General features: G+C 34.5%; 1 protein-coding gene across 6 annotated transcripts; it reads left to right on the top strand.

The window, feature by feature from the left end:
* Nucleotides 1–46,403: 46,403 nt before the first annotated feature.
* LOC131154165 (uncharacterized) lies at nt 46,404–53,037 on the top strand. 6 transcript variants are annotated; one of them, XR_009136381.1, is made up of 4 exons: nt 46,404–47,484; nt 47,810–47,887; nt 48,009–48,077; nt 50,169–50,738. XR_009136381.1 is itself a non-coding variant. In XM_058106743.1 (3 exons), exons 1-3 carry the CDS (start codon nt 46,723–46,725, stop codon nt 48,015–48,017), a joined length of 849 nt encoding a protein of 282 aa, XP_057962726.1. In that variant the 5' UTR covers nt 46,404–46,722; the 3' UTR covers nt 48,018–48,433. The 6 variants fall into 6 exon arrangements, 2 of the variants coding, with proteins under 2 accessions (XP_057962726.1, XP_057962725.1); XR_009136382.1 differs by lacking the exon at nt 50,169–50,738 and adding an exon at nt 48,427–48,613; XR_009136379.1 differs by lacking the exon at nt 50,169–50,738 and adding an exon at nt 52,420–53,037 and having other exon boundaries at nt 46,458–47,484.
* Nucleotides 53,038–72,089: the final 19,052 nt, after the last annotated feature.

The raw sequence follows: 72,089 nt of genomic DNA on the forward strand, positions 1-72,089 counted from the left end.
TCCTCCTCAGTCTTAGGAACCCTAGTTGCACCCTCAGTTTTCATAGGGACATAGTTTCCCTTAGAGACAATCCTCCACACCTTCCAATCAGTATTCTGAATATAGATGTGCATCCTTTGTTTCCAGAAGGTGTAATTAACACCACTGAAAACAGGAGGTCGTGTGAAAGATGGTCCCTCAGGGAAAGAGGTCACGGAGCTATGAGCCATATGTGATCTTTTTGCAAAATAACAACTAGCCCATGCAACGCTAGCTCTAATACTAATTTTTAGCTTTCCCGTGATCCCAAGAGGAGGAGTGAATTGGTATTTTTAAAGTTTAAGCCCTAGGTTAATCTCCTAACACCAGTATATTCACAACACTAGGGTCAATCACCTACACATTAGTAGCATGAATGTAGGGTAAGCTCAGTGATGCAAGATTTGTTCAATCAATCCTCTACATAATATAATCAATATGATGCACAATCATATTCAACACAAGCAAAGTATTGGAATGTAAACAGGATATTCCAATAGCACATCAATATTCTAAGTATACTAAGCAAATAATCAAACTAGTTCCAAAATGGTTTTCCTCAATCAAATAAGCCCGGTACTAGTTTGAAAATTTTCTTGCTTGTTTAAAAGATTCTTTGCACACCAAAACAAAGTTATTGGACACTCGCAATGGAATGCAAATATCCTAAACTTTCTTGGTTTAATCTCACACTAGATTTAAAATAAAGAAATATGTGGGACAAACGTAAGTTAAGCTCCCAAAGAAATAATCTCAAACATACACACAAATGGGATTATTAGCAAGGAACAATAATCACATAAACACAAGAGAAACTCTTACAAACTTAGATTTTATCAAGTGGATGTAAGCTTGAAAGTATTTGGGCAAAGGGTGATTTTTCAGTAGAGAGAATTTTTGGCTTAATCACTTTTTGCTAATCTTCATCTAATCATGCAAATGAAACCATATATATAGGGAGGTGAAAAATTATAACCATTTGGGACAGAATGGGTATTATTAAAAAAATCCCAAATGATTAAAATCCAATTAGCCTTATTTAACCCAGTTTTACCGCGGTTAATTTAATTTTAACCGGCTGGGGTTCAGGTGGCTGAACCTAGGTTCGGTCGCCCGACAAGACACATCCAAAAAAGTTTTTCAAATACGTTTAGTCACCCAGAGAGAGTTTCCGCAGCTCGAATCAAATTTAGTAGCCAAGCTACGTAATTTCGTGTGCCCGATCCAATATTCGGTGGCTCAAACGCATGAGTTCGGTCGCCCGGGTTGGCGAAAAGTTCCCTTTAAAGGGTTCAGGCACCCGAGGAAGGTATGCACAAAAAGGTTCAACCGCCCAAGAGCCCAAGTCAACAATTGACTTATCAACAGTTTGGACGCTTGAGGAGTTTGGAACTCTAGGGGTTAGGTCGCCCGAACTCTCTTAACTTGCTTAGTTGTGTTCAATTTTTTAGCACAATTATAACGCACTCATATATTTTATGATGTGTGTGTGAGTGTTGGAGCCTAGGGTCTTGTTATGGTCTAGTTGAGCTTACGTTATATCTTGTATGCCTGATCTGCATGTGATAAGCATACAACCACAGCCTAAGTCACTCTTACAGACCCATATAAATTATTACAAACTGATATGAATTACAATTACAAATTACAAGTCTTCGTGGTCTTCTTCTTGTTTATTGAAGTGTCCTTCCTTGGGATATTAATTTGAACCTGCACTAGCACTTGACAATCATCAAATATTAGTATTTGTCATTATCAAAATCAGGTGCGACCTATAAGGTCAACAATAAGACTTCCTAAAGACTTTTAAAAACTCTCTAATCTTGAAGTCTTCTTGTATTTCTTTGCTTTGAGTCATCTTTGCCATGAGCTTGAGTATTCTTTAAGCTTCCACTTGTTTTGAACATTTTGGTCCTCTTGAGCTTTTCTTTTGATCACCTTGTTGATGAAGTATAGCTTTACGGTACTTGTGACCTTGGACTTTCATTTCTTTGAACCTTTTGAACTTTGTCATACTAGATTTCTTGAAATATCATCACTTAAACAATAACATGTTAAATTAACCTTTATTTTTTATCATCAAAATAAGATTCGAAAGCCTTGTTAGGCCAATAATAAAAGAATTAAAAAGGAAGCGAAATAAAATAAAATAAAATAAAACGGGGGGGTGGTAGATCTTCGGGACCGAGAAAGAATAAAGGAAGAAAGGAAAGAATGGAAGGGAGAGCCACAACTGGGAGAGAGAAAGGAAGAAGAAAATAAGAGAGGGAGAGAGAAAGAGGGAAAGTCACGGCTAAGAAAGAGAGAAGAAGAAGAAGAAGAAGAAAACCAGAAGAGAGAGTGCGCGAAGAGAGAGAGAGAGAGAGAGAAGAGAAAAAGTGAATATGGAAAATGAAACGGAGAAGAAAAAAAGGATTTCTTAAATAAGGGGGGTATAATGACAACGGTCACCACCACATGGTGACACGTGGCTAAATTTGGTCTAAGTTTATTAGGGGAGACGTGGCTTCATCTGGATCGTTCGATCTATGTTTCTTTGGACAATCTAGAATCGCCATGTCATCAATCCTTATCCTTTTCCCTAGGCAAATCATAAATTGCCACATGGCAAGGGTGACATCAGTATGACATCATCTTCTGCAGTAAAAATGGAAATAAAAATAAATAAATAATATATAATAAAAAATAAAAATAAAAACACAAAAAAAATACTTTCCACATGTCACTACGCAAGATTGACACGTGGCCTCCATCACATTCAGACCATCTGAACTGGCTTATTTTATTATTTATTTATTTATTTATTAAATTTTTAAATTGAGAAAAATATTTTTAAAGTTATAAAAATTAGGGAAAAATTTAGAAAAATCAAGAAATTTTAGGGGAAAACTAGGAAAAATCTTTTAAGGATCAAAAAAATAGAAAATATATATATTTTGGGCTATTTTGAGCAAACATTAATGAGAAAAAGTGATTAAAACCTGATAAAATTTTTGAAAAATCGTAGAAAATTGCTACAAAAAAATTTGAAAAAACATGGGGATGTTTTTAAATATGTTTTGCACATAATTTGACATTTTTCCCCAAATTTTACCTGAGTGTGTCCCCATGATTTAAAAAAGGGCAATGGGGTGCTTTTAGACCTCACATGTATCAGCTCTGAGGAGGGTTTTTCTAACAAGATCTCCTCATTTGGAGGTCTTATCAGAAATTCCTAAATCACACTGAGATTGTTAATCTCCTATTAATTTCTAACATTTTTTATTTATTTATTCATTCATTTATTTATTTAGTTGTCATTTAAAAAAAAAAAAAAAGAGTTAAGTTAAGGTTATTAAATTGAATTTGGGGATAATTCTTACTTAATTCGGTACCATTTATTGAATGGGTGTGTAGAGGGGTGCAAAAACCTTCCCCTCGCATAACCGAACTCCCAATCCCAAATCTAGTATAAGCATACCAAGACTATTGATTCCTTGACCTAGGAATAGTCTAAAGACCAATCAATTAGTAAATAGGTGCTCTAACCGCACCAAAGTAAATAATAGGTTAGTGTTGACTCTATCTAAATTTTCAAAAATTATATTTTATCACCTCGCAATCCCAAGGATCCCATCTCCGAGACTTTGCAACAAAACAAACTTAGCAAACTTAGTAAATTTTAAGCATTCAGGTTTCCAATTTGGGCATATGAGGTCCAAAACAAGTGGGGTCAATCCCTACAACTTTGTGACATTGAGTTGAATGTACAGAAACTAACAGTACCCAAAAACTATTCCCTTAATGAAAATTATGCGCTTAGAAGCGAACTTAGTAAATTTAGTTGATTTTAAGCACTCAAGTATCCACATCAAGCATACGAGATCCAAACCAAGTGGGGTTAGTCTCGACACATTCATGACATTGAGCTGGACTTGTCGAAGCTGACAGTACCCAAAAAATCCTCCCCTATTGAAAATTACGTGCTCAGAAGTTAACCTAGCAAACGTAGTCGATTTTAACCAATCAGGTATCCAAGTCGCGCATATGAGGTCCAAACCAAGTGGGGTCAGTCTCAATACGTTTGTGACATTGAGCTAGATGTGTTGGGGCTAACGGTGCCCAAAAACTCATCCCCGGGACCTTTTTACGTACTTAGAAGCAAAGTTAGAACACAAACAAACTTAGCAAACTTAGTGGATTTAAACACTCAGGTGTCCAAGTCGGGCATACAAGGTCCAAACCAAATAAAGTCAATCTCGATACATTGATGACATTGAGCTGGACATATCGGAGCTAACGATACCAATAAATCGCTCCTCGATTAAAAATTATACACTTAGAAGCAAATTTAGTAAACTTAGTTGATTTTATGTGGTCAGGTGTTCAAGTCAAAAATACAAGATTCAAACCAAGTGGAACCAATCCTGACACATCCATGGCATTGAGTTGGACGTGTCAGATATGGAGGTACCCAAAAAATCCTCCTCAGTTGAAAACTATACGCTTAAAAGCTAACCTTAAAAATTTAGTTGATTTTAAGCCCTCAAGTAACCAAGTTGGGCATACGAGGTCCAAACTGAGTGGGGTCAATCCCGGCATGTCCATGACATTGAACTAGACATGCCAAAGTTGATAGTACCCAAAAACTTCTTCCCAAGAGCTTTTTTACGCACATAGAAGCAAAGTTAGAATACAAACAAACTTAGAAACTTAGTAGAATTAAATACTCAGGTGTCCAAGTCACGCATACGAGGTCCAAACTCAGTGGGGTTAGTCTCGACACATATGTGACATTAAGATGGACGTGTCGGAGCTAACACTACCCAAAAATGCCTCCTCAGTTGAAAATTATGTGCTTAGAAGAGAACTTAGTAAACTTAGTTGATTTTAAGCACTCAAGTGTCCAACTCGAGCATATAAGGTCCAAATTGAGTGGGGTCAGTCCTAACACATTCATGACATTGATCTGGACATGTCAGAGGTGACCATACCCAAAAACTCCTCTCCGGTTGAAAATTATGCTCTTAGAAGCTAACCTATAAAACTTAGTTGATTTTAAGCACTCACGTGTCCAAGTCGGGCATACGAGGTCTAAAGCAAATGGGGTCAGTCTAGACACGTCTGTGACATTGACCTGGACATCCCGGAGCTAACCATGCCAAAAAACTGCTCTCCGGAAGCTTTTTACGAACTTAGAAGTAAAGTTAGAATACAAACAAACTTAGTGGATTTAAGCATTAAGGTGTCCAAGTAAGGCATACGAAGTCCAAAATAAGTGGGGTTAGTCCCAACACATCAGTGACATTAAGCTGACATGTCAGAGCTGACGGTACCCAAAAATTCCTCTTTGATTGAAAATTATGCGCTTAGAAGTGAACTTAGTAAACTTAATTGATTTTAAGCACTCAAGTGTCCAAGTCGGACATATAAGGTCCAAACCGAGGGGGGTCAATTTCGACTGATCAAACTTGGCTATTTAAAATTGTATCATTTTTTGTTTAACTATGTTCGATCATTCTTGCTACCAAATCATTTTTACTTCTAGTACACATATATTCAAAATTTATATACTACTTTTTTATACAATTATTACTTTGTAGGGTCTATGGTTTGTCATAAGAAGATGAAGACAATGTCGAGCACTACAGTCGAATGCAGCTTTTTTTCTTTGTATTTTTTGTTATCTTAACAGATCATGTATATATGATGTTTCTGAACAATTTGTTATATATGTATATGTGTGTGTGTGTGTGTGTGTGTGTGTGTGTGTGTGTGTGTGTGTGTGTGTCTATATATATACATATGAAGTTTTCTGAATAATTTATGAATTTTTCATTAATTCTAGTTCAATATTATGTCTATAGAAATTTAATTACATGTTTTTACAGGGACTAATAGGTTATTTAACAAAAAATTAACTATTTTAAACTTTTAGTGACTGTTCTATAACCGTCACTAAAAGTTCAGATAGTGACTATTAGTGACGATTTTGAAACCGTCACTAAAAGTTATACTATTAGTGACCAATTCCCAAATCATCACTAATAGTGGCTTTTTAGTGACGGTTTCAAAACCGTCACTAATAGTGCAACTTTTAGTGACGTTTTTGAAATCGTCACTGATAGTATGACTTTTAGTGAAGGTTTGGAAATTCGTCACTAATAGTATGTTTTTAGTGACATTTTTCAGCTGAGAAAATATGCCAATTATAGTGACGGTCTTAGGATTTTAGTGACGGAATGAAACCATTAGTAATAGTTAGTTATGACCGCCGTTTTAGTCACCACTCTAGAACCGTCACTAATAAGTATTAGTGATGGTTTGCTATTATTAGTGGCGGTTTCAAGCCGTCACTAAAGGCCTTCTTTTTTGTAATGTGTATATATATCTTTAACTGGGAGAACTCAACTAGTGTTGACATGTGACATCATGACATTTAATTTTGTCTTCCTTTTATTTTTGGTTCTCGCTCTCTATGTCCATCACATCTTAAGTCTATCTTTCTGCACCCCCTCAATCCATTGCATCTTACGAGTGTCTCTATATGTGAGTCCCACCTATGTCCCAGTACATTAACACATGGGGCCCTCAATTTTTTCTTTTTCCTTTTTTCTATAGATTTTTTTATCTTTTATTTTTGTTACTCTCTCTCTCTCTCTCTCTCTCTCTCTCTCTCTCTCTCTCTCTCACCCCCTACTAAGTCTACTTCATCTTGAGGATGTCCTAGTATGTGGGCCCCACCCAATTTATTTATTTTTTGGACCTCTCTCTCTCTCTCTCTCTCTCTCTCTCTCTCTCTCTATAATTGGTCTCATTCCAACCACGTCCCTCCCAACATCTTTATATTATATTGATACACATTAAAATTATAATAACCTAATCTAAATTATTGGCTCCACTTCCTTCATCCTTTATTTATATTTACATATATAAAAATTACAAAATTAATTCAAATATTAAATATAAAAGTAATTGTTGGCTTTTTGAATCTGATCTCTATTTTGATGCTGATAAACACAAGTGTCTCTTATGTGTGTGTTTTAGTGCATGAACAGGCATTATTTAGGTCACACATAAGATCAAGAGAACATGGAAGTCAAGACGGGACTTAAAACTCAAATCTGGCATATTCCATTATGTTAAAGAGCAAAGGAGAAGAAGAATACATAATATTACTTTTGTAATTGCATTTATTTTTATTATTTGATCTGTAAGAATGCATGCATATGCACAATATGATTATTTGTTCAGATTGGACCATAGATTGACCATAGGGAGCGACAAGACCGTAGAGTGATCTTAGGATCTTCGGTCGACCGACGTTGGATTTTTTGGGTTAACTCAAAGTCATAGGTTAACCTTAGGACACATCATAAAAATTCCCTTAAGCCTATATTGTACAAGAGACCAAACAAGACATAAAGACCATTTTTGTGATGTTTCGGGAGACCAAACCTTGGCAATATAAAATGCCTCAGTCGATCAAACTAGCTAGAGGTCAACAGTTGACCATGGCTCGGGCGACCGAACCAAATTGAACTGAATGTTTACGGTCGACCAAACCTTAGAGCTATCACTTTTTACCTTCCCTAGGCGCTCGAACGTTCAATTCAAAATCACCCCAAGCAACCAAATTATGAAGTTCGGTAGGCCAAACCATTCACCACGCAACCAAACATCAAACGTTTGAAAAATTACCTTGGCCCAACCACCTAAACTTACCCTCGGGCACCTGTACTTGAAAAAGTAACTTTTCTATTTGTGTCTGTTCGGGCGACCGTCCCTAAGGACCGAGAGACCGAACCTCTCAGGTTGCCAATTTTTTAACCTAGGTAATTAAGGTAAAAACGTAATTAAAATATTTCCAAAATTCCTAATTTGTCCCCAGTGTTCATATTTTGTTGAAAAACTATAAATACCCCTTTCTCAACTTAGATTAGCAACTTTGATTAGCTAATCTTTCTCTCTAATTTTATCGTAATCAAAACTCCCCCAAAATACTTTTTTATTGCAAAACTCTAGTATTGGGGCAAATATTTTACTCTCCACAACTCTCTTTCATTTATTTGTAAATCATTTTTACAAGAGAGTAATTTTTATAGGCATTTGTTTTTCATTCAAGGCATTAACTCTCTCATTTCCTTTTCACTTTAAAAATCATTTTGGGAGTTTGCTTTGATATTTCTCCATATATTTCCATGGCAAATATTATATTGGAGAAATACATTCTTGCTTTAATTTGCATATTGAATATCAAATGTTTGTATTTTTGTTTTGTGCAAAATCATTTGAAACCAAAACCCTAGGTTCTTCGGTTTGTTCTTGAAAAATATTGTTTAGGGAAAATCTTTTGTAGGGTTTAAATCTTTGAAGCTTTTTATCATTTACATTCTTTTCAAAGATTGCAAAATCATTTTTAGAAAGAACCCTTACTCTACTAAGCATGACTCATATCATATTAGAGTGCATGTTATAAAGCTTTCATGTTATACATCTTAACTTAGTCGTAGAAGCATTTTTATATGTACAAAAATATTTTTAATGTACCGGTTAGGTTCAGCTCGGAATTGAACTGGGGAGTCTCAGCCCTGTAAATCAGACAAGTTGGGCTTAACCTTGTAATTGAGCTAGGGTCTTCCTCGCCCCATAAAGAGAGGATGTAAATGGCTTTTGCTCCATCCGTTTAAGTAAGCAAGTTTAATGTAATCCTTGGGGGGTATGCCCAAGGTGGGGACATAGGCTGGTTTGGCTGAACCTCGATAACAAATATTGTGTGTGTCTCTCTTCCCATGTCATTTACTTTTTACACTTTAATTTCAGTATGTGTATGTTTATTCATGTTTTGTTATAACCATCTTGCATGCACATAGAATTAATTTAAATGAGATATACAACACACATTTATGTATGCACACATTGCTCACTTACTTTACATACATGTTTTATTTCGAATGAGATACGAGATGTGGTGAATCGATGTAATTGTTTAAATTAGTGAAAAAATTTTAAATATTCAATTCACCCTCCTCTTGGGATCACACCAATTTCAATAGTAATTATAAGTATTTTTAAAATATAGAAAGATCACTATTGGAATTGGTGTATTCACAAGAGGGGTGAATTAGGTTAAAAAAAATTTTAGCTAAATTAAACAATTATGCCAATTCACCACATATCATATCCCTTTCATAATACAAATGTATATGTAAAATAATTAAACTGTGAGTGCAAGCATACGCATGTGCAGTATATCTCATTTAATTTGAATGTGTGCATGTAAATAAATATGATAATAAATAAATAAGCATACACATCTGAATTTAAAGTACAGTAATTTAAATGAGATAGGGAGAGAGAGAGACAAACGATATTTTTTATTGAGATTTGGTCAAACTAGCCTACGTCCCCGCCTTGGGCAAGGATTCCACTAACCCTACTCATTTAAACGGGTGGAGAAGAAGCTGTTTACATCCTTTCCTTACGGGACGAGGAAAATTTCAGTTCAATTTTCGGGTTAAACTGAACCAATCTCACTTACAGGGCTATGACTCTCCAATTCAATGTTCGGGCTGAACAAAACTAGTCTCACTTACAAGGCTGAGACTCCCTAGTTCAATTACGGGCTAAACCTAAACTGTAGACACCCCATTTTTACCCAGGCCCAATACTATTATTATTATTATTATCATTATTATTTTTAATAATATTATTATTTTGCTATTATTATTATTATTATTATTTACATTGTTATTATTACTTCATTTTTATTTTTATTTTTTTTGCTATAATTATTATTATTATTATTTTATTATTGTCATTTTTACTATTACTATTAGTATTATTATTATTACTAGTCTTATTATTATTATTTTATTGATAGTATCTTTATTATCTTTACTTTTACTACAATTATTTATTATTATTATTATTATTACCTTATTGATTTTATTATTATTATTATTATAATTATTATTACTATTACTATTTTCATTATTACCATAATAGTAAAAGCAAAAAAAGAAAAGAAAAAGAAAAATAAAATCAAAAAGGAAGTTTTTTTTTAGGGTTTACAGAATTTTTTTTATATAAGGGGGGCATAGCCAAGCCAAAGGGGAGGGGGAGAGACCAAAGAAAGAAAAATCTTACCTTGCAGTCTTGTGCGGCGGCAATGGAGTCGTTGGCGTTTGCGCAGTCAACTAGATGAAACCAATCGAGCAACGATTTCTTATCCGATTAATGCGAAAATTTATGAGGTGTTTCCTAACCCTTTCATCTTAATTTTCACCGTTCAGATTCTTCTTTTGAGTTTTCTCCCTTTGTGTTAATGTCTTGCACAGCCGTATCACCGCCGCAGCAGTGGAGTCATCGGCATCTGCGCATTCAACTAGACGAAGCCAATCGAGCAGCGATTTCTTATCCGATCAATGTGAAACTTTACGAGGTCGTTTCTAACCCTTTCTTCTTAATTTTCACCGTTCAATCGTCTTTTGAGTTTTCTCCCTTTATGTTAATTTCTTGCAAAGTCGTATCACCGCCGCAGCAGTGGAGTCATCGGCGTCTGCGCATTCAACTAGACGAAGGCAATCGAGCGGCGATTTCTTATCCGATCAATACAAAATTTTACCAGGTCGTTTCTGACCCTTTTATCTTAATTCTCACCATTCAGATTATTATTTTGAGTTTTACAATTTCATTTTAATTTATTACACAGCTGTCTCACCGCCGCAGCAGTGGAATCGTCAGCGTATGCGCATTCAACTAGATGAAGCCAATCGAGCGGCGATTTCTTATCTGATCAATCTGAAACCTTACTCGGTTGTTTCTAACTCTCCCTTGTTAATATTTACTGATTTGATTAATTTCTTTGAGTTTCATCTCTTGGACAACTTGTCCACACACAACACTCACCTCACAGCCTGCACTACAAATGCAATACCACTCCACTGCCTACACACACACACCCACAAACACCGGCAAGTACCCCCCCTCTGTAAGTCCCTACCCAGATTCCTGCACCAGCAGGCACAGCACACATAAGATATTTATTTATTTACTATTATTATAGTAAGCTTTTTTTTTTTTTTATGTTGTAATGTTATTTATGTGCTTTAATGTTGTAATACTTTTAGTAATAGGTCTGTATTTATTTATGTTTTATTGTTAATATTTGAAATGCAATTATTGTTTTGAATATTTATTTATGGTTTTTGTTGTGTTAGGATTATAATATTTTAAGTGCAATGTATTTAGTTGGTCTGTATATTTATTCATGATTTCTTTGTTGATTTTGTAACATTTAATATGTAATAGTCATTCTATTTGCTTGTATTATATTTAGGGTTTTTATCATTATTGTTAATTTCAATATGTAATATGTTAGTGTTTTAGGGTTTATTTTGTTGTCATTATAATATTCAATGTGTAATATATTCATCTTATTGGCTTATATGCTTATTTTCGGTTCTTTATTATTATTGTATTATTTAATGTGCAATGTGATTATTTCATTTACTTGCATAATTATTTAGGGTATTCTTGATCATTATTTTATTGTTGCTCCCATCTTTATCATTTTATATTATTACTTACTAATGTTAACGTTTATTTGTTCCCATATTTATCCTTGCACATCTACATATTGATTTTAGAATTGATTGTTTCCATAATTTCATTATTTTATTGTCATACTCATAATTGTGTAATTACATACTAATTTTAGAATTGATTTGTTTCCATATTGTATAGTTTACATTTTAATTGTAGGATTGTTTTGTTTCTTTGATTATTTCCATATTGTATATGTTATTATTAATTGTATGTTACTATTAAGACAAGTATTGTATTATTAAGATATACCTTTTTATTATTAATATTATTATTGCTACAACTATTATCTTTATCATTATATACATAGACATACATATATTTTTAGAATTGTGTCATTATTGTATATCCTACTGCGTATTATTATCATTGTTATCTTTTTTGTGTAGGTATATATATGTTAAAGTAAGTGTTATTATTATTAGTGTATGTATATATATATTATTTGAGTTACGTGTTATTATTACCATAAATCAAGGTACAAATTATTTATTATTATTATAATAATTATTATTATCATACATATATATACATATGCTAAGGTACGTGTTATTATTACTATTACATTATGTACATATATTTAAGTTAGGTGTTATTATCATTATCATGATGTGCGTTCTTCATAATCGCCGTATTTATTTTCTTTAAGTAATTTATATTATATTTTTTATTTCTATATCATTATACTTATTTATTTATTTATTTATTTTATATAAGATATTTTCTCGATATTCCAATCCCTATGATTTTATTGCGGGGGTATGAGCCTTTGGGCACCACGTACCCTAAGCTCTGAGGGAATATATATATGTATATATTTATTTATTTATTTATTTATTTACATGTATTTATAAATTCATAAAAAGGAGTAATTTAAAGAATTATTAGATTAACTTAGGGATAATTTCAAATTAATTAGGTACCGTTCGTAAGAACGGGCGCGTAGGGGGTGCTCGTACCTTCCCCTCGCGTAACCGAACTCCCGACCCCAATTCTGGTAATGTAGACCGATTCTACCCCTAACGGGGTAGTAATCATGTGTTCTAACCGCACTAAAGGTTAGTGGCGACTCCGACCGATATTCCATGTTTTTCCTTAAAAATAAAAATGATTTTTTTTAATTTCGCCGCCCGGGGCACACGCGCTCCCGGGACAAACGATATTTTTTATTGAGGTTTGGTCAAACTAGCCTACGTCCCCGCCTTGGGCAAGGATTCCACTAACCCTACTCATTTAAACGGGTGGAGAAGAAGCTGTTTACATCCTTTCCTTACGGGACGAGGAAAATTTCAGTTCAATTTTCGGGTTAAACTGAACCAATCTCACTTACAGGGCTATGACTCTCCAATTCAATGTTCGGGCTGAACAAAACTAGTCTCACTTACAAGGCTGAGACTCCCTAGTTCAATTACGGGCTAAACCTAAACGATACAGTAAAAATATTTTTGTACATAATAAAATGCTTCTAAATACAAGCAGAGATGTATAACATTTAAACTCTAAATACATGCACTCTAATATGATATTAGTTAAACTCAGTAGACTAAATGATGTTTTTCTAAATAATTTTTCACAAATAAAATATATATGAAAAATGAGTATTATTGTTCTCCTATAAATATTTTTGCAAATAAAGAATATTTTGAGAATCTAAGAATTTAAGCTCAAGAAAAAATTTGTGCAATGAAAGATTTCTTCCAAAAATGTTTATTAAGAAAAATAACTGGAAGAAATGTTAAGGCTACTCTCAAACATGATTTTAATAAGTGAAGATACAAATGAGAGTAAGTGTATATGAACGTAAAATAAATGCCCAAAATAAATATGCTCTCTTTCAAAATGATTTTGAAATAAATAAGTGGAAAGAGAGTGGAAGAGTTTTGATAACAAATATGCCCCAAAGAAAAGATTTTTGCATTAAAAATGGTTTGGGGAACTTTGATTAACAAAATAGTTTGAGAGGATTTAGGAGTTAATCAAAGTTGCCAATCTAGAGCTATGAGGGGGTATTTATAGATTTTTCAAAAATTATAACCGTTGGAGACATACTTGATATTTTGAAAAAGTTTAATTAAAAGTTAATGACGTTTTAGCGCTTTTAAAAAATTCCAACCTGAGAGTTTCGGTTGACTGTATTTTAAGTTCGGTTGACCCAATTGCCAAGTTTGGTCGACCAAAAAGATTTTGAACTGAAAGTTCGGTTGACTAAAACAAGCTGATTTCCAAACCCTTCGAGGTTCAGTTGACTATATCTGAACTTCGATCTATTATTCTTATGGTTCGGTTGATGCAATTAAAAATGAACTGGAAGTTCGGTCGACTAAGTTGTTGAGGGGCATGCACGTATGAGTTCGGTCGACTGAGGAAGATACATTCAAAAACTGTTCGATCGGCTAAACCCTAGTTAAACAGTTGATCCCTAAGAGGTTCGGTCGACGAAGTTGAATATACACAGCTAGGTTCGGTCAACCGAAACCTTTTCAAATTTAATTTTAGGTCCAAATTTTGAGTGTAGTTTACCCCTGTTTGCATAGTTATGATTTGTAAGATAGAGAAGATTTTCTAAGTGATGTTAAGGGACCTAGGGTTGATCTAAGGTTTTTGAAAGATAACCCCAAAAATCTAGCATCGGTCAACCGAAGGTGATCCTTAAGGTAATTCTACGCCCATTTAAGCATATAATCCATATCATGCAGATGCATACATTATTACAAACCAAAGATAAAAAATTAAATGTAATACAATTCAAAACATGTCTTCGTCTTCTCCTTTACTCTTTGACATCATGGAATACGCCAGATTTGTGCTTTAAGACCAGCCTTAGCTTCCATGTTCTCTTGATCTTATGTATGACCTGAATAATACTTATTCACGTACTAAAACACACACATAAGAGACACTTGTGTTTGTCAACATCAAAATAGAGATAGAACTCAAAAACCAACAATCACTATAAAAAAAAGTAGACTTTTAGTAGTAATTTTAAACTGTCACTAATAATAGAAAACAGTCACTATTAATTATTAGTGACGACTTAGTGACTCTTATGGAGTGGTGACTATAACGGCAGTCTGAACTGACTATTAATGACGCTTTTTGAAATCGTTACTAATAATGCAACATTACTGACAGAGAGGGACCATCACTAAAATTGTAATACTGTCACTATAACTGACACAATTTTTAGGCTGAAAATCGTCACTAAAAATATATTATTAGTGACGGTTTTGAAACTGTTACCAATGGTTAAGTTTTAGAGACAATTGTCAACTATCACGATTGTCCTTCTTTTAGTGACGATTTGCAGCTATCACTATTGTCCTTCCTTTAGCAATGGTTTGAAACCGTCATTATTTCCCTACTTTTAGTGACACCATTGGTAACTGTCACTATTGGGACACTTTTAGTGATAGTTCTAGAGTAGTCACTACTGCCCAACTTTTAGCAACGGTTACAAAAATCTTCACTAAAAGTTTCTGTTGACCTAGGTGTAAAGTCTAGAGGGAGGTGAATGGACTCTTTCGCGTATTTTTATTTTTCTCTACAAATGGCAAGATACAAGTAATTATATCACAATATATAAAATGTAAATCACGCACAAGACACAAATTTTAGAATATAGAGAAGAGAAAACTCAACACCAGTATTTTAACGTGGTTCGACACCAAAACTACATTCATGCCTTAAGACCAACTCAAGGATTCCATAATCCACTATCAAACTCCTTCACCAGCGGAGAACCTGGGAATGTTTGAAAGACTTTTTCTACTCAAATTTTGATGAAATTTATTTGATTATTATTTGTATATATTCTATTTGTGTGTGTGTGTGCACCCAATGATAAAACAAATAGTAAGGAGATATTTCATACCACACTTATATTAATTCTGAGGGAGATTTATCTAATAAGATCCTCTTCTTTGGAGGTCTTATTAGACATACTTAAATCACACCTTATTTCACATTTTCTTTTAAAATTTTAATATTTATTTACTTTTTAAGAAGTTAGTTAAGACCATTAGATTCAATTTAAGGATAATTCATAGTTATTTAGGTACAGTTCGTAGAATAGGTGTGTAGGAGGTGCTAATACCTTCCCCTCGTATAACTGAACTTTAGATCTCAACTCTGGTAAATGTAAACCGAGACTACTTGTTCTAAAGCATAAGATTAGTCTAGAGACTAATCAAAAATTAGTAATTAGGTAAACTAATCGTAGTTAGGAAAATAACAGGTCAATAGCGACTTCATTGAATCTTCAATGTTATTATTCCTTATCATTCCGAACTTTCCTCCATGACGTTGCGACAATTACAATAGAATAAAACCAAAAAAATATAAAATATTTTGTTTTACACTCATAACACAATATAAAGAAAGGTTCTAATAGTAATTAAGGAAGTATGTCTATTGTCTAACATGCATGTCCACATTAAATCATAAAAAGAAAAATATGTCCATTGTCTTTTAAAAGAACCAAAAACATCCAATCCATAACCATTATTATGATAGAAATAAAACAAAAAACATAAAATTAAAACAAATAGTCCATCTTATGCATTCTTTCATAGATCTTGAGTAGTTGTAGACCCTTATTATTTATTTATTTATTACATATATGCATTAGTTCAACAAGTCCAATTGGTTCAAGGTGTGAGTTAGACAGTATACCAAGAAATGGGTCATGCAACTCGGGTTATACAAAATAAAAGTCACCGATCAATCGATCCACATATTATTTGAAACAACTTTTTCAATCAATTTAGTTTGTATTGATTGGGTTGCACAGTTAGTTGAACGCCCTCATGTCCAATAGGTCATGGATACCCAAGTTTTCAATCATTAATATATATACATGCGTGTCATGATTTTCAAAATCAAACCAATTATCGATCTCGTAAAGTTCTGGTTCAATCAAATCGATTAAACTAGCGAATCAACCCAATGGTCGAACTAGGGACATCATTATGATGTCATATATAATTATAATTATGTTTATAAAAAATAATTCTTTATACATATAATTGTATACATGTTTGTAAACGAATAAAAATAAAACTAATAATAAATGCTTTATATTAATTATAAATTTTATATATATATATATATATATATATATATATATATATAGAATTGCAACAATTATGCAAAAACATGAAAAATTAAAATTTTATTATTATGGATTCAAAATTTTTAATTAAATAAACCTTAAAGTGTATGTATAATTATTTTAGAATTTTTATTATTATTTATTGGATTCGAAATTTTCAATCAAACAAACCTTTTAGAAAAAGGAAAATCATCGCTATTTAAAAATTTTAAAAAAAAAAATTTTCATTGCATTAAAAAAGGAATTTCCTTTAAAAGTCAACTAAGTATTAAATGGTTCAAGTGGATCGATGGCTACGGCAGTCTTCCCCAACTTATTCCGCGCACAGAAGCTGCTACTCCCCCGGCCCTCCTCCTTATTTCATCTCTCTCTCTCTCTCTCTCTCTCTCTCTCTGTTGTGATTTATTATCCAACCAAAGGCTTGTGTTTGTAGAAAGACGTCAAGATCGAAAGCTCTAATCTTCCATCCTACACGTTGATCTGAGAGTCGTGAAGTGCAGATATGCGAAGCAAGAGGGAGGAGGAGCAGTGGGCGCTGAAAATCTTTTCATTTTTATTTTCTGTAAAGGCCGGTACTAACCCGATTCAAGCCGGTTCGCAGCGGTTCTCACCGAGTCGATCAGTTCTAAATTCTTGTCATCTCATTTTCCAGGTCTCATACTTTAATCGGATCAGTTCGATTTTGAAAACCACAATATGTATATATAAATAGATAAGATAGTTATAATTTTGGTGAAATCATCAATGCATATCGCATTCAATGATGGTTGACCATTTTCATTTGAGAATTTTTGTTGCCTAAATCTTAGCTTCGGAACCGGCAGCCAGGGTGGACCGAGGAGACCAAATTTCAAATCTTAACGGCTCGGAGACGAGCAGGCATAAAATAAAAGTGGCTGCACGTGCTGCATGGAATTTGGCACGAGGCGCTGTTCACGGTATCTTTTTACATTTCAAGAAGGAAAAAAAAAAAAGTGATATTTGTGCCATCACATTTTGCGTTTATTTCGGTTCGAGAATTTGATTTGGCATTAATTTGAATTGTTAATACCTTGTTTAAAATTTTTAAAAGTTAGAGAAAATAATTAAAATATAGAGGAATTTACATTTGGCTATTAAAAATAAAAACTTGTTATACCATGATTAAAATTTTTAAACATCAAATGTCAATAATATGTAAAATTAAATTTTTATTTGTTGATTCGATAATTTTTTTTCTTATTTTTCTTTATAAATCAAGCTTTAAAAAGTGGATTCTTCTTTATTTTTTTATTTATTTTTTTCTAATATTTTTTTAAGTTCTAAACAAAGTCTAAAAGTCAAAGATTCTAAAAAAACACGAAAAATATTATTTCTAAATTTTAAATCCTAATGCAAAGTGGGTGCACGTGCACTTTGAAATTTGACATGCAGCATTACGTAGTGCTTGGTTCATGACATATTTCAACATATTTAAGAATAAAATCTTTATTTCATTTCATTTCATATTTATTTTGAAAGCAAATTTTTTATGTGAAATTAATTTTACAGTCCTCCCAAATGAAAGATTTTCACAAAACAAGAAATTTCATTTCAAGTCTTCCCCATGGACAATTTTCATGAGAATCTCCTTTCCATAGGAATTGTATTTTATAATATATATTTATTTAATTATATATATCTTTGAGATTTTCTAAGTAGGATGTGATTTTTTAAATGGGCAACTCGGTCAAATTTATGGAGGAAAAAAAAGAGAGAGATTATTTTTCTAAGCAGGTATTTACATTTAATCCTAAACAAAGTCATAAAACTAAAGTTGTCTAAATAACTATTTAATAATGGTGTAGATTATATTCTATGCTAAACAAGGTTTTTTTTTTTTTGGTAAAAGAGGGCGGCGCCTCCTTTCTTAATTTTATTAATAACTCTCACTTATGGAGGATGAATATCGTGTAAACAAAAGAACACTTGGGGTTTACATAATAACCAAATAAAAAACACTTCATGCATCAAATCAAACAAAAGAAGAAAACAATCCTATACAAATACCAAAAAGAAACCAACTAAACATACTTCATATAAGTCGTACCTATCTTATCAAATCTATATAAATTTTTGATAACTCTAGGAAGTTAACTATTATTTGTAAACAAACTATTCCTTCTCATGGCACCTTGTCGAGCCAATGCATATGCCACTTTATTTTTTTCTTTATAGAAATTATTTATAAAAAAATCTACTCCCTCCAATACACCAATAAGTTGCTCCCAAAAAATACCATAAAGAGCATTTACTGAATCTTATCCAATTTACTATAATATTCGAACCACCTTCAATGTCAATACTGGTATGACCCAATTATTTGCAACATTAAATTTGGTTTGTTTGGTAATCAAGATATTATTTGACATTTGAATTTTCTAATTGAACAAATCCTCCTTTTGAGAAGACATAGAAAGTTTTATCAGATGAATAGATGGGGGAGGATTTGGAGGTTTCATAGCACACAGTGCATTCATGGTAGCCTCCTACACCAAATAGGCTAACCTGGCAGCCGTCCAAGTCACCTTCTTGTATGATAAGTTTTGACTATTTCAAGATTTCCACCTACTAGAATGATATAGTAATAATATATGATATTAACTTGAAGGCGTATGTAAGCTAACTCGACTCATGAGTTATCAAATTTTACTAATTTTTTTTATAGCTCAGTACTTAATTTGATTGTATTTTAAGTTGAGTTAAACTCATATTGTTTGAATAACTTAACGTATTGAGTTTGAATTTTATAATACTATTTGCGAGCTAAGCAAATTTTTTTTTTTTCTGTTGTAGTATAATTATTCATATGCTATATAATTCATATATGTACATATAATAATGTATATATTATATTTTATACATATATTTAATATTAATTTATAATAAAATCAAGTTTAATTGAGTCAAACTCAAATAATTGAATAAGTTTTTCAAGATTGATTAAATTTGATTCAAGACTTGAGCTTTAAATTTTCAAGTATCTTATTGTATGGATTCGATAGTATTCAACTAGAACACAAGGTGGGTGGATCTTACACCCAATAATAATTTTTCTACAAGCGCAAACCCAAGTGTATCTCAAGAGAAAACAAGGTGTAGGTGGAGCCCACGTACCCAACATGGAGTACACCTACATGTAACCTGTGTCTTCTCGAATCTTGAGATTGATTGATTTTTCGACTAGTATAGTTGCACTGCTATATTAAAAGCTCGAACATGTTAAAATGAAAACTCACATTATTGAATACGTGTTGAAATATGCCTCTCACATATAAGACTCCCATACCTACATAAGTATGATACATAGCTTTCCTCATCTTCTTTGTCCAACACATACTCAATATATTTTCATTTATTGGAAGCTCACAAATAATATAGACTACACAATATAATATATCGCATCTCTTATTTCACATCCCTTTATCGCAACTTTCCAAAGAAGGGTCCGGAATGGTGAGAAATAATAATATTGAAAATTTGATGGAATAACTACTAACCTATTATTTATCTAGATTTAGGTGCGGTTAGATCACCTAATTACTACTCATTAATTAGACTCTAAACTAATTCTAAGCCAAGAAACTAGTATTCTTAGTTTACCTTCACCAAAGTTGGGATCGGGAGTTCAGTTATATGAAAAGAAGGTACTAGCACCCCTTACACACCCGTTCTATGAATAATAATTAATCATGAATTATTCCTAAATTGAAGTTAATGGTCTTTAATCATCAAATTTTAAGAAAAAGAATCCTTAAAAACATTCCCATATTTTTCTAAAATTTTGTAGAATTTTTTCTGAAATTTTTCAACATCTTTAAGCAATTTTCTATGATTTTCAAAGATTTTTTTTCATTTTCTTTATTTTTGGTATTTTTTTATTTTTTTTGTTATCTGAGCCAAAATAACTCAAATATTGTTTATTTTTCTTATTTTTCTTATTTTTTTTATTTTTTTTATATAACATAGAATCACACACAAGCACACACAAATTGCTATGTATATTTCACACCAAATATATCGTAAACACATGTCAACACACACACACACACACATATATATATATATATATATATATATATAGTACCCATTAACAATTATATATATATGGAACACACACCAATACATATTACACAACACACACACACACACACATATATATATATATAGTACCCATTAACAATTATATATATATATATATATGGAACACACACCGATACATATTACACACTTTTATATATTGTGCACACTACTCACATATATATAAACTCACACCGGTACAAACACATCCTCATAAATATATATTATTACACACCCCACATATCTATGGTTATGATACATGTATGGATAAGTATATAATATATATATATATATATATATATATATATATATATATATATATGATGATGGGTTAACGGTGATATAATAATAAATAAAGGATAGGTCCTTATATTGGTGCTAAGGGATAGGCCCATATATTGCTTGCACCTTCTCATTTTTATTTTCTTTCCATTTCTTCTTTCACAACTCTATGCCCACTACTTGAGTTGTTCATCCTTCCCATCTTAAATGCTCCTCCAATTTGCTCTCTGGTGATTACTAAATTTACAAAATTCTATGGACTACTAATAAGATGATCAAAATATGGATCCTTAAGGGTGTTGATAAATAAAGAAACTATTCCCCTATCCTCAACCGGAGGATAAACCTGTGCCGTCATTTCTTTCCATCGGCAAGCATATTCTTTAAATGATTCACTCGTCTTCTTTTCCATAATCTGCAAAGTCAACCTGTCTGGAGTTATCTCAATCACATGCCTATACTGGGTAAGGGTGGCAAAACGGGCGGGTGGGCCGGGTTTGGGCAAGTCGCCAATGAGCCAGGTCATAAATGAGTCGGGTCATAAACGGATCATGTTAAATGGGTCACACACATGCCAACCCTAACCGGCCCGTTTATTAAACAGGCGGGTCACGAGTCACCCCGTATAAAAAGTATAATTTATTTATTTTAAAAAAAAAGTTCATATAAAATGACATTTAAAAAAATACTGCATTTTATTTATTAATATCTAAATAAAAACAACAAAAATGGAGCAGGGGGGTCACGTCTGTCGAGCTTGAGGAATGGATCGGCTTCGCAACAGGTAACAGCGCCGAGCCACCGACGCACTAGGAGGAGGGAGTCGAGACGAGGGAGGCTGCCAAAGCCCAGAGGAGAGGACTAAGATGACTTATGAGAGTCTGAGAGGGTGAGAGCCTGAGAGCCGAGAGGCTGAGAGGAGATTCAGGGGAAGTACCGACTACCGAGAGGCTGAAAGGAGAAGCATCAAACCGTGAGAGAGAGGCTGAGAGAAGAACTAGAGAAGCGCCAAAGGGAAGGCTGAGAGGAGATTAGGGTTTTTTGGTTAGGGTGGTCCTGGTGGAGCAGTCGTGTAAGTGTAAGTATATAAAAGTCCACTAGATGGGTCACTCGGAGGGTGACCCGACCCGAACCCGATTAACCCGATTATAAATGGGTCAACCCGTGACCCATCCATTTATTAAATGGGCTGACTTCCCTAAACCCAAACCTATTTTAAAGGGGGGGGGTCTGGGTGACTCGACGGGTCATGACCCATTTTGTCACCCCTAATACTGGGTAATAAAAGTATGAGTTAAATCCTTCCAAGTGCGAATATTTGCTCGGTCTAGCTGAATATACCATCTTATAAATGCCTCAGTCAAACTATCTTGAAAACAATGAATAAGTAGCTTATCATTATCAGAATGTGTAGCCATTTTCTAACAATACATCCTTAAATGAGTTAATGGAAACTTACATCCATTAAATTTCTCAAACTTCAGGACTTTGAATTTTGGAGGTAAAACCACATTAGGTACCAAACATAGGTCGAATGCATCCACCGATCTGAACATATTTGTTCCTTCCATAGCTCTCAAACTTTCCTCCAACTCATCATATGTACGATCAATGGGCTCTGCTCCTAAGTTACTTCTCTGGTTGTCCCCTTTTGTCCGAAATCAGGGATTATAATTAGTGGTGTTTGTGCGCTTTCCCTTTATGGGAACCCTGAAACTGGTGTTGTCAAAATGAATGGATGTGTGCTTGGACCTAGACCAGTTGTTGCATTCACAGGTTGTCCACTAACAGATGTGAATCTTGGTGGAAATAAGGGCTCTTCCTCAACCACGGGCTCAAGAGTTTGTACAATTTTCCCTTATTTATGGAAATAAGTATTTCCATTAACTTGTTCATTTATTCTTTGACCTCTTGAACATCTTGACTCACCTCCTCATGGCTTTGCTCCAAAACCCTCATGTAGTTTTCCAACTGCTCACCTGTGATGACCCAAAAATATATATACGATTAAAGTACAATAATAATAAAATAATAAAAATGGTCATTAAGTTAATATCAATACAAAAGTGTTTTTCTATAGGATCTTTGATTCCATGTTTGATGCCTAAGAAAGACCTTATCTTAGCGAGTGCTCAGAGACCATTGCGGCTCAGTTACTCCTTGGAGGTCGACCTGGTTAAAATGGAATTTCATAGGATAAACAAGATAGACACTGTTTGTACACGTAAATAAGTACATATACCTAAAATAGTGTTTTTACAGACATAAGTTGTAAAAATACATAGTAAGATAATAATAATATAGGTATCATATGTGGGACCCGCATGAATCCCGAAGTTATGTGGGATTCACATGAGTCCCGGAGTTATGTAAGGCTCATAAAACCGTATAAGGACTATTGGAATTACGTAAGACCCACTTAGGTATCAAAGTTGTATGAGGCCCACAAGACCATGTGGGGCCCACATAAGTTTTCGAAATTCAAATTTAATTCTTTTTTAAAAAAATAAATAAATACTAAAACATAACTTAAAAGTAATAATAATGATTTTAAAAAATAAAATAATAATTAATTAATTAACTAATTAATTAATTAATTAAGTAATTAATTAAAACATTTATTTAATGGGAATGGTGGCAAGCACTCCCACATGGCCTCCATCCCCATCCCATACTCAACCCATATCTTACTCATCCCTTGCCTATTGTTTAATTTTAAAAAAATTATAATTTCACCAATCTCCCCACACTTTTACAAATTCTACTTCTTCTCCAAAATTTTCCTATAAATAGGAAGCTCTCAACTTTCATTTTTCACAAAAATTTTCAAATGAAAATAAGGATTAGTGAGTGAAAAAAATTTGTGGTGGAGAGAAAATTTTTGAGTAAATTCTCACTCACTCACTCTTTCCGATCTCATTTCTTAGAGATAATTACTGTGTTCGTAGCACAAGATAAAAGAAGAGGTAAGTAAATTTGATTATATTAGTTTTTTTTTATTTAAAATTCATACCTGATTTTATTTTATAAGTAAATTTCAATTATGTTAGTTAGTTCCACAAAATTTCCATGAGTTTATTTTTAAGCATATTTAATTATACCATTTTTATTTTTAATATACTTGCATTTATTTTTGGGTTAAGAAATATTCTAATCTCCTCGGGTAAATTTTCAGCATTTCTTTCTATTAAAAAAAATTTATATATTTTTAACACAAAAATTGTGTGGTATAAGTTTATTTTTACGTTGCATTTTTCATGAAAATATGAGTAAAGATAAGATTTTCATGAGATTATTTTAAATTGCATAAATTATAATAAGATGATTTTAAAACCCCTTATGATAAAGCAAGTTCAAAGTTACAGATGCTCGGTACCGTAACTTAAAGTTTAAACGGATCAGAGTGCACTCACACTGTTTACAGAATGGTTATTTATATTAGTGGATTTGTCTTGAGTGCACACTTAGTTCCGGATTAGGATTTAATAAGGAAAATCTCACTTAATGTTTACGTACGTTGATTTAGTTTGGTCGGCCAGCCAGCTAAGTCCAGTCTTCAGACTGCACAACCCAATCATTAGGGTAAACATGACTTACGGCAAACAAACCTAAGGGTGATTTTTACAATATATGTTTATACATATTTAATTACGTGTACAAAGTTATTGATAATTTGAAGCAAAAGTATAAGTTTACATGAAAATGGTCATTCTTATGCTTAAATGACGATCTAAAGAAAACGTATAAAGAAAAGTATATGTATGTATATCATTAAATATTTTTATAATTTTAAAGTTAAAAGTTTAATTTAACAGTCACAATGTATGGTTATTAAATTTTACTATTATAATTGATGGTAAAAGTTTCATGCAGAAATTTTTAAATTTACATTTATTTTAGAAGCAGTTTTGAAGTTATAGTATTAAATATTGTTTTACTATACATATTTAATTACGTGTACAAAGTTATTGATGATTTGAAGGAAAAGTATAAGTTTACATGAAAAGTGTCATTCTTGACGATCTAAAAAAAACGTATAAAGAAAAGTATATGTATGTATATCATTAAATATTTTTATAGTTTTAAAGTTAAAAGTTTAATTTAACAGTCACAGTATATGGTTATTAACTTTTACTATTATAATTGATGATAAAAGTTTTATACAGAAATTTTTAAATTTATATTTATTTTAGAAACATTTTTGAAATTATAGTATTAAATATTGTTTTACGAAATTTTTAAAAAGCTCATTTTGACCACATACTAATAATAATCTTATTTACTTACTAAGTATCGTCTTACCCCAATCATATTTCTATATTTCAGATAACTCTGAAGGACATCGAAAATCAGGCATAGCAAGCATGCGGGTGGAAATAGAATAGAAAAATAAAACTTGATTATAAATTTTAGTATGATGCCAAATATTTAGGCTTATGTAATTTTTCTTCTTTTGAAATAAACGATTGTAATATGGATAATTAGAGCACTGATTTAATACTAATTGAATTTATTTACTTCCGCTGTAAATCAATGGTAAAAAGTATATATCCCAGACCTTTCGGAGTTGGGGTATTACATCACCCATGATTTTGGTTTTTCATCTAGTGTTATAAGGATGCAGATTTGACTTATGTGGCTCATTATTAACTCCAAGGTTTTGTTATATTTCTGTCTCTACCACTCTGACACATTGTTTTTGTAGGTAACTAGAATATGAGCAAGGACGCAATATAAATGACTATGCATGCACGACAATGCATGAAATGAATGAATGTAATGCAACCTAAACAACCACTTTGTCAAAATTCTTGAAAAAACCTCATCACCTAATGAAAACTCACAAATTAATCCAGTTCTTGATATACAATCCTCACAATCTTTCATGTAGCCCTACCTTTCCCCATAAACATATTGTTTCTTTGAACTTCAACACATGTTGAGGCAAGACTTGGCAACTATAAGTCCCATATGATAATTGGAAACTTCTTAATAATGGTTGGAAATTTGGGAGGATTAATGCACCAACTTGACTAGATTGCCCCTCAATTCCTTCTTCAATCACCTTAATTCTTTCAATTTAACTACCTTTCTGATGATTATGTTGGATTCCAAAATATTGTCAAACCTCTATTTCTTCTTCATCGAATACCACTACTAAGTTGTCCATAAGGTCATTTAGGGCTTTTCCATAATTTTGATTAAGTAGCATGTATGTCTAAAATGGATGCAAAGTATGTGAAACCACACAAAGGAATTCAAACAGACACCACAAAGACTGAACCAAGTCACGTGAAGAAGGATGAAGCTCTTATCCCAACCCTAGGTGGATTTATCACTTACAGGTTTTCACCAAGGCTATATCCTAAGGAAGGAAGTTAGAGTTAAAATATGTGTAGTTCAAGCTTTATTCCCTATCAATTATAGGTTCCCAGCATGTCCCCTATCCTTACCCAATGGGTTTGCACAAAGTACATACTGAGCGGAGTGGCTCACGCACCCCCAAAGACCTTGTCTTGTGAAAGCTAACAATACTACACCCCTATCTATTCCTAAATGGTAAAGCCCAAGTAGGAAGCTTGTGAAAATGTGTGTGCTCACATAATTTTTTAAATTCTATCCATTTAATCCCCACATATCATCAGACCCTGCACATGCTTATCCATTCATTCCACAATATAAATACAAGGGTTATATATATAGGTAAAATATTCATAAGTATGCAACTATCATCCATATTTACAAATAAAGCATCATGGAGTAATCAAAAGACCATTAAATTCATATTTCAGATAATTCATAACTAACTAATGGCTCGACCGAAGTTGCCAAGCTATCGCAACGTCTCGGAGAAGGCTCCAAAATAGAGAGGAATAATAATATTGAAAATTTGATGGAGTTGCCACTAGCCTGTTATTTACCTAGGTACAGTTAGTTCACCTAATTGCTACTCATTAATTAAACTCTAGACTAATCTTATGCCAAGGAACCAGCAGTCTCAGTATGCTTTTACTAGAGTTGGGATTAGGAGTTCAATTATGCGAGGGGACGGCACTAGTACCCTCTTACACACTCGCACTATGAACGATACCTAATTAATTCATTATCCCCAAATTAAAGCTAGTGATCTTTAATTAACCTATTTGAAATAAACAATGAAATAAATAAATAAAATTTTAAAGTAAAATGAAAATCAAAGTGCTATATTAGGAATGTCTAATAAGACTTCCAAACAAGGGGATCTTGTTAGATATATAAACCCCCCTCAGAGCCAATACAGGTGAGGTCTGAAATACCTCATTACCCTTTTTAAAATCATTGGGAGACGTACACACAAAAATCAAGTAAAATTATCAAATTTTAAGCAAAATAATCCTTAAAAATATTCCTAGATTTTTCCAAAATTTTGTAGAATTTTTTTTGATAATTTTCAACATCTTTATGCAATTCTCAAGGATTTTCAAAGACTTTTTTTTTTCATTTTATTTATTTTTGGTATTTTTTTAATTTTTTTTGTTATCTAAGCCAAAAGAACTTAAATATTTTTTCCTTTGTTTATTTCCTAATTTTTTTTATTTATGTTTTTATTTTTTTTCATATAACAAAGAATCACACACACGCACACATAAATTGCTATATATATTCACCAAATATATCATAAACACATGTGCCAACACACGCGCGCGCGCGCGCACACACCCACACACGTATATATAGTACCCACTAACAGTTACATATATATGGGGATGGTGGGTTAGAGCTGGTTGAGAGAGAGAGAGAGAGAAAAAAGAAGGGCAGGGATCACCACTTTCATATGATGGTGTGCTGCGGTAGTGGAGCAATAGTAGTGTCGGAGAGGTGCGATGTTGAGGTGCGGTGGTGGCTTTGCGATCGATCTTTTCTTATCTTTTTTTTCTTAAAAAAAAATTCTTCTTTTCTTTCTTCTGTTCTAGCATATCTCTTTCTCTCTCTCCTATGTTTATATCTATCTTTCTTTCTTTCGCAAATCCTCTCTATATCTTTGATTTTTTTTTTACTTTATTATTTTTCTTTCTCTGATCTTTGTGTTCTTCTCTTTTTTTTCTTCATGTATCTCACATTTTTATTTTTATTTCTTGCATATCTGGACCAAATTGAGGGGCACGAACAAACAGCATCAAACCCTCAACTGGCGACGATAAGTTTCTCACCCTTTTTGAACTTTCTGGCAATTTTCCCCGAATTTTCCATCATTTACTCATGAACCAAATGGGCTTAACCTAGGGTAAAGTTAATTTTAGGCGTGAGTCAAAATTGGGTTAAGGTTCTAGTAATTGGGTCACGGGCTTTGGGCTCCAACTCCGGTTGGATTGGGTCGAGTCAACGGATCCGATTTAAGGGGTCAATTTCAGAACTTTTTTTTTTTACTGAATTTGTATAATTGCATGAAAAATAGAACATAATACAAAAATAAAATCAAACTAACCTTTGTCTTCAACTTCTCTAGTCTTCTCGTTCTGTGTCAATCCTCCTTGTTCTTTGCACTCCTCAAATCTCCAGCTTAATGGCTCACCCCCAATCAGGATGTTCCGACTTTCTCTCGACTTCCTATGTTCTTTTTGTAATTCTTTTGATTGCTTCCTGATTGCATGTGATTCTCCCTAATTGTTTGTATATCTCCCTGATTGTCTATGCTCATTTCTTTGTGGATCCTTTGATGACTTTTTCACTGTGTCTCCACTCTTCAAAAGCCTCTACTTATAGACTTAGAGGAATAATTTCAATTGAATTTTGATTGACCAATCAATTTTGATCGCTCAATCAAATTCAGTTTAAATTATCTCTGCCAATTACCTTTATTTATGATTTTTGGCACAGGTTTAACCTCTCTTTTCTTTCCTCATATGTTCAAAATTGCTATGGATTTAAAGATTTTTGGTCCACCACTTGCTTTTTTCTTTTTATTATATTTTTTTTTATGTAAAATTTGCTTCCTTGTATTTCTCTTTTCCCTGTATTTTTTTTTTTTTTTATGAATAAAATAAGATTTTACTTATTTTTGTTATTGGGTGTCTACACCTTTTTTAATAACTCTTATCTAACATACAAGTTGCAAACTTTAAAATGTTATGATACTCTTTAAAAAAGTTCGTTTATTATTACTATATATTGACCTAGAAGAGAGTGACAATTTTGTTATGGCTTTTAGGAGTTATATCGTGCACTTCATTACAATTCTAGCAAAGGCACACATATAATTTAAATTGATACTATTTATTAAAGTAAACTATTTTTATTGATTGATATTGTTTTAGTAAAATGCTAAAATAGTATCTAATATTACATTTTTTTATTATAAAATAAAATTCAAAAGTGAGTTTAAGAATTTAACATTTTAATAAAAAAATCTTTTATTTAGTTTATTTATAACTTTCCTAATGAGAACTTGTTAACTATCCTTTTAGTGAGATTAAAATTCAAGCAAGCCATAATTTTTTATCCGAAAAATGTCATATCTCAATATAAGTTTTCTCATTGACAATTGATATTGAAATTTTCCCCTTAAAGAAGATAAAACAATAAAAAATAAAAAATATATTTTTTAAGGTATTATTTTTTGAATTTTCAAAATGAGAATATTTGCTCCTCTTCTATATTTTAAAAAATAATATTACTATAATTAAAAATATTAAAATACAACTATTTTTAAGATCCAAATTAAAATAGAGACTTCAAGAGTCATGAAGTACACATATCCATATAGTTGTCGTCACAATTCGTGAGCTCATGACTATATAAAGCCTAATATGTTAAAAATAATTTTATTTGCATTCTAAAAAGACATTGTAAATAGCTCGTGATTCATAAAATAGCTCGTGACTCAGTTGACAATATACTATAAACAAAAATATAATATGTTATAGCAAATAAAAGGCGCACATTGTTTTTAATGAATGGCCAAGATAATTTTATTTACTTACCATAACTATTTTTGTTTGTTTGCATAGGCATATAGGATCACTATAGCTATAAGCTATGAGAATAAGACTCGCATATTTTAGTGATTCATGTCCTAAATTTATCCACTATTGCTTATATCTACAAGAGGTCGCACTTTAGTGATTGGTGTCTTGAATTTTGCATTCTAATAGACTTCACAAAAACCTATTTCATATAGAATATACATAAGCAACAACAATCAAGTCTTAAATATGGTGAGATCGATGATGTAGTGTTGCTACATGAATGAAGATAGCTAATATAATAAGTTGCAAACATATTTATTTGTTGTTATCCAGTTATCATTATTAGGGTCTAGCCTTAATGTGACATTTCCTAAATTTTATTTTAGAGTTCATTAATAAGTTTTTTATTTTTTGTTTTAATTTAAAAAAGTTAGAAATAGCCATCGATCCTAGGCATATTTAATGTGTAAGTATGTTATGAACTTATATTTATGTCAGTATAGTAAATGGAGAAGTTGCACAAAATTTTCTCTTTCTATTTTGGTTACCAATTCTAATTTCTTTCTGCTATTAAATCTCTCTATAGTTATCCCTAATCTTTCTAAAATTGGAATTATTCACTATCTTGACTTAACTTCTACATTATTTCATTCACAGTGTCTAAATCATCTTAATGATCCTTTTTTTTTTTTAACCTTATAGGTATATTTGTCTAGCTCATTATCAATATACTCGGTTCTTAATTTGCCTTTTATAGTTCTATTATTCATTCACTTCAAAATTTTAAATAATTTTACTCTATTGAATATGTTATTTCTTAATTGTCTAATATTACAATTCATATAACATAATTGGTTTTAAGTCATTCTATAACATTTTCCTTTTAATTTTAATTTTAATTTACCCTTCATAGATTCAATGTATCAATATATGGCAGTGTTAAAAATTTCTTGGTTATCAAGTTCATATATATATTTTAAATGTCATAGTAGCTCATAGTAAATTGTTTCTCCTCCTTTCATTATATGTATGTTAAATGTCAACTATATATTATATTACTATTAAGAAAGAAAATTGTGGGTTTATTTATTTATTTTTCTCCCTTTTATTGAAAATGTCACTTTTGACCTTGCTCCTCATTAGCTAATTGTTAAAACTTGTTCCATAATTCTATTACCTCACAAGCTAATAACTTAAAATTTACGGTAAAGTCATAATCTAATATGTTATTAGAATTTTCACAGTCAAAATGTCCCAAATTTTTATATTATTATTTGTTTTAAATGTGTGGTGAACGTCTTGTCCCTATAATGTGTGTTATTTATCGTATAATAATTTAAATATTTAGATAAAGTGATAATTTAAAATGTATAACTAAGAATATTATATTTGACTAAATATAGTAGAATCTATTGTGACGACCCAAAAATTCTGCTATAAATTTTTTTTTATAAAATAAAATGTCTGCCCTGATAACAAACTATGATGCCCTGCAATACTCCATACACAATATCTATAAAAAATACATTATAGTACCCATTGCCCAAAGTGGCACCAGGTACAACAATCCTCAAACATAGCATACTACACAGCGGAAGCATCTATATATGTATATACATCCAACTATAACACCAGAGTTCTAATCATCAACATAGTTTTACATAAATCTTAAAAATAACCATCCATAATCCATCCTAAAGATACACAAACTACTATCTTATACACCATGGTGTCCCACCACTAATTACCTTGAACAATACTTTCAACCTTTGCCCTAGAGAGCCCTAAGCCTGGTTACCTGGGTTTCCTGAAATGATAGAAATTATAGGAGTTAGACACCTCTTAGTAAGAAGGAGTAGATTATTGTCAGTGTGTGACATTATATGTTTTAGTGTTTCAAAATACAACCATTTTTTACCTTTCCTTTTACTGTGAAATCATGTAAAACTGTATACACACATATTAATATATTTTAAAATACTTTCCTTGCACATCATACTCTATATAAGTTAATACCTTTGTATAAGTAAATACGCATATATGCATAAAAGAATTGCCCTAGATGGATAAACAACAACGTCATGTATTAACCCCGTGTGATCCGGGTTGTACGACCCGTAGGCTGGACCTAGCCATGGTTGGCCTAACTAGACTAAGTCCATTGTATATGTATATGCATCTGTATTTGTATCTATAACTATGAGTACGATTAGCCTACGCAGCTAGTCCGTACTCCAGAGGGTAACTCTACACTTCAATGGCACAATCAACTGTATGCCACCAACACTCTATCTGAGAAGTGTGGCTGCACTGGTATTTGTGAAGCTATGGTACCGTGCTTAGCTATGGTCTATCAGGGTTCTTAAACCATATAAATCGATTTCAAAAAACCATATAATAACATAATTTCATTCACAAATCAGTATAAATTGTCATACTATAAATCTGTATAAAACCATTGAAATACTGTAACTATGTATAAAATACCATCATTCTGTAGTCTTATATAGAACGCTATCATTATGTGATTCTGTTTCAAATGTTGTACTATAGTTCTATATAGAACTCTATTATTCTGTAATTCTGTATCAAATGTTGTACTGTAATTCTATATAGAATGCTATCATTCTGTAATTCTGTATCAAATGTTATATTGTAGTTCTATATAGAACGATGTAACTTTGTATAATATCTATACTATAGTTCTATAAAGAACGTTGTAACACTGTATAATATCGATATAAAATCTGTATCAAATACCATCATACTGTAGTTCAGTATAAAATATCATTATAGTATAATTCTGTATAAATCAATATCTCTGTCTCTATATACATATTACCATAAAAACTAACAAAATAATTATGCATAATATTCAATTCATGCCACGCATTTTAAGTGATAATCTATACTATAATATTCTGTTGAAAATATTGGTATAACCATCTCTAGGGTTTTACTCAACTCAATAACCCAACTTTCTCAAAACAAACATATATCATTTCCAAGGTTCCCATTTTCACAAATCTGCATACATAGGAAAAAACCTATATATATTACTCAGAAATCACATATTATAATTTAATCAGTCAAATTTCTGAAAACACCTAATATAATCTATTCCCTTTACCCATTTCCTGGAGATACACCTGCAGGGACACTAAAACGACGCCCGTAGCATTTGGAACGCAGACCCAGTAATTATACACCTTAGTTTAAAGAGTTCAACTTTGGAATAACAACAAGCATGACATTTGTAAGCTCTCATATCCTAGTTTAACCAGTTAAATTTTTAGAAACAACTAACAAATTCATCTCCTTACCTTAATCCTGAAGTGGTGGTCAAAATCCCCAAACAGCTAATATGCTCCTATTAAACTGCTGAGAATCATCGCCGGAATCCCAAAATGATGTTTATCAACTCATTTGGGCTTGATTCGTGAGAAAAATTGGAGAGAGAGAGAGAGAGAGAGAGAGAGAGAGAGAGAGAGAGAGAGAGAGAGAGAGAGAGAGAGAGAGAGAGAGAGAGAGAGAGAGAGAGGTTGAGGCTGCAGCCCTAAGAGAGGAGAGAGAAATGGTTATATTTATCTAAAAAAAATGACTTGAATGCTTTATATAGGCCACAAACCTGGAGCAAAATTTTCGATGATTTGCCTTGAAACCATCGATGGTTTGGTTTTTAACCAAACCCTTTTCTACTATTTTACCCTTACCTGGCCGCATTAACTCAAAACCGTCAATGATTTTCTGAGCTCACCCAAATCGTTGACGGTTTGGTCTTCACCAAAAAAATTTTCCTTTTTTCTTTATTATTTCATTGCTTACTATTTTTTGGGTTTCTACATCCTCCCCTCCTTAAAAAAAATTACGTCCTCTAAATTTGCTATCTAGTACTTTTGTCCTCATTTAAAAGAAACCACCGAAATTTTATTAATCATCCTCACTTATGGCAGAGGAATACTGTAGTTACATATACGGTTCTAGGAGATTATAGATATCCAAAACAAACTCTCCCAAAACCACTCAAAACACAAAACTATTACATGAAAATCTACAATTAAATACACTTAAACTACTGAACATGCACAAAACCTACTTACATACAACGAATCCTTACCTGATCCATTATTTTTTTTCTTTCTGGCTAATGTTGGGCTCCACTAAGTAGATGTGAGTATTTCTAACGCATTTCCTCCTCTAGCCTCCATAAGGCTTCCTCAATTACATGGTTCCTCTAGAGCACTTTTACCAGTGAGATATTCTTGGTGGGTAGTTCTTACTCTTTATGATCTAGGATCTAGACTATCACTTCATCATATGATAGAGTATCCCCAAGCTCCAGTGTCTCATAACTTATTACGTGTGACATATATAGGTAACGTTGGGGGTAACGCTAACTTGTAGGCAATTGGACCGATTCTTTCCAGTATCTAAAACAGCCCAATGTACCTTGGGCTTAGCTTACCCTTCTTCCTAAATATCATCACTCCTTTCATTGGTGCAATTTTTAAGAACACGTTATCTCCTACACCAAATTCCAGTGCTTGTCAGCGGGTATCTACATAGCTTTTCTATCGACTTTGAGCGGTCTTAATTATTTCTTGGATAAGCTTGATTTTCTCAGAAGTCCGTTGTACAATCTCTGGCCCCAAATCTGTCTTTCACCCACTTCATTCCAATATAGTGGAGTTCGGAACCTCCAACCATATAATGCTTCATACGGTGCCATTTCAATACTGGTCTGGTAGCTATTATTATAAGCAAACTCCACCAGTGGCAGATATTGAATCTAGTTGCCTCCAAAATCTAACACACATGCCCGCAACATATCTTCCAGTGTCTATATGGTCCTCTCTGTTAGTCCATCAGTCTGAGGGTGAAATGTTGTACTAAATGTCAAATGAGAACCCAAGGCTCCTTGTAAATTCTTCCGGAGTTGAGATGTGAACCGTGGGTCTCGGTCAGAAATGATGGAGACTAGCACACCGTGCAGTCTGACTATCTCTTATATATACAGTTTTGCCAATCTACCTATAGAGTAGTTAACTTTGATGGAAAGAAAATAGGCAGTCTTCGTCAATTGGTCAACAACTACCCAGATGGCATTTTGCCCATGAAGTGTCAGCGGTAAACCTGTGACGAAATCCATAAAAATGTGCTCCCACTTCCATTTAGGGATGTGAAGTGGTTGCAACGGTCCCGCCGGTCTTTGAAGCTTAGCATTTACCTACTGACATGTCAAATATTGTTCTACATATTGGGCAATTTCTCTCTTCATATTGCTCCACCAAAGAGATACCGGCAAATCTTTGTACATTTTCATGCTTCCTGAATGTACCGTATATAGGGAACGGTGTGCCTCTTCTAAAATAGTCTTTTTAATTTCAGCATCATCAGGTACATATAACCTGCTATGAAATCACAAAACACCATTATCTGAAATATTAAAATTGACTCCCTATCCACTCTGCACTTTATTCTTGATCCTTACCAATTCTACATCTTGCATCTATGCAATCTTAATTCTCTCCAACAAAGTCAATTGAAGTACCAGATTAGCAATAAATGTCTAGTGATTTCCCTCTACCAGCTCCACACCAAGTCTTTCTAAAATCATTCTGATATGATGTTGCACCACCACTACTGTTACTGAGGTACTTCCTGACTTTCGACTCAAGGAATTAGCTACCACATTAGCCTTTCCTGGGTAATAACTAATGGTGCAGTCGTAATCTTTTATTAATTCTAGCCATCTCTTCTGCCTCATATTTAACTCCTCCTGTGTGAAGAAATATTTCAAACTTTTATGATCTGTAAATATTTCACATTTCCCACCATACAGATAATGTCTCCAGATTTTCAATGCATACATCACTGCAGCCAACTCCAAATCATCCGTCGGATAGCTCTTCTCATACTCCTCAAGTTGCTGAGAAGCATATACAATGACCTTCCCCTGCTGCATCAAGACACACCCGAGTCCCTTCTAAGCTGCGTCACTGTATATCACAAATCCACCATCTCCTGATGGAATAGACAAAACCGATGTGATGACCCAAAAATATATATATATATATATATATATATATATGATTAAAGTACAATAATAATAAAATAATAAAAATAGTCATTAAGTTAATATCAATACAGAAGTGTTTTTCTGTAGGATCCTTGATTCCATGTTTGATGCCTAAGAAAGACCTTGTCTTAGCGAGTGCTCAGAGACCATTGCGGCTCAGTCGCTCCCTGGAGGTCGGCCTAGTCAAAATGGAATTTCATAGGATAAACAGGATAGACACTGTTTGTACACGTAAATAAGTATATATACATAAAATAGTGTTTTGACAGACATAATTTGTAGAAATACATAATAAGATGATAATAATATAGGTATCATATGTGGGGCCCAAGAGACTATGTGGGGTCCACATGAGTCCCGGAGCCACAAGACACTGTTTATATACGTAAATAAATACACAAAATAATGTTTTGACTGATATAATTTGTAGAAATATATGATAAAATAATAATAATATAGGTATCCTATGAGGGGCCCACAAGACTGTGTGGGGCCCACATGAGTCCCGAAGCCGTATGGAGGTTTACACGAGTCTCAAAGCTATGTAGGATGCATAAAATCATATGAGAGTTATTCGAGTGACACAGGATCCATTTGGGTCTCGAAGTTGTGTGGGGCCCACAAGACCATGTGGGGCCCACATGAGTTTTTAAAATTCAAATTTAATTCTTATTCAAAAAATAAAATAAAGAAATACTAAAAATAGTTTAAAAGTAATAACAATGATAATAATATTGATAATAATGATTAAGAAAAATAATGAAATAGTAAAATAATTAATTAACTAATTGATTAATTAGGTAAGTAATTAATTAAAAAAAAATTATTTAATGGGAATGGTGGCAAGCACTCCCACATGGCCTCCATCCCTATCCCATACACAACCCATACCTTGCCCATTCTTTAATTTTTAATAATTATAATTTCACCCATCTCCCCACACTTTTACAAATTTCATTTCTTCCCCAAAATTTTCCTATAAATAGGAAGCTCTCAACCTTCATTTTTCACAACAATTTTCCAAGGAAGAGAAGAATTAGTGAGTGAAAGAATTTGTGGTGGAGAGAGAATTTTTGAATAAATTCTCAATCACCCACTTTTTCCGATCTCATTTCTTAAAGATAATTATTGTGTTCGTAGCACACGGTAAAAGAAGAAGGTAAGTAAATTTTGATTATGTTAGTTTCTTTTTATTTTAAATTCATACCCGAGTTTATTTTGTATGTAAATTTTAATTATGTCAATTAGTTCCACAAAATTTTCATGAGTTTATTTTCACGCATATTTAATTATACCAGTTCTATCTTTAATATACTTGCATCTATTTTTGGGTTAAGAAATGTTCCAATCCCCTCGGGTAAATTTTCAGCATTTCTTTCTATTCAAAAATAAAATTATATATATTTTTAACACAAAAATTGTGTGGCATGAGTTTATTTCTACGTTACATTTTTTTATGTAAATATGAGTAAAGATGAGATTTTCACGATATTATTTTAAATTGCATAAATGATAATAAGATGATTTTCAAACCCCTTATGGCAACGAAAGTTCAAAGTTATAGATGCTCGGTACCGCAGCTTAAAGTTTATACGGATCAGAGTGCACCCACACTGTTTACAGAGTGGTTATTTATGTTAGTGGATTTCTCCTGAGTGCACACCTGGTTCCGGACCAGGACTTAATAAGGAAAATCTCACTTAAAATTTACGTACGTTGATTTAGTTTGGTCGGCCAGCCAGTTAAGTCCAGTCTTCGGACCGCACAACCCAGTCATGGGGGTAAACATGACTTACGGCAAACAGGCCTAAGGGTGGTTTTTATAATATATGTTTATACATATTTAATTACGTATACAAGTTACTGATGATTTGAAGGAAAAGTATAAGTTTACGTGAAAATGATCATTCTGGTGCTTAAATGATGATTTAAGGAAAACGTATAAGGAAAAGTATATGTATGTTTATCATTAAATGTTTTTACAGTTTTAAAGTTAAAAGTTTAATTTAACAGTTATAATATATGATTATAAAAATTTACTGTTGAAATTGATGACAAAAGTTTTATGCAGAAATTTTTAAATTTATATCTATTCTAAAAGCAGTCTTGAAGTTATAGTATTAAATATTGTTTTACGAAATTCTTTAAAAGCTCATTTTAGCCACACACTAATAATAATCTTATTTACTTACTGAGCGTCGTCTCACCCCAATCATATTTTATTTCAGATAACTCTGAAGGACATGTCGGAAATCAGGCTTAGCAAGCATGCGGGTGGGGATTAGAAAAATAAAGATTAATTAGAAACATTAGTATGATTTCAGATATTTACGTTTGTGTAATTTTCTTCTTTTGAAATAAGTGATTGTAACATGAATAATTAGCGCTCTGGTTTAATAAAAATTGAGTTTATTTTGATTCCGCTGTAAATTAGTAGTAAAAAGTTAATATCCCAGGCCCCTCGGGGTCGGGGTGTTACAACCGATGCAGTAACAAGTCGCTACTTCAATTTCCAAAAACTCTACTCACAATCATCGGTACACTCAAACTTCACATTTTTCCTTGTTAACCGTGTTAGAGGACCTAATAGTCTGGAAAAATTCTCCACAAACTGCCGGTAGAATCATGCTAGACCCAAGAAACTTTTGATCTCCTGAACATTCTTCAGTTCATCCAATTCCCTACCGCTTCTATCTTACTTGGATCTACCGAAATACCATCCCCGAAGATCACATGTCCAAGGAATGTAACTTCCTTCAGCCAGAATTCACATTTCTTAAATTTATAGTACAACTTTCTTTCTCTCAACACCTGTAGTACCATTCTCAAATGATTTTTGTGCTCCTTGGAATTCTTCTAATAGACAAGAATATCATCAATGAAAACCACTACAAAATGGTCCAGGTATTCAAGGAAAACCCTGTTCATTAAGTCCATAATGCAGCAAGAGCATTCGTCAATCCGAATAGCATAACCAAAAACTCATAAAGGTCATACAAAGTTCGGAACGCTGTCTTTGAAACATCCTCTGCCTTGAATTTCACTTGATGGTACCCAAATCAAAATCAATTTTGAGTGAACTTATGTTCCCTGGAGCTGATCAAACAAATCATCAATACAGGGAAGAGGATACTTATTCTTAACTGGCACTTTATTGATATGCCTGTAGTCAATACACATCCTCATCATCCCGTCTTTCTTCTTTACAAATAGAACTGGCACTCCCCAGGGTGATACACTAGGTCTGATAAACCCCTTATCTAGTAATTCTTACAACTGCTCCTTTAATTCTGTTAATTCAACTAGAGTCATTCTATAAGGAGCTTTAGATATTGATGTCGTCCTTGGAAGTAAGTCAATGGCAAATTCAATTTCACGATAAGGAGGCAATTCGGGTAAATCTTCTAGGAAGACATTTAAGAACTCTATTTCTACTAGAATATCAGCAAGTTTCAATTCCCATTTTGGTGCTTCCTTTATACAAGCTAAGTATCCCTGGAACCCATCCAGCAATAGCCTCCTTGCTTGAATAGCTAATAATAACTATGGTGAGGAGAACACACACGATCCCAATCTGTACTCCTACTTCCTAGGAGGTCTGAATACCACCTATTTCTGATAACAATCGATACTAGTGTGATTAGCGGCTAGCCAATCCATTCCCAAAATCGTGTCAAACCCATACATATTTAACACTACGAGATCAGCTAGTAGCACTCTCCCCTGAATACCCCCTAGACAATCTTTAAGCACCCTTCCACATATCATTACTTATCCTGTCAATGTGGCTACTAATAATTCGATATCTAACAATTAAGTTTCTATCCTACATAACTTGATGTACCCTAGAGATAAAAAAGAATGTGTGTCCAATGAATCAAAAAAAACAACAGCTTTATTTGAAAACATAGAAATAATACCCATCACCACATCGTCGGCCGCCTCTGTGTCTCCCGGTGTCAGTCTATAAACCTGCACTGGGACGGTGTTCCTCTGCTAGTTGCCTCGGGTGCTTGATTGTTTCCCCAGTAGCGATTAGGAGTGGGTGCATTATTTGGCGACGCATGATAGTCTCTCCAAATATGGTTGGGCCGACCACACTGATAGCAGGAATTCATCCCAATTCGGCACTCCCCCCCAATGCCTTCAATCACACCTAGTACAAATAGGGGGTGCTGGATTATCCTAAGGGGCTCGATGTCCCACTACCTACTACTGGCCTGCATCATATCTCCTCCACTGACTCTGATTGGTACTTACCTGAAAATTAGGAGGCATATGCCTTTTCCTCTAACTCTGTACTCCGGCACCTCTCTGCAGGCTGGTCTCTATCACTGTGGCTTTATCTACTAATTCTGAGAAGGTTTGGACTTAGAATGCCACCGCCTGCTCATAGATACTCTATCTCAGGCCTTCCTAAAATCTCCTCGCCTTCTTCTCCTCATCGGGCGGCATGTATGGAGCAAATCGGGACAGCTTTACAAATCTAGTTGCGTACTGTTGAACTGTCAGGCGCCCTTGAGTCAAATTTAGAAATTTCACTGCTTTAGCATTCCTGGTAGTAGCAGGGAAATACCGCTCAAAGAATATCTCCTTGAAGTGACTCCAAGTCAAAGCTATAGGCATCAGCCTTTGCTCCTCTAGCAACTTCACTGACCTCCACTAGCGTTTAGCCTCCTCTGTCATCTTGAAAGTGGAAAATGCTACTTTTTGTTCCTCGAAGCACGAGAGAACTGCCAAAGCCTTCTCAATCTCCTCGACTCAGTTCTCTGCCACAAATGGGTTGGCTCCTCTTGAAAATGATGGGGGTTTTCAAATGAGTAAACTGCTCGATCGTACAACTTTGTTCCTCTGAATTTCTTGCTATCTCCTCCATTACTTGCTGGGTGACACTACGCAATACTGCATTAGAATCACAGCTACCCATACTGGAAGGCCCTACATCATTACCACCACCAACGTTCGTATTATCATTCCCAAGGTTGATCCTGAAAATAGAATAAAATATAGTCTGAGAACCCTAACTTCATAACACAACTAATACATTAATCTAACTAAGAACCACAAAATATCATCATACCACCAATCAACTTAACATCCTTATTCCTAGTTTAAGGTTCAGTCTTACCATTTAGAAACAAAAATCGACGGTAGTTTACCATGGCTTTCCTGAGACAAAACCCTAAATTCTCATCTTAATCTCCAACAATGACTTATTAATGTCATGATCTACCCATTTCCTACCCTCATCAAGATCCATTCCTATACTCTGGTATTGCTTTCCGTCGTGCACTAAAGTCTACAGAACCTAGAAACCTAGGCTCTGATACCAAACTGTGACGATCCGAAAATTCTGCTATAAATTTTTTTTTATAAAATAAAATATGTCTGCTCTGATACCAAACTGTGATGCCCTGCAATACTCCATACACAATATATGTATAAAATACACTATAGTACCCTATGATGCCCAAAGTGGCACCAAGTACAACAGTCCTCAAACAGAGCATATATACTACACAATTGAAGCATATATATATATATATATATATATATATATATATATATATATATATATATGTATGTATGTATATACATCCAACTATAATACCAGAGTTTGAATCATCAACGTAGTTTTACAGAAATCCCAAAAATAACCATCCATAATCCATCCTCAAGATACACAAACTACTATCCTATACACCATAGTGTCCCACCCCTACTTTCCTTGAACAATACGTTCAACCTCTGCCCTGGAGAGCCCTAAGCGTGGTTACCTAGGTTTCCTGAAATGATAGAAATTATAAGAGTTAGACACCTCTCAGTAAGAAGGAGTAGATTATTGTCAGTGCGTGGCTTTTAGTGTTCCAAAATACAACCATTATTTACCTTTCCTTTCATTGTGAAATCATGTAAAACTGTATACACACATATAAATATATTTCAAAATACTTTCTTTCACATCATACTCTGTATAAGATAATACCTCTGTATAAGTAAATAGAAGAACTGCCTTGGATGGACAAACAACAACATCATGTATTAACCTCGCATGATCCAAGTTGTGCCCTGTAGGCTGGACCTAGCCATGTTTGGCCTAACCAGACTAAGTCAATTGTATCTGTATCTATATCTATATCTGTAACTATAAGTACGATTGGCCTACCTAGCTGGTCCGAACTCCAGGGGGTAACTCTACACTTCAATGGCACAATCGACTGTATACCACCAACACTCTATTTGAGAAGTGTGGCTACACTGGTATCTATGAAGCTACGATACCGTGCTTAGCTATGGTCCATCAGGGTCCTTAAACCATATAATGCAATTTCTAAAAATCATATAATAACATAATTTCATTCACAAATCAGTATAAACTGTCATACTATAAATCTGTATAAAATCACTGAAATACTGTAGCTATATATAAAATACCATCATACTGTAGTCCTATATAGAATGCTATCATTCTGTGATTCTGTTTCAAATGTTGTGTTGTAGTTCTATATAGAACGCTATCATTTTGTAATTCTGTATCAAATATTATATTGTAGTTCTATATAGAACTCTATCATTCTGTAATTTTGTATCAAATGTTGTACCATAGTTCTATATAGAATGTTGTAATTCTAAATAATATCTATATTGTAGTTCTATAAAGAACACTGTAATACTATATAATATCTATATAAAATCTGTATCAAATACTGTCATTCTGTAGTTCAGTATAAAATATCATCATACTATAAGTCTGTATAAATCCATATCTCTATCTCTATCTCTATATACATATTACCATAAAAACTAACAAAATAATTATGCATAATATTCAACTCATGCCACACATATTTAAGTGATAATTTATGCAATAATATTCTACTGAAAATATTGGTATGACCATCTCTAGGGTTTTACTCAAGTCAATAACCCAACTTTCTAAAAACCATATATCATTTCCAAGGTTCCCAATTTCATAAATCTGTATACTCAGGAAAACACCTATCTATATTACTCAGAAATCACATATTAGAGTTTAATCAATCAAATTTCTAAAAACGCCTAACATAATCTATTCTCCTTACCTGTTTCCTGGAGATGCGCCTCTAGGGACCCTAAAACAACACCTGCAGCGTTTGGAACGCAGACCCTATATTTATACACCTTAGTTTAATGAGTTCAACTTTGGAATAACAACAACCATGACATTTATAAACTCTCATACCCCAATTTAATCGGTTATTTTTTAGAAACAACTAACAAATTCATCTCCTTACCTTAATCCTGGAGTGGTGTCCAGAATCCCCAAACAACTAATTTGCTCCGATTAAATTGTGGAAAATCGTCACCAGAATTCTAAAATGATGTTTATCAACTGATTCGGGAGAAAAATCGAAAAGAGAGAGAGAGAGAGAGAGAGAGAGAGAGAGAGAGGAGAGAGAGAGAGAGAGAGAGAGAGAGAGAGAGAGAGAGAGAGAGAGAGAGAGAGGGTTTTATTTATCTAAAAAAAATGACTTGAATGCTTTATATAAGCCACAGACCCAGAGCAAAACCGTCAATGGTTTGCCTTGAAACTGTCAACGATTTTGTTTTTAAACAAACATTTTTCCACTGTTTTATCCTTACCTGCCGCAGTAACTCAAAACCGTAAACGGTTTTCTAAACTCACCCAAACCGTCGATGATTTGGTCTTCACCAAACCATTTTTTTTTTATTTCATTACTTACTATTTTCCAGGTCTTTACATCTATGATATACATTAACGTTGATATTGGTATTATATTAACTTTAAGATATTTTTAAATAAAATAATCACAGTTTTTCAATTTTCTTATTCTTAAACTACATAAAGAAGCGATACAAAATTTTAATCTCTGAAAAATCGTTAGATTATGAAACTTTTTGGTAAGGTTCTCACTTTGATAAAGGTAAAAAGGGTATGAAATAGGGATGGCGAACTATCTTGGGTAGCCCACACTTATTAGATTTCTGATGCATTAAAAACACACTCAAACTATAAAGTTTATATATATATATATATATTTTGGATTACACTCCGGGTTTTCCACGTTTCCATTTTATGGTCCACGTGACTAATCCCACGCCCCTTAAAGCCGACCCCACAACTCCAAAGAGAGGTAAATTCAGGAATTCATGGGCGGAAACGAACCCGAGAGGTTTTGAACACCTGACCTCGTGAGAGGCACTCCCACAGCCTGCACTACCACCTGAACCACACCCTGGGGGGTTATAAAGTTTATATTTGATTCGTGAAAATATCGCTTATGTAAGGAGTCATTTAATATCACCCTAAAAAATTATAAAAATGAAAACTAAAAATTAGTAACAAAAATTAATGCTTAAAACCAATAACATGTTTGGTTAATATTTTTAAAATTAAAACAAATTATAAAATTGATTGAACGAATACTATTTTTGTTCTTAAATTAAATAACAATTGAAAACATAATTAAAATAATAAAAGTTCAAAAATAATACAAATTAAGAATATCATAATAGAACAAAAATATAATCATTGTTTTACTTAATATTTATTCACTTTGAAGGAGTAATTTTATTATACATGACAATTGAAACGTATTTCAAAAATATTTTTAAATAGATTTTATTATTTTAGTATTTTTTTTTTCAAATTTTATAGATACTTTTTGTTATGTTTTTTCGGTTCATATACTTGATGGATCGTAAACAAAGGAAGAAAACATAGTTGAAAATCACTTGTGCTGAGGAGCAACAACAAACAGTCCGACTATTTAGTTGAAACTTGCTCCAGAACTTAGACAATTTACATTCTGCCTGAAACAATCGATTAATTGGCCCAATCAGTTGACGGTTTGGCTCGAGACACCTAGCACATATTTTGAATTTTAAATATTTGGATGTTAATGTGGTTGAGTTTTGGGGCCAAACCACTGAAGAGACTTATATACACATAGTATATGTTGTATATAAAGAGTCAAGTGTGGTTGAGAGAGAATTGAGAGGATTCTTGTATTGCTCTTGTAATTTACATAAGAATATAGTGAATCCTTGCCGTTTGCTCCAGTGGATGTAGGCATTGCCGAATCACGTACCTATCTGTGTCCTTTTTTTATTACTATTGCTTTAATTTACCAGTTGTGGTTGTATAATTGTTTTGTATTTATCATTAGATTGCTATTGTGTGTTTGATATTTTACATACAAATATATATATCCGTTGTTGAATTTTACCCAATAAATAAAAATAACAAAATCTTATTTTTAGTTTTTTTTTTAATAATAATTGAAAATCAATAATAGAAATAAAACATTAGGAATGTAAATTAAGGTGTTTTGATAATTTTTTTTTTCATAATGCAGAAATATAAACTAGAAAATGAAAAAAACATAAATGATATCAAACAAACCTTAACATTTTTTTGTAAATGTTGTAATTCAAAATTTGATCTTGTCTTGAGAATATTAGGCCTCTTTTAGGACTTAGAGAACATTATAAAGAAAGAAATGTCAAGAAATTCACATTTTATGTTCCGTTACCAAGAAAATAAAGAGGAAATAAAAAGTATAGTACATTAATGAACAAAAAAAAATTGATTTTATACGTCATTAATATATAATTTTTTTAAAATTTATAGTCATATTAGAGTAGTTTTTTTTAAAATAGTACTTAATATAGAGAGAAAAAATATAATAAAAAATAAATTTCTTTCTTTGTTCCCTTTTCTTTTCTTTTTGGAAACAAAATCTTTAATACCAACAATGTATAGGACAGACCTTCCATTTAAATTTATGAAAATTTGTATAAAATATAATTTAATTATACTAAAATTTTTCTAAATTTATAAAAATCTAAATTCAAAAATCATATTTATAAAATGATTTATCTAAACTTTTAATTCTAAATTTTAATGTTTGAGGAGTTCTTGCAAGTTCCATGGTGCATTTTCTCTAGACCAATTTTCCCCCCAACGCCAAGAACCCCTCTTTTAATTTGTCTTATGCCTTCATTTTCATCCCATCCCAAATTCTTAGCATCCTCTGTTTTAAGTTTTAACAAGCACCCCGCCCCTTCTTCTTCTTTCTTTCTTTTAATTTCTTTTTATTTGACAATTAATAGAGAGAGAAAAAAAGAAATTTGAAAAAAATATATATTATATTAGAAGACACAATCCTCATCGGACGGTGGTGGGCGCATCACGACGTATCACCCGGGGAATCCCCTAACCGGGTGCGCACAGCGCCATGCCGCGCACTCTAGACCTCACCCTCGCGAGTCCAAATGCAAAGGGCCCAAACCCGAACGTTAAAACCGTCGTCTATCTCCGCCCCGTCCTGGCTCATATATAATATATAAACTAGCGTTTCCCGGCCATTTGAGCGACAGAAGAAAGAAGAATACAGAGAGAAGGGAATCGCAGCTTTCGCTTTCTCTCTCTCTCTCTCTCTCTCTCTCTCTATATATATTGTAGAAACCCTGACCGGTTCTCCGTGTTGATTTTCCGGCTGAGGTTCTTTGCGGCTTCTCCAGAAAATCTGTGAGAGACAAATCTCAGTGGGAGCGAAGAGAGGTGCTTTCTTTCGATCGGAGGGGCGGCCGTCCGATCAATGGTGATTGCGGGTGTGACGGAAGAGGGGCAGAGCGCGCGCAAGTTCATGGCGATGGGTCCCGAGAGATCCAAGCCTCTGCATAATTTCTCGTTGGGGTGCTTGAAGTGGGGGAACCAGAGGTTACTCAGGTGCGTCAAAGTGAATTCCGAAGGCGGAGTTTCAGCCGCCGACAGCGGATCGCCGGGTTCCGGGACGGATAAGTCTTCGCTGGTTCGCCGCGGGGAGGATGATTTTGAGAAGCGTGGATCTCTCTATTGTTCGGAGACTTTCATGAAGTCTCCGTCGCCCGCGGCGGGGATCGAAAGTTTGAAAAGGCCGAGGATTGAGAGTGACGGAGATGATGGAATCGAAGCGGTGAGAGCGAAGCTGTTGTTCGATCTTCAAGCGGCGGCGGATAAGATGAAGGTTGCTTTGGTGAGGGAAGGCCAGGCGGCGGAGGAAGAGTCTGCTACCGCGGCGAGGCCTTGGAATTTGAGGACGAGGAGAGCTGCGTGCAAGGCGCCGGCTGGTGGCGGCGGCGGAGGAGGAGGCAAGAGTTTCAAGGTTGATGAGAGCAGACCTGGTTTATCTCCTCTAAAATCCGAGAACAAGTTCTCAATGTCCAGAGGCATCGCCGCTTCGCCTGAGAAAAAAGAGAGGCGGAAATTCACGATACCACTTTCCCGGCAGGAGATTGAGGAGGACTATTACGCAATTTTGGTACATAGGCCCCCACGGAGGCCGAAGAAGCGGGCCAAGATTGTACAGAAGCAAATAGATGTAAGTTCCTTTACCGCCGTTTGGTTTTTGGGAAAAAACGGGAATTCAAAATGCACAAAAAGAAAGTTGTGTTCTTTTCTGATTGAAGCATTCAACTCCACTAACCTAAGCCGTTCCGTGTCGGCTCAGATGAGTGGATTTGTTTCCCTTCTCTTATTTCCGGTGTTGGACATCAGAATCCTAAAATTTTGTTTCTGCTTCATCTGAAACTTATTTTGCTACAAACTGATATTTTTGTTTTTCTCCTCGGGAATCGATAATTTGTCTTTAGATCTTCTTGAATTTCTGGAAATGCCGATCTAACGTTTCATTGATTTTTCTGCAGACTCTTTTTCCAGGCTCATGGCTAACGGAAATTACAGCTGATACATACAAAGTTCCTGATTTTCCCGAGACTAGCAAGGTAATTACGATGTTCTTGCTGGTCCCATCTCTGTTCATTTGATTCATATTGATCAATTTCGTGTCTATCTGATTCTTCGTTCTCTTAATTCTTTTTTTTGGTTTTTCGATCTTTTCTGCAGAAGTTGTAGTTGTATCTATCTCAATTTCTGGACGTTTAGAGCTTTCTGGTTGCTGACCATTGACAACTGGTAAATTGTGACTCTAATTAGTGGCTTCACACACCATATTTGCCAATTGGGGATTCTACTGAAATATTGAATTTTCCAGAAGCTTGTGGTGTATGTTGGCTGCTTTGAAGTGCTAATTTTTTAATTTTAATTGTGGTTCATTTTCTTTCTGTTCATCAAAATAATCTCATAGTAAAAGATGGGTAGGCATTGTTAGATCAATGAAGAAGTTATGAGCTTCGAGGTTGTCTTTTCTGAGTACAAATATTACATGTATTTTTGTCAGAGGAGAGTTACCTTAAATTCTCATCTTTAGTGCCATGGAGCTTTTAAATTTCAGCTAACTCTAATGTCAATTTTTAAATTGCAGCCCTTCATTCTTTTGTTCAAAGCTTCCCTGAAATGGGTGTTTTCCAAAAGCAATGTCTTGCGAGTAATGTTTGTTCTTATGGACATGGTTCTAAAACTATGCCAGGCTGTGACTGACTTGTTTGCTTCAGCTTATGTCGATATGCTATTCATTCCTTCAGAAATAAAATTGAATTTACTTGGCTAAACTCTAGTTCATTCCCTATTTTTGCATGCATATGTTTCTTTGAGTTGGGTCTAGGTTTTCTTAAATAGAACTTGCTTCTGCTGCGGGTTAGCTTCAACCCAAGGCTGCAAATATGCAATAAGAGAACCTTGAATTGTACGTTACTGTTGCTAATTCAAATAAAAAAAGGTTTCTAGATCCATTCATTGCCATAAGCAGTAGTTTGAAACATCATGCTTTTAAGTTTTAACCAGTTGACATGCATAGATTGGGCCAGCGTTTTAGAAATGTAGGCAAGGTTTCTTTAGTTTCTAAGGGCCTGATTACTTGAGTGAAACTATTTTTTTTTTTTTTTTCTCCATTTCAGTGTTCCGATGAATTACAAAAAAACTCATATTGGTTTTGTAGTTTTCTGATATCTATTTGCAAAAAACCAATAAAAAGATGTTTTCCAGCTTAGAGTATTGCTATAGATGCCGAATTTCCATTCTGAATAACTGCTCGATTTGGCACGACGGCAGATGTGTAGCTTTTCACAAATTCAAGGATACAAGTCTTTTGCAGGTTTAGTTTGTACATTTTTTTTCCGAATAAAATGTTGGTCCGTATCTTCTTCCTTCTTCCTTTATAACTTGCAGAAATTTGGGAAAGTTGGAATAGGCAACATTCTTGCAAATAATTATTTTTGCAAATAAACAGTTACACAGGGTTTCTATTCTCTTCCATGGCTGCCAACTATTACACGGGTGGGTGATCCTTGTAGGTTCTTTCTTTTTCTTCCTTTTGATGTTGCTGGGAATTTTTATATTAGAAGTGGTGGATATTGTTAATGCTTTTTGAATGGAGCTGAATAATATATTGCTCGTCTTTTGAAGAATTTATTATACGTCATGATTTAGGTGGCGACAGGGAAGCTAAGTGGGAGTGGGTTTCTTTATGTAAAGATATGTAGTGTGAACCCATCCTCTTTTTCTTGTCCTTGACGCAATGTAAAACTATGTGTGAGGTATGTTTGTTCTCTTCATCAGACCCTTCGTTGCCATGCCCTGTGTATTTATATCTTAACTAGCCTAGGGCAGGGTGTATTAAAACCCCTATTCAATCGTTTTACCATTTGGAAATTGGAAGGAAGGCTTTGTGGATGTGTTCCTTCTTGTGTATCATATCCAGACAAACACTCTGACCCATCTGCGTGAACAAGGATTGGAACATTGGATTTGAGCATTTTTTTTGTGGCGCCAAACTCATATTCCCAAACATAATCTCATGTATTAGAATTATTCAACACTCGATTAAGCTGGTAAAAAAAATTGGATCCGTTTAATTGGTTGACATATAATTTTGGTTTTACAAATGTTCTTATGAGTGATAAAAACTTGTATCATGTGTATTTTGTTTTGAAGGTAATATAGAGTAAATGCTTATTATATTTATTGAACATTTGACATAATTATATATGAAATAGAATATAAATATAAAATCATCGATAAGTAATTTAAACAGACCAATAAACCAGAAAACGGGTCCGAACTGGTTCATTTAATGATCTGATTTTATAAGTAATGCTTTTATGGCAGGTAAGCAACACGTGATGAATAAACAAACTGTCCTCGGTGTAGAAACTATTTGCTTTTGCCAATTCACGCCCATAACAAAAAGGATCGCACTGGCTACTTGCTTCCGCAGTTCTATACTAATACCATAGGCTACGCAGTATTTTCTATTTGTGCATTCGCTCGGCTTCCATTTTTGCAGGTCCCAGTCTTGACCATTGGAAATTATTTCAGATTGTGTACCTGTCTGGTGCCCTCCCAATATATAATGTTTCTGATCTTTCCTAATATTTTCCCACATATGGCTAATTTCTAGCTAAAAGGAACCCGAGCTTTAATTCTATGGTTTGCCTCGTGGGTCTAGATCGGTCTTCCAACATGAGCTTTGGCTCCAAGATGTTTGGTTTTTGTGCCGATGAGCAGAGTTCAAATCCTTTGATTAGAGGAATTGTGCATTTTTGTTGCAGGGATTTTTTTTGTTTTTCTTTTTTTGTGGGGAGTGGTGAGGTGTGAGTGGGTGGTGGGGATGTGTTTGGCATACAGCAAAAAATCTAGCTAAAATAAAGTATGGAAAATTGTGATTGCGGTGTGAAATCTTGGATTATGAGGGGGTTTGGCCTCATAGTTTTGGTTTAGAATTTGATGAGTTAATTGACATATTATTTTGAACTAAGACATAAAAGTTTGTATTAAAGTTTAGTTTTAAATTGATGTACCAAAAATGTTAGTGTTGAGATTTTGATTAAAATGAATTACCTAACTTGAGGATAGGTCTCTCATGCTGATTCGTAGGTTTAGTGACGCACTAGGGGATCCGAAGGGCTCATTGATGGTTGGAGTTCTTATGTAATTTCAAAAAATAAAAATAAAATAAAAAATAAGTACATTCTAATGACAATAATACATTTACCATCTCTCACTAATTAACATATTAACACACATAATAATAATAATAATAATAATAATAATAAGACATAAATAACCTTTAACGCTTAATTTCAAGCTGAAGTATAAATGTTGTATGCTCCTAAGTTGTTACAAATAAATTTAACATGAGCACCCTCCAAAGATTTGGTAAATAAACTAGCAAGTTGCATAGGAGATTTCACGTAAGTAACATTAATGAGCTTTTGCACAAGTTTTTCCCAATACAAAGTGACAATCAACTTCAATATGCTTCATCTGCTCATGAAAGACTAGGTAGGAGGCAGTATGAAGAACAGTTTGATTATTACATATCAACTTTATAGGCTAAGAATGTGAATAGTTTAATCCTTCCAACTTGTTCTTCAATCTGACAAGTTCACAAGTAGTGTGAGCCATAACTCTATATTCTACTTTAGCACTTGACCTGACCATTGCAGTTTGTTTCTTATTCTTCCAAGAAACCAAATTACCACCAACCAAGATACAGTACTTGATTGTGGATTTCTGGTCGAAAGGTGACCCAACCTAATATGCATATATATATCCGTGGCTATAAGTGTGACCCTGATCATGATATAAAAGACCTCTCCTAGGTGCACCTTTGAGATATCTCAAGATGCAAATTAGTACGTCCTAATAACTTGTTCTTGAAGATTCTAGAAATTGACTCGCAACACTTGCTGCAAAAGATATCTGACCAAGTTATTGTGAGATAATTTTACTTTCCAACAAGTCTTTTCTATTGTCTAAGATTAGGTAGAAAATCACTCATATCTAGCACTAACTTGTTGTTAAGATTCATGGGCATATCAACCGGTTTAGATCTATCCCAACAATCTAGTTTCATCCAACAAATTAAGGACATATTTCCTTTGTGACAAAACAATTTCCTTACAAGATCTAGATGCTTCTATACCCAAGAAGTATTTTAATGGTCCCAAATCTTTAGTTTGAAACTTAGTTTGTAAAAAAAGTTTAAGACTCTAAATACCTTTATCATCATCACGTGTAATAATAATATCATCCACATAAACGCTAAGAAAGATTCTACCTGATGAAGTATGACGATAAAATAAAGAATGATTCACTGCATACCGTCAAAAACTCAACTTAAAAAACTACAACACTAAAACGATCAAACAAAGCTCTGGAGATTGTTTTAAATCATATAGTGCTTTCTTGAGTGATTATGCGCTTAAACTGCGTAATTAAACGTTTTAATTCAAGGATTAGGACTTATATTTTAAATTAAATATCTAATTATTCTCAATATTTTAACAAAGTGTCCTATTTATAATTTCTGAGTTTCATTGAAAAATTTATGAATGTTGGCAATTTTTTATCGTAGGAAATTTCTCGGGAGCCAAAATCAGCATCAGTTTGTAATTCGCGCATAACTTTTCCATCCGAACTTCGATCGAGGCGATTCAAAATTTTGAAGAAAGCTGAGAAAGAGATCTACAACTTTTGTGTTTTGAACTTTGAGAGATACAGACTTTAGTATGGTTGAAATCGGACTTGTTCGTTGGGGGATAAAAACTTAAAATGAAAGAAACAAATAAGAAAAATAAAATAAAATATACTTGAAGTGACCCAGCCATGCAACCGGGTCCCTTTTGTTTTATTTTGGAGCTGAAGACCCGCATGGCTGAAGGGCTGGAGGGCAAGAAAGGAAAGAAAAAAGAAAAGAAAAGGAGGTAGGGTAGGGTTGAAAAAAATAATTTCTTTTGGAGGGGGCAGCAGCTGTGATCTTTTGTGGGAGTTTGCGCGTCGCTGGACAGCAAGGAGAGCTCCTCACGGCCAGCCCTCCATTGATCTCTCTCTCTCTCTCTCTCACACAGTTATTTTATTTCAATACATGTTGGAGCACTATTAAATCTAGTTGTTTTTTTTATTTAATGCCACCATTGAGTTTAAATTTCAGTTGAATTATTTATATTAATTGCTTTAATTGTCTCTTTTGTTTTGAATCTTAAGTGTTTTGTTGAGTTAATATTTATTATTAAGTTTAGTTTGTTTCTTTATTTGTAATCTTTGTTGGAATGAAATTTTATTTGAGTTGTTATTATTGTTAAAGTTAGTTTGTTTCCCTTTTTATTTAATGTCAGTAAATTTAATTTAAGTTAGATTATGTGTTGAGTTTGTCTTGTTGCGTTTTACTTCATTATCATTGCCACACTTATTTTAATATTTAGTTTGGGTTAGCTATTGAATTGAGCATTTTTGTTTGAGTATTATTATGTTGTTATTTCATCATTTTGTTTAAGTTTGTCATATAGCTTAGTTTATTTTTGTTTAAGATCTTGTTTGCTTTATTTCTTTATTTAGGTTATTATTATATTGAGTTTAGTTTGTTTTTGTTTTTGAATGAGTCTTGTTTGCTTCTTTTTTTTTTTTTGGGTTAAGTTATCATTGTGTTGAATTTGGTGTTTAATCTTAAGTCAATAATGAGGTTTAATTTTAGTTTATCTTTGTTTAGTTAGTGAGTTGTTTGGTTGGTTTTATGCGTGTTAAATCTTTAGTTTAGGTTTTGCGTCATTTCAATGTCATCACAAATTATCCAAAAACCCAAAATTTCGAATTTGAACCATATTCAGTAAAATTTGTTTTTTTTTTTTCCCCCATTTCGCACTAGTTTAGAACTAATCTGCATTCCCCGTGGAGACGATCTAACCCTTGGGCTGAATATTACATGACATAATTCCTATACTTGGGATAGCCCTAGTGCTACTCATTTTTAGAAGTGAATCATTGAGCTGACACACTAAGCTTCCCCCCCCCCCCTCCCGCGCGGGAACAACAAATTCAGGTGGTTGCTCCACATTGACCTCATTCTCAAGGTCATAATGTATGAAGGCATTCTTCACATCTAATTGATGTATAGGCTAGTGATGGCGAAGGAGATGAACAAAGTATTGATATAAGTTTTTCAACTAGAGAAAAAGTGTTACAAGAATCCAAACCATACATCTGAGTATACCCCTTAACAACAAGACGCGCCTTTAAAAGAGCCACAAAACCATCAACGTTGACTTTCACAATGTAAACCCAGCGACTACCAATGACAAACTTATTAGGAGGAAAAGATAACAAGTTTCAAGTGTCATTGTCCTGTAAAGCATTTATTTCTTCATCCATAGCATTCCTCCACCCATAGTGGGCTAAGGCTTTCGAAACAGATTTAAGAAGGATAGTAGATGATAGAGTAGTAATAAAACAATAATGTGAGGGCGATAAGAAGTCAAAACATAGTTGGAAATGGGATGTTGAGTACATGTGCATCTACCTTTCTGAGCAGCAATGGGAGGATCGACATCATAGAAAATATGATCATTAAACGAGGAAACCAAAGGTGTGGTAGTAGAAGCTAGAGGGGACTCTTTTCTTTGGAACTGCTATCGTGGATACACTTGCAAATTAGGATAATCAAGATGATGATAAAGACTCAAATTACATGGAGATTCAGATGGTTGGTTAGAAGGACGCCAAACTAGAAGCTAGAAGATTAGGCAGAGGAAAAGACCCATTGAGCTTAGAAGCACTCAGGGACTAGGTGTAGTAAGGTGTAGACTCAAAGAATGTAATATTGACAAAAAGAAAGAAGCGATGCAGCACAGGATCCAACTTATCCACTCTTGGAGCTAGTTAGTGAACAAAGGACACACGTTCAAATATTGGAGGAGGGAGAGAGAATAAAGGTGAGTTAGGAAAGAGAATGGAGTAGGGAATTTTACAACTAAGAATAGAGGATGGCATCCTGTTGATTAGATAGCAAGTAGTAAGCGGAGCATCACTCCAAAAAACTTTAAGTACATGCATTTGATAAAGTATGTCTATTTTTCCTATCTGTAACCTCATTTTGTTGAGGAGTGTGGATACAGGATGGTTGATGGACAATACCAAACTAAGTCATATAAGTAATGAATTGTGCACTGAAATACTCTTTAGCATTATCATTTTGAAGTATTTGAACTGGTAAACCAAATTGAGTCTTTATTTTAGAACGAAAGGCACAATATATATGAAATAACCCGAAACAATCTTTTATTAAATATAGTCAAGTCATTCTTGAATAATCATCCATAAAGGTTACATAATACCAAAACCCCAACTTGGACACTGTTGGCCTAACATTGCTTACTAATCTTGCTTTAATGATAACAAATCAAAGGTAATTTAACATGTTTTGTTGAAAGTGATGATACTTCAGGAATAAGGTTTTTAAATCTCAAGTTTGAGTAAACATGTCATTGCAAGACTACAAAAGAGAATAAAAGCTTAAAAGACATGAAAGCATATATTTCAAAGATAACTTGATGAAAGCTTAGAGAATTGAAACTCAGAGGCAAGATGGACTAAGCAAATGACAAGCTTGAAAACTCCAAGCTTATAATAGATTTAAATCTTAAGAGAGTCTCTATGTAAGTACTTCATTCAAATGATGGTATGATTGAATTTGAAGCTTAGTAGGAAAATCATTGACTTAGAGACCATGTTTTGAAAAACTTCACAAAATATTTTTCAAAAAGTCTTAAATTACATTGGGGAAAGTAAAAGAGCAAAAAGTTTTTGGAAACAAAATCGAAAATTCAGATTTTTGTCTATTCAGGCACCAAACAAAGTTGACCCAAGCGACTGACGTGAAAATAGACTGGTTTTGAGAGAAACTGAGAGGACCCAGGCAACTGACTCATAACCACCCAGTCAACTGACTCCTTGTTGCCTTTGAAATTCTCAATGCTTTAATGAATCCAGACGGCTGGCTCTCAGTTCCCAATCAAATGACTCTTCGAGATTTCAAATTTTAAAAAATAACGGGAAGTTTCTGAATTTGAGTTTTTGAATTTTAAACGTTATAAAAACTTGGGAAACACTCCAAGTCACTTGGAGAACACGAAATACTCTTGTTTAAACATCTATAAATACCCCCCAAGGATAAGGATTCAAGACACCAAGCAATTACACAGCAATCAAAGCTCTCTTGCTCTCAAACTTTCTGAAGATCACTATTGAGTTTTGTTGCAAAACTCTCACGATTTACTGAGCATACTCTGAATTCTTTCAATCAACAAAGCAAGCTCAAGGTGATATACTTCTAAGGCTTCAAATTCTTTCTATTGTTATTTTGAATTGAAGTATATTGTAGTGATTTATTGTTGTACTAATAATCTCTTGTTGAGAGTGTCTTTGTACACCAAATTTTCTTTTGTTTTTGTAGACGATTCAGGCTTTGAATCGTTGTTGGACCAAGAGTGGGGTATCATTTGGAGAGACGAACTCTAGCCTATTGAAGGAGAGATTGTAAGGTTGCTCCTATCGACAAAGGAGTGTGTAAGGTTGCTCATACCCGTAAAGGAGTGGTATAGTGGAATTCTTAGGTGTGTTGCCTAAGGCGAGGATGTAGGCGGGTATAGCTAAATCTCGTAAAAACTCGGTCTCACTCTCTTCCCTACTCTCATTTAATTTTCTATTCATATACACTGCGTGGTTGGATTTTAAGTTTTTGCTCATATAAACTACATGGATTGAGTTTTAAATAAACTAAAAATTAATTTGAATTTGAGATTGTGGAAACCGAAAGGAAGTACGTTGATTGATCAATACTTATTGCGAAAGCCGTAAGGAAGTACTTTGATTGTTTAACACCCAAGATTCATTAATTGAAAATTTATTTAAATTCTGAGTTTTTGGAAGTGTGTTGGAAATTTACATTGTGCTTAATATTGAGAAATCAAGTTCACTAATATTGGGCTTTTATCAGCTATATACTTAAACTCTACTTTGAGTGGAAGTAGTGCTAAATCCATTCTATATTTTGAATTTTGTCTTGGTTATCTTGGTTGGATTAAATTAAATTGTTGAAAGAAGTATTCAATTTGGAATCTTTATTTATAAAGGTTTATAACCAAGTAAATTTTGCACTGAATTTGTGTTTGTAAATCAACTTTGTATGTGCATTTTCTGAAACTGAAAAGAGTTAAGAATGAGTAAATTAAAAATGGTATAAAGAAATTTTAAAATCCCAATTCATCCCCCCTTGGGAATACACCTTGTTTTTCAGACACAACTCTATTAGGACCCCAAACATTAGAATGAACTAACATGAAAGGGCTTGCAACCATTTATTAACTAGGGAAATGAAAGAGATACAATGGTTTTTTTCCAACTTACAAGACTCACAATTAAGACTAGACATAGAACTCAAATTAGGAACATGAGGTTTTAACTTTTCTAGTGAAGAATGACCAAGATGACAATGAATTTGGAGAGGTATGGCGGTAGCGGTGCAAGCGGAAGAAGTAGATAAAGATTCAAAGTGATAAAGTCCACCAACTTCACGCTTTTCACCAATCATCTTCCTCATCTTCAAATCTTGAATAACCACATAATCAAGGAAGAATGTCACTGAACAATTCATGGATTTAGTAATCTTGCTAACGAATATAAGATTGCAAGAAATTTGGGAATATACAAAACCGAAGGAAGAGAAATAAAAGAAGTGACATTTACAGTCCCAATTCCTTGACTGCAGTGGTGGATCCATCAGAAATAGTAACAAAGTAAATTTGCAAAATATTGAAAAATGGAAAAGAAGTTAGGTATACTTGTGACATGATCAGTGGCAATAGAGTCTATAACCCAAGGACTAGGACAAGAAGTTCTGGATGGTAGGTTTACTGTGGGATTACTTGTTTGGGCAAGAGATGCAATAGGAAGAGAAGCTTGTTGTGACGTTTGATATTGTTGGAACTTGGAATACTCTTTCTATGACATGGATACAGTATGTGTGCTCCCCATTTGACACCAAAGGTGTGGAGTCAGTGGTGGCTGCATTGGCTACCCCCAAAGGTGTGAAGTCGGTGGTGACTACATAACACATGAAGGTCTACCATGGAGATCCCAACACTGCTCAATAGTGTGATTAATCCATCCACAATGACTACACTTGCAAGGAGTGTCTCTACCTCGTTCGTCTCTACCACCACGACCACTAGAACCACCTCGATAACTTTTGTGATTGTTAAGTAAAGAACTAGAATCACCCTGTATAGAAAAAGGTTTTCCTCTCAAAGTCAGATGCAAGAGTAGTATAATGCGTGCTAAAGGAAACACGAAGGAAACAAGAATAAAAATTAGCAAATAATGGCAACTCGGTAGTACTAAGTATTTAGGATTGGACTACCTCAATCTCAAGTCTCAAGTCTGCTAGAACCCGAAGGACTATCATCTACTCCCTTTGTTTCTCTATCTCACAAATGTTGGCAGTTATAGGTTGCATGATGTTAAGCTTCTCATGAATATGCTTCATTTCTCTAAAATAATCTACAATACTCTCATCTCCTTATTGTAATTGAAAGCACTCCTGAAATAAATCATATATATGTGAAATTTTACTAGAGTATAGAAGCTCGGCATAATCCCAAATGTCCTTCCTTGTATCTAGATACATACACATCCGTGCAATTTTTGGCTCCATCTAATTTCACAATAGGGAAACAATCAAGGCATCTTCTTGAACTTGCACGTCTTTTCTCTTCTTATTAGAATGATCATTGGAACAAGTAGTGAGATTTTTCTAATCCTGCTATATAAACCCAAACAACTTTAGACCATTAAGCATAATTCTTTCCATCCAACTTTTAAGTCATTATTTATGGCAGCTATGTAGGAAACATATTTTTGGGATTCATGGATTCCATCCCAACACTCACAAACTTGCAGCCACACCAATGTCAAACAAGAAGAACAATCATAACTAATTGGGAAAATCACAAACTATATGAAGAACTAACACAACAACGAATAAGGTAAACGACTCACATACTAACTATGTCACGGCCCAAAAATTCATACCATTATATATATACATAAGCTGTAAAACTATGTTACTACCGAGGAATTCCTGTTCATAAGATTAGACACCTATGTAGCAGAAAACATAAAATCATATAACTATAATTACAATACCAGAATTCAGTATTCCCCCAAAACATATATAGATACACATCTTCCCAAAAATCCTCCACTAGATCTCCTAGAAACTACTAATAAAGGCATCCCTCAAAACACTTGCCCTTCAGACAGGGCAGTACAAATGTCCCTTCTATCTCCAAGCCTATCTGCTTGTCTAGCTGGATCATCTGAGATGTGTTAATTTACTGAGATGAAACAACTCTAAGTAAGATGAAATATGCTATTACCAGTGTGTGGCAACTAAGTTTTCATGAACAATATATTTTTAATCAACTGATACTGAGATAATATGAAACATAATATATAATAAAACTCACACATATGTAGTTTAAAATTCAACTGTTACTGAACTTTCCATATAATCATATTTTTAGGTTTCTTTTGTTTTATCGATAAAAGTAAATATATATTGATCAAAATATTATATACAGAGTTCATTGAGCATACCTAGAAAAAAAGGAAAGATACAAGTCCCTATCTAAGTAATTGTAGTTAATTCAAGTTACACAGTCTTCCTAGCAAAGCAACAAAGGTTCTGAAACAAACAGCATAAAATTGAGAGCAATTTAAACATTATACATGTTAAATTTGTCATAAACTACTCTAAATGTGTACCTTTCAATCATTTTAAGTAGTTCTGAGCAAGAAATCTTTTTCCCTTCAAACTTGCATCTGTTGCGGGTGTGCCATATGAAGTAAACCATGATAGCCAAGCAAACCTTCTTCCCAACTGCCTACATCCCAGTACCTTTGACCTCCTTATGAAGCCACTTTAGGGTAGCTTTTAGAGTAGACATAGTTCTTGTAATACCCAGTCATTCTCTAATTTGATCCCACACTTCCTTTGTGAATTTACATTTGAAGAACAAGTGTTCATTGGTTTCAATTTCTGAATTGCAAAGCACATATTGCAGGTTCACTCCTTCTGCTAGGATTCTATCATTTGTCATTAACTTCCCCTTTATTCCCATCCAAAGAGTAAATCTATAGGTACTTTTAGTATCTATAGGTATATCTGCTGTTTTTTGTAAATCTATATATATACATAACTATGAAAACTTCCTTGGATGGTTAACTGTAAGTCATGATTTGACCTCTCATGACAAGGTTGTGCGGCCCGTAGGCGGGACTTAACACTAGTTGGTCTACTAGGATAAGTAAACTAAAATCTCCCTAGTCAAATCGACCGCCTCAACCCGGACTACTGAGAAGTCTGCAGTACCTCCCTAGGCACAATCGACTACTGATAAAATTCACACACTATCTTAGATATGTGGTTGCACTCTGAACTGAAATATGTACGGTACCGTGCTCTAAAATCTGATCTAATCCATCAGGGTCTGATACTATATATAATACTATTATATATATATATATATATATATATATATATATATATATTATTGTTTTACCATGATTCTGTTTCAACTATAATAATTGAAAAAGTTAATCTGAATAACTGTAATATCTGATTTGAATAAACTGTAATATTAAAATATCATGGTATTCTGTAAATTATGATTCTTTGAAAGCTGTGTAAATTATATACTGAACTGATATTTACTCATGCCATACAATTAAATAAATAAAACCCATATAATGTAACCTGTATTTAAATCCATGTACTATAATCTGTATATTTTTTATAATAAAGATAATTTATAATTTGTAGAATTTTCCTGAAAACACATGATTTCATATCATAAAACATATAGATATCATATCCCAAAATACTTATATTTTACTGGTAAAAATTTCTAAAATTACTAGCATAACATGTTTCCCTTACCTGATTAACTAAACTCGTTTATTGATTTCTAACTCATGCCTACGACGTTCATGATTCCAAAACCCTGAAATTATATATATATCTCCCTGTCAATCAACTAAATATCCAGAATAATTATCATACACACATACTCATAATTTCCTAAACTATAAACTATTTATCATTTTTACTTGAATTCTTGAGGAAACACTCACTAGGATCCTCAGCCTGTGCCTGTGGTGTTCGCACCAAAACCTGTATTTCAAAAAATCCTAATTCCTCAATTCAACCCCAAAATTACATTCACATCCACAATCCTAAACCTATTCCTTCAATAAATTAAATAAACCAACCATAAACACTCAAATAATATCTTTACCTCAGTTTTGGGATGGTGCCTCGGAACCCCAAACTGAAATTTCGTTTTGCCCAAGTTGCAGGAAATTTTCCTAAGAACCTCGTGGTGGTTCCTAATCGTCAATTTGGGCTTTATTGGAGTCGAAATCAAAGGAAATGGGGAAGGGCCGTAGGGTTTCTGGCAAGAGAGAGAGAGAGAGTGTGTGTGTGTTTTATTTTTATTTTTTTAATGTTTCAAATGAACTCTTGGGTTCCATTATATTTTTTAGTACTGTCAAGAAAACCATCACTGATTTTCTCTCTTTCTCAGAAAATCGTCGCCAGTTTTCTATTTTACCGACCAAGATTTACCATTTACCCGCTACTGACTCGCAATAAAATCCCAAAACCGTCACCGGTTTTCTCCTTCCCTAACCAAAAATCCATTTTTTCCAATTTCTTTTATTATTATATTTTCCGGGTCTCTACATATAGCACTGTCACAACCTCACAACTTGACTTATGAACACTACCACTATAAGAAACTCACAAAGAATCCTTTACAAACAATGAACATATATTAATGGGTTATCACAAGTGCATGGCCAAAAAAGTTTGGATTCTTGAACAAAAAATATGCCCAATAGCATCTAGGAAAAGGAACCAAAAAATGACAAAGGAAAAGAATAAAAATAAAAAGATGGTCAGAAACTCTCTCACACGCTGACGTGTGGGGTCGGCACTAATGACAATTAATCGACACGTGGGACCTTTTTCTGGCGATGGGGTTTTGTGGCTATTTGGTTGGTTTTGTGAAATGATGAAGGGTGGAGGTGCATCTGATAAGGGTAACGATTAGAATGTGTTTTCCAATAATGACCGAGTATAAAAAGGTTTATGTTAGATCACGCTCTGATACCATGTTAAGATTTTAATTAAAATGAATGACCTAAGTTGAAGATAGGTCTCTCCCTCTATTTATAATACAAATTAAATACATTCTAATGACAATAATATCCTCACTAACTCTCACTAATTAACATACTAACACGGTTAATAATAATAATATTAAAAAACATAAATAACCTGTCAGAGTCACTATACATAATAAATTAAATATCTTTATGACGTTTATGTTTATATTTAATTGTTTGGTCTTTGCTCATCATCTATGTATACAATAAATAATATTAAAAAAGAAATCCATCAAGAAACAACAAACAAATATGGATTTGTCTTACTGCAATTTATTTTAGAGTGCTATAGCTTAGGTAGAGAAGTTAAAATGGTGTCCCATTTTCTTGAGCTTTGGGGAGGAATTTAGTTTTAGTATTTATTTTAATGTCTTCAACATATTTTATAAAATACTTAATTATATTTCTGTTCCATAATTTTATGCATGCTAATTTATCCCTAAGGGCCAAAATAAACACCACGCGTCCATCTTATACTAAAAAGATGGGATGGAATAAGAATGAGTTTTGGAAGGAGGGTGTGCTTTTGCCAATATCAGTAGACTCCTCCAATGGACAAAAACAAATTAGAAGAGTGGGTGAGGGTGGCAATGTTTAAATCATAATGATAGAAAAATGATTTTTGGAAGGTTTGGAGTGGCCACCAAACCTTGCCTCCCTTAGATCCAACATTATGTGAAATGCTCACATCCACAATTGGGTTTGGCCTATCTTTTTTTTTTTTTTGCTTCTCTTGCAAGATTTCATTCTTATATTTTATTTGATAGGGCTATTGTTAGAGTCAAAATTTATACACTTTTCATTTTAACACAATATTTACTTTTTATTTTTTTTACTTTGATATATATATACCCTTATAATTCTTGTATTAATATAATCAATAAAAAAAATCATTCTTTACCAAGTTTTAACTTGGTATGAGAGCAAAGGTGGTTTTAACCTAGATTTTAATCTAGGTTTTTCTTACCTCGCCGCCGCCGCCGCACACACCCAACAGGACCACACTCCGGCCAACGTATCTTTCGTCGCCGCTCATCAGCGTCTTCTCCGGCGTGCGTCTTTCGCGGCTCGTCTCTCCGAATGTCAGTTCGTCCTCTCCGGCCATCTCTGCCGCCGCCGTCGGCCTCACGGGCAGCTCTCTCTCAACCTGGCATTCGTCGAGAACCCCCTCCTCAGCTGAGCCCTCTCTGTTCATAGTCTGCTCTCTCTCTCAGCCTACCTTCCCGCCGCACGCCCAACAGCCTCTCCGACGGACTCCCATCTCTCTCGTTTCCGTCTTGTAGTTCCGGCCATATCTCTCAGTCTCTCCAGTATCTCCCGCTCATCTCAGCGTCTCCGCTCGTTTCTTGTTTCAACCGTCGTCATCTTCGGCACTCGCAGCAGTCTCGGGTTGCCTTCTCTGGCGACAGCTCTGCTTGTAGCTCCGTCTCTCGGATCCTTTGCCGCCACTGTCGTCCGCTCAAGAACTTCAACAGCAGCTACACCCTCGTCGATTTTCTGGCCACCTCTCGGGTTCTTCTTCTACTTTCAGCAGTAGCCGCAGGCTACCCGAGGCCATCCCCTTACTGCTGCAATATCTTCTCCACAGGCTGGCCGCTTCTGGGGGAGAAACTGCGGGTGAAACCAAGAAAACGCAAGAAACCACTACTTTTGGGGGCACATCTACAATTTCAAGCACAGTAAGCAGCGCATTTGGATTTCGTGCTTCCGTCCCCTCATCAACTGCTTAGAACCAACCTCAGGGTTCTACTCTTTTTGGCATTGGCAGTGGATCTTTGGCTACTTCTCAGGTATCTTCTTCTGGAACTGGGGTAGCATCATTTTCTCAGAGCACACCCATTCAGTTTGGTTCATCTGCACCATCTCCAATATTTGGGTCAACTGGGCCTGCACCATTTAGTTCTAGCAGTTCTTTGTTTGGTTCTACTTCTGCTACTAGCTTTGGGTCGAGCTCTTTAGAATCTGCTTCAGAACCCAACTCCATTGGTTCTGGTAGTGGTACTGGTTCTGGCGTATTTGGTTCTAGTTAGCAATCCAACAAATTCCCCATCTTTGGCTCCACGTTTAATTCAACATCTTCAACTGAGCTTTTCCTTTGGATCCTCAGCTTCTGTTCCTGTTTCCAGCAGTGCACCAATGTTTTTTGGTTCATCAACGGGTTCCTCCTCAGATGAATACGGAAGACTGCATGGCTGGGGACAACGTACAGGTATCCACACCAGAGTAGCCAGCAACTCCAGTAGCAATACCAACTACCTGACAACCTCGGCTCTGTTCCAGATCTTCACCATAGTTACATCTGCTCCTTGAAGAACCCGAGAGGACCAACAGTCCCACAAATCACACTAGCTCTCCTCTGTTTCACTCCATAACAGCAGTAGGTCCCGGGAGTTGCCTTCAGCAACAGTAGCACAAGCACCTACGAAAATCCCTGCAGCAGACCATTACAATCAGCAGCATACCAGCAGCCCCCAGACCCGCACACAGCAGAATACTCACTACAATAGCCCATCTTCTTTGGCAGTTTTTTCGATTGACCATCTCCGGTTTCGGCTCGCCTTCATGGTCTCAACACTCCGACGGCTCCTTCGGCTTCTCTACACTCGAAGACTATTAAATTGAACGTTTATATTTTTGATCGTTGCAAAACTCGGATTTGACCCAATTCAGCGTTTTGATTCCTCTGAACTGAACTAATCTAATATCATGGAAGCATCTGGTTTTTCAATGGCGGCACCTACTGTCACCAATTCTTCAACCTCTTTTGAGATTGCTATCCCTGGTCTCACCAACGAACAATGTCGTCGACTCTTGGATCCTTTGTTGCCCTTGAACACCAACTTTGTCAATTTTGCTGGTAACCATGCCTCTTGTCACTCTGCTTCTCTTTCTAACACTGAATGGATTGTTGATTCAGGTGCCTCCGATCACATGACTTCCAATTTGTTTTCTCTTGATAATATTATGCTTCTCAATCAGTCATGCCCCATTAAGCTTCCAAATGGTGATATTGTTCCTGTAACTCATATGGACACTATGTGATTTTCTCCTAATTTCTCTCTTTCTAATGTTCTTTATGTGTCTTCATTTAAATTTAACTTATTATCCATCAGCAAACTTACCACTGATCTCAATTGTGTTACTATATTTTTTCCCACCTTTTGTGTCTTTCAGGACCTGTCTACAAAGAGGCTGATTAGAACGTGTGAAGTACGTGATGGGCTTTACCACTATAAACCCCCCTCCGCCTCTGTTTTCCACTCTCAACATGTTTCTGACACTACTCTTTGGCATCAACGTTTCGGTCACCCTTTCATTTCATGTATGCCGAAAACCTTACATATTTCTTCTCCTCATTTGCCTTGTGATATTTGTACAAGAGTAAAGCACACTCGTTTACCTTTTTCCTTGAATACACATAAGAGCACATTTTGTTTTAATCAGATTTATTGTGATATATGAGGTGGTTATCCTACCGCTTCACTCTCTGGTGCACGTTACTTTTTAACAATTGTGGATGACTACTCATATGCTACATGGGTCTATCTTATGCGTATAAAATCTGATACTTTCACTTGCCTTAAAAAATTTTGCGCCATGGTCAAAAATCATTTTAATTGCACTGTTAAGCATGTACGCACTGATAATGGTCGAGAATTTCTATCCACCCCGCTTCAAACCTTTTTCCATGATCAAGACATTTTTCATGAGCGCACATGTGTGGATACACCACAGCAAAATGGTGTTGCCGAGCGTAAACATCGTCATCTTCTTAATGTGGCTCGGTGTTTACGTTTTCAAGCCAATCTTCCCGTTTCCTTTTGGGGCGAATGCGTTCTAACAGCCACCTATTTAATTAATCACACTCCTTCACCTAGCCTCAATCATAAGTCCCCTTATGAACTTCTTTTTCAGAAACCCCCTTTGTATACACACTTGCGAGTGTTTGGGTGCTTGTGCTATGCCCAAACTACTCGCCAACATCACGATAAATTTTCTCCTCGTGCTCTTTGATGTGTTTTCTTAGGTTATCCTACTCATCATAAGGCTTATCGTATTTACGATCTTGAAAATAAAAAAATTTTCATTTTCCGTGATATCACTTTTGAAGAAAATGTTTTTTCCTATCATCTCATCTCTCTAACTCCCACATCTTCTCCAGTCCTTCCTCTTCCTATCCCTGATATACATCCTCCCTACACTATACCTTCTCCACCACCCACACCTAACCCTAGCCACTCCTCTTTATCTCCTTCTCCCTTGGTCCCCTCCCCGACACCCCCACCCTCACCCCCTTCCCCTCCACCCCCCCCCCCCCCCCCCCACCACCCCCCCTCCACCTCCCTCTTCCCGGCCCAAACGAGCTATCCAACATTCCTCTCACTTAGCTAATTATATTTGCCCTACTTTACCAAAGTCCTCCACGGCTTCACAAGTTTCAAGATGTCCCTCAGGTACGGTTCATCGTCTCTCCTCCTTTTTATCTTACCATCGTTTCTCTACTCCACATTTGGCTTTTCTTTTTGTTATGTCCCAAAATCCCGAACCCACCTCATATTATCAGGCTGTGTTATACTCCCATTGGCGTGATGCCATGACTTCTGAAATTCAAGCCTTAGAAACCAATAATACATAGGTTCTTCAACCCTTTCCCCCTGGCAAAAATCCAATTGGCTGTAAATGGGTGTTCAAAACAAAATTCTGGGCCGATGGATCCATAGAGTGACACAAAGCTCGTTTGGTGGCCAAGGGCTACACTCAGGTAGAAGGTTTGGATTATTATGATACTTTTGCTCCTGTTGCTAAACTCGTTACTGTCAGGTGTGTTCTTACAGTGGTAGTCGTTCGGAATTGGCATCTCCTTCAAAGTCAACAATGCTTTTCTCCATGGTGACCTCAATAAGGAGGCTTATATGATCCCCCCCCCCCCCCCAAAGTTATTGCAAATAGGGGCAGACTCGTGTTTTTCGTCTTCAGAAATCCCTTTATGGCCTCAAGCAAGCTTCTTGCAATTGGTTTTCTAAATTATCTTCTGTTTTACTTGCTGCGGGTTTCACCCAATCTCAGGCCGATCACTCTCTTTTCACCCGCTCTTGGGGTCAGTCTTTTACTCTTATACTTGTTTATGTTGATGACATTCTCATGGCAAGCAATGATCTCTCCGCTATTGGCACTTTCAAAGTCATGCTCGCTCAGAAATTCAAACTCAAGGATCTTGGCAAATTGAAATATTTCCTTGGCCTCAAAGTTGCTTGCTCTCCCACTGGCATTTTTCTCAACCAACGCAAATATGCTCTTGACATCCTCACTAATAGCGGTCATCTAGGTGCTCGTCTTGCCCACTTTCCCATGGAACAAAATCTGAAGCTCAATAATACTGATGGTACTCTTCTCTCCGATCCAAGCTCGTTTCGGCGACTCGTTGTACGTTTGATCTATCTTACCATCACTCGTCCCGATCTAGTCTTTCCAGTCAACATTCTCAGTCAATTTATGCACCAGCCTAGACAACCGCATTATGATGCTGTTGTATGTGTTCTTTGATACATTAAGGCATCCCCAGGTCAAGGCTTATTTTTTCCTACTGCCAACACTCTTCAAGTCTCAGTTTATTCTAATTCGGATTTGAGCTAGTTGTCCCCTCACTCGCCGCTCCACCACTGGTTTTTTCATTCGGTTGGGCACTAGTCCCATTTCCTAGCACACTAAGAAACAAACTACCATCTCTCGCTCCTCCGCTGAAGCTGAGTATCGGGCACTTGTTTCTACTACCTGTGAACTTACATGGCTCAAAACTCTTTTACATGATCTTGGCGTACCGCATTCTTAACCTATGCTCTTATATTGTGACAACCAAGCGGCTCTTCACATTGCCCAGAATCCTATTTTCCACCAACGTACCAAACATATAGAAATCGATTGTCATATTGTTCGTGAAAAGTTACGAACTAGCCTCTTCTTCACTAAGCATATTCCTACCCATGGTCAGCTTGCTGATATCTTCACCAAGCTTTGAGTCGTGAACATTTCCACACTTTATCATGCAAGTTGGGCATTACGGATCTCCATGCTCCAACTTGAGGGGGAGTATTAGAGATATATACACTTTCCATTTTAGCACAATATTTACTTTCCATTTTTTCCAATTCTCTTATGTATATATACCCTTGTAATTCTTGTATTAAGATAATCAATAAAGAAAATCATTCTTCTCCAAGTTTTAACTATTAATAGAGGACATGCCATGATTCAATAAAAATTTATAACGTCTATAGTTTTATATGTTTCTCGTATTTAATTCTTGTGAATTAATTAGTCTAGCATAATAATTTCACTTAAAAAAAATTTGAGCTTATTTTCTTTGAATATACAAATATTTATTATATATGGTAAATGCTAAATAGCCTTATATATATATGTATGTATGTATGTATATGCAATAGTAATATGAAATTGTTGATTTAGTGAGTAGACTAAAAAAGAATGCAATCAAATCATTCTACTCTAGAAAGAATGAGAAATATTAAATAATAGAAGAATTTATGTAGGGAAAATATTGGAATTTTATATATGTGTGGGTGTGTATATTTAGGAATTATGCTATATCTTAATTCATGAATATAGGTGCATGACCAAAGTCTATCACTAATGGTTAATGAAAAAGCGCCCAAGATACATTGGAAGAATTAAGTTATGTTGGCCAAAATTGTGAATCATCTTAATTAATGTATCATTAAAGAATACATACATTAAATTAAGGTACATTCACCTTGGAGAAAGGAAAATGTCATATGTTGACACTTAAGATTTTTTGATAAACTGAGTCATATAAAGAATTCTATATAAAGGGTTCTTGGTTCCTCTCGCCCCTCAACTAAGTGGGGTAGAATTTTCATTACTAAGCTAGATATGAGACTGTTGACTTGATAGATCATACTCAGTTTTGATAATGACAAATATTCTTGGTATTTGATGATTTTCAAGTTTGTATGTAGGTATATAATTAGCAGATCAACTAATGGCACATGAAGACTCAAAGGTTAAAGACCCCGAAGACTTCTTTTGTTGTAATTTATATTATATGGATCTGTAATAATCTTTGGATGTCATGCATGTAGGATTTGTAAGCTTAAAATGACCATAGAATGACCATAGGGACCGCATGACCTTAGGGCACCATTCGGTCTACCAACGCCAGGTTTTTGGGCGTACTTGAAAAGACCTTAGGTCCCAACACATATGCACTAATAAGTTCCCATATCAATTACATTATCAGGGGAAAAAACTGACATAAAATTGGACAAAATAGGGAAAGTGTGAGAGAGCTCGGGCGACCAAACCCAAGGTGAACAAATCACCTTAGGCGCCTAAACTATTGAGCAGTCAACAGTTTGACCATGCTTCGGGCGACCGAACATATTTGAGCGTATTTCCCTCGGGCACCCAAACCTGTGTCAGGTTCTTTTTCAACTACCTGGGCGCTCAAACGATCACATTTAAAATAGGGCTCGGGCGAATGAATTGGCTGGTTCGGTTAACCGAACCTAAAACCGGGCACCCGAACTTACGAATAAATGTTTCTGACTTTTGTTCAGGCTACCGAACCTACACTCAGGCTGCTGAACTAATTTAAAGGGCATTTATAATTGTGTCTATTCGGGTGACTGAACCTCAGTTCAGCCTCCCGAAACTCGACGAGTTAAAATTAATATAACCAAGGTAAAATCGGGTTAAGTTGGATTAAATGTGTTTAAACATTTTGAATCTTTTCTAATAATTCCTAATAAGTCCCAAACGGTTATAATTTTAACCCTGCCTATAAATATGGGTTCATTTGTGAGGATTAGTGTGAAATTAGTCAAAATAATTAGCAAAAATCTTCTTTATCTTAAAATCTCATTTTACCCAAAATACTCTCAAATATTTATTCCCTTCATACATTTTGATATTGTGAGAGTTTATTAATTGTCCTTGTATCTATTAGATAGTGCTAATACTCCCATTTGTCTGGTTGATTGTTTGATTCATTTTTGAGAAGTTTAGCTAGGTTTATCCCACATATTTGAACATCATAAATCTTGTGTTGGGATAAACTAACAAGCTTAAGGATCTTTGCATTGTCATTGCAAGATTCCTATAGCTTTGATTTTTTTGTGCAAAATATTTTTCTACAAGCTATATTATTCTTTCAAACAACTCTTAAGCATATTACATTGAATAAAATATTTTGAGTTGTTTTGAATATTTGCAGCATCTTTGAAACCCTGATTATTATTGAGATTTGATATATATTGTTTCAAAGAAATAGCTTGATTAGAAAACTCATGAGCATATTAACAATCATATCTTATTGAGTGTAGCTTACACAAAAATACACATCATTGAGCTTACATTTACCTACATTGTTGATGTGTATGTGATTGCGCATATTAGGTACATATCTGCTTTACTTGAGAAGTATAATCATTGTATCAGTTACTTTGTGAAAAATATTGATGTATTTCCAAGTGTGGCTTGAGGGGGTTTGATCTAATTCGAAAGGATCAGGTTAGGGTCAGTCGTGTGAATTTGACATAGGGCCTTCTCCGCCATGCAAGGAGAGTTTGTAAAGGTTGAGGTCAACCCTGTGCTAATTGACCTGGTTGTATTAGGTGCCGCTCCTCCTATTAAGTGAGATATTAGTGGAATTCTCGGGCTTGTGAGTTAGAGGCGGGGACGTAGGCACAGTTGGCCGAATCCCGATAACATATCTTGTGTGCACTGTTTATCTTTCTGCAATTTACATTCCTGCACATGTATGTTATAGTTGGTGAATGTTGCGCATCATTTTAACTTCCGCACGTTATATTTATCTGTACATTTGGAACCACATTGACATACCCTAGGTTGTGAATGTATTGCTACTATTTAGGTCAAACTTAGGAAAAAACTTTAAATTCCAATTCACCCCCCCCCCCCCCTCATGGGAATACACTAAGTCTAACATAGAGTAAGACATGGGAGAGAAGATCAAGTTGTTTTTGCAAAATTGATATTTGACTAGAAGGAATAAAAGAAAGAAGAGACACTTGCATTAAAGTTTGATTGTCTCATTGGAGATGACATGAGGTTTGTCTTAAATTGCTTTCCTTGCCCTTATTTGATTATGTTTTATAAATAAACTGATGATTCTTCTTATGAAAATTTTCCAATAAGTTACTAAAGTGATTTTCCAAATAATATGATTCCAAAAGGATAAAGGGAATTGAAGACTTCAATATCATAATAGATATATGTACCAGACATATCATGCCCAGCTTCTAGTTTAACAATGTTATGGTTGTCATTGACAAAGCTAACAATTTTTCTCATTTTCCTCATTTTCTAATCTCCCTGCAGCTTTATGCTTGCAAATCTCCAACCCAAGAATCTTCTTAGTCGCACCCAAAACCTTTATATCAAATTCCTTTCTCAACAAAGTTTTCACCTGATTAACCTTAGTCAAAGTCTTCCCAAAAATTGACATGTCATTCACATAAAACAATAGAATAATTGCCCACTTGCATCCTATCACCCTTTTCCCCTTTGGGAGCTTCAGTAACTCCCACATCCGATTCTTATGCAGTAACTCCATCTTCTCCACCATAGCACTCATCCATCTATTTTTCCCTTTGTTGTGCACCGCATCTTGAAAAATAGTAGGAACCTTGCTGGTAGTAATGAATGCATAAGATATCAGATCATCAAACCCATGCCTGGGCGGTGGCCTGATAGTGCACCTAGGCCCATTGTGATCATATTGGTGTCTGGAGCTAGAACTCCCTGCAATATGAACGATGTCATCCCTATCTTGATTTTTTAACTCCACCTGCATCACAATTTCTTTTCTGCTGCAATTTATACTGTGATACTATTGGTCTCCTAAGCTACGAATCCCTGCATTATGAACAATGTCATCTTCGCCCTAAGTCTCCAACTCCATTTGCA

Source organism: Malania oleifera, chromosome 4 (assembly GCF_029873635.1).
Source record: "Malania oleifera isolate guangnan ecotype guangnan chromosome 4, ASM2987363v1, whole genome shotgun sequence".
Classification (NCBI taxonomy): Eukaryota; Viridiplantae; Streptophyta; class Magnoliopsida; order Santalales; family Ximeniaceae; genus Malania; species Malania oleifera.

What these genes read in the sequence shown, in the direction of transcription:
- LOC131154165 (XM_058106742.1), top strand. Translation starts at nt 46,723, where the DNA reads ATGGTGATTGCGGGTGTGACGGAAGAGGGGCAGAGCGCGCGCAAGTTC. An exon ending in TTGTACAGAAGCAAATAGAT is followed by an intron (nt 47,485 to 47,809) that starts GTAAGTTCCTTT and finishes ATTTTTCTGCAG; the next exon opens with ACTCTTTTTCCAGGCTCATG.